Here is a 72,089-nt window from a genome sequence, read left to right on the forward strand (position 1 = left end):
TCCTCTGGGCCTATACACAATCTTAGAATCCCATCGTTTCCATGATGGTACATTCTTCCCGCAAGCATTGTGTAATTTCGTGCTTGTCTAATGTCTTCCACCGTGTGTTTGTCATCAAGATTCATTCCATATATCAGCAACGGAATAATTTGCTCTGACCATTTTGGTACCATCTCTATATTAAACAGGTTTGCGTTTAGGAGATCATCATCTACTCCTGTAGCTTTTTCGCCATGTAGTAATCGAGAAAGGTGGTCTGCTCTTTGATGAGTTTTTCCTTTCTTAACTACTACTGTAAAATCAAACTCCAGCAACACGATGAACCATCTTACAATTCGTCCCGTGTTGCAAGGTTTGTTTACCAAGTACAAGAGTGCCTGATGATCCACAAAGAATGTGAATTTGTTCGCGAGTAAGTAATGCCGAAATTTCTTTACAGCATATATCATACCCAATCCTTCTCTTTCAATGGTAGTATAATTCTTCTCTGCACTGTTGAGTTGTCTACTAGCATAACTGATTGGAAAATCTGTCTTTCCCTCATATGGTTGTGCTAGTATACAGCCTATTGCAAATGCCGAAGCATTTACATGTACATGGAAGATCTTTGACCAATCTGGTGCTTTTAGAATTGGTGCAGATATCAATGCATCTTTTAATTTCTGGAATGACTCCTCACATTCATTTGTCCAAATGAAGAGCGTGATTAGACTATACAAGGGTTTTGCTATTACAGCGTACATGTAGATAAAACGTTGGTAGTATCCACAATGTCCCATAAATGATTTTACCTCTCATACAGTGTTTGGTCTTGGCAATTCTATGATCACCTTCACATTGTCTTCATCAGTGGTAATTCCATTAGCCGACACTATGTGGCCTAAGATTTTACCTTGCCGTACCATGAATACGCATTTTTCTGGGTTGAGGCAAATCCTATACGTTCTGCATTTTTCGAATACCTTTCTCAGATGATCTATATGGTCTTCTCTCAATAGAGAATAGACACACAAGTCGTCCATGTAAATATCCAAGAATTTTCGCAAGTATTCTTTAAACGCGTGTGTCATTAATCTCTGAAATGTGGCTGGAGCATTGGTCAAGCCAAATGGCATTACCCTAAACGCATATATGCCCCATTCTATTGCAAATGCTGTTTTGTATTGATCTTCTAGTTTAACCCCCAATTGGTTATAACCAGAGAACCCGTCCATAAAGCTATAGGTTTTCTTGCCTGCCACTCGTTCTAGGACGTGTTCAGTGATAGGAAGAGGGTATTTGTCTCTTATTGTTGCTGCATTTACCTTCTTGAGATTTACACACACTCGTAATTTCCCATTTTTCTTGGGTACCACCACTATCGGGGACACCCAGTCCGTGTGTTCTATCTCATAAATAAATTCAGCCTCCATAAGTTTGTCTATCTCCTCTTTTATCCTTTTGGCGAATGTCTCATTATACGTGTATGGACGTTGTTTGCTTGTCTTTGCATCAGACTTCAGAGGGATTGAGTGTTCACAAATGTTAGGATCCACTCCCTTCAAATCTTTGTACGACCAGGCAAATACATCTCGAAATTCCTTAAGTGTTTTGATCAGTAAGTCCTCTTCTTCTCGACCTACATCTGTGGCAATGTAAGCAGGTCGAGGATTTTCTCATGGCTCTGCTAAGTCTATTTTCTTGGCGTTGTCTGGCCCATTGTAGGACTCGTTTGATTTAGGCTCCCTCATTGGTTGCTGAACCACCAATCTTCTTTCCTGAATGGTGTACTTACAATAGTGAGGAGGTACATCTATCTTTTTACTCCCATCACTAGCGTTCGCTCCATCACTACTTTTCATTTCCGTTGTCCACACATTTTTAATTTTTTGCTTCCACTCATTGTATCTCGTTTTCCGTTCAATTGTCGTCATAATTGGACTACCACAGACATTCAGTTTTTTTGTTGCGACTCTTTTTTTTGGTTTGCTGGTTTTCTTAGGTTTCAACAGTCTGGACTTAAATCCTGAGTCTTCAGCAACCTTAAGAAATCTTCCTGACACTTTATCCTTAGCACAATCAACAGCGTGAATGTTCATAAGGAAATGTGTCTTACCTTCAAACTCCGGCATAGGTCTCAACCTGGTTGGTGTACTGATGTGGTGTCGTTTACTCTTGTATCTTTTTTGGCGTCTCGCGCTTTGGTTTGGGAAATTGTAGAAGACGTCATTGTCTTGATCTTCAAAAGCAGACGCGAGAACCACGGCACAATTCTTATATGAATATGTGTTTACACGTTATGGCCTTCCAATCGAGCTAGTGAGTGATAGAGGGACACACTTTGTAAATGAGGTTATCCAACATCTCTTAAATGAGTTTATGGTAATTCATCGCAAGTCTGCACCCTATCATCCTCAAGCCAATGGCCAAGCGGAAGCGACCAACAAAATATTATGCACGGTTCTTACGAAACTGGTTAGTGAAACAAGAACAGATTGGGATCAGATGCTCTATTCGGCATTGTGGGCTTATCGAGTTGCATACAAAACAACACTCAATGCTGCACCATTTAATATGGTATATGGGTTAAATGCAATATTGCCTATTGACTTTTTGATTCCACACTAAGGGTAGCAAAACAATTGGATTGGATGGGGCATGAAATTTCAGAACGGTTAGAGGACCTTGAAAAACTAGATGAGTTACGACTCAATGTTGTAGCGGCAATCTATGCAAAAAAAAGACAACAGAAAGAGTTTTTTGACAAACATGTCAAGAACAAGGATTTTAAAACGGGCGACTATGTCTTAGTATACACCCTTAAACAGCATACCAAAAAGCTAAAGAAAAGGGGCATGGGGCCTTATGTGATCCAAGAAATATCATCCAGTGGAGCAGTAAAACTGTTGACACTAGATGGAAAAGAAATGCCGAACTGGATTAATGGGTGTCGTTTAAAAAAATATCATCTACCTTTAACACCGGAAATGTTGTTTCAACTCCATTATGGAAAAACCTATAGACATGAACAACAACGAATTCAAGACCAGGCACAACAAGAAGCAAAGGAACGGATTGCTAAATGAAAGCAGTTTCTCAGAACAATAAACATGGTCACCCCAATGATGAATGACGAATATCCTCTTTCAACAGCCCATACAATCGAAGCGGATATACAAAGCGACGAATTAGAAAAGACCATGACAGACCTTAGAGCTCAGGACGATAACATCATCAACGACTTGGAAGATACATGGTGTAGTCCTTACATAAAAGCTTATGCAGGCACAAAACAAGTTGAAATCTATGCATTGCTTGATACTGGAGCAAAAATGAGTGTCATCAGCTTTGAGCTCTTTCAGAAACTTGGACCAATGAAGACGATTCCAGAAACACACAGGTTGAAAGTAGCTTCGGGTGATGAGGTGACCACGATGTGTTCTATTATAATACCAATCATAGTGCAGGCACACATGTACACTACAAAATTCCATGTATTGCCACCAAGCAAATCAGCAACTCCGTGTATCTTAGCAGTGTCATGGATGAAAGCTAACAGGGTATTCATTGATTTGGATACGAATGAGGCATTGTTCAGAAAGGAAAACTTTTCAGAACCCTTCTTATCATATAACCAATTCATGTCAAGGGGGAAACAAAAGTCAATACAACCGCAAAGATCTGAGCAACAACAAACAAAGTTTACAAGTCCAGCAACGTCTTATAAAAAATCAGCAACCATGCAGGGAACCATGCAAGTTTGGGTACGGCGTACAGATCTGACCGAGGCACAATTACATCAAAAGCGGCAATACAAAGTGTGGATACGGCGCGACAGCCTAATCCCTATAAAAAAGGAGTTTGAAGAACATACAAAACACCGAAAGCCAGCGGAACTTCAAAGAAACATAGTCAACCTGTCAAATACTCAACGGACTATATTGATATGGCGACCAAAAGTGCGAATTCAAAATGATCCAACAACACAAGAAGGGCAGACCAAGATGACAATCGTACAGACATCTACAACTGTGAAGGTCAAGCAACATCATACAAACAGCACAAGAAAACAAACAGAATCAACAACAAAAACTACAATGTCTAAGACCCGAGTCATCAAGGCAGAAGGAGAGAATGTTCCACCAGATACGACAATATCGACTTCAAAGGAACCACAGATGTCAATTCAAAATCAGTGGAAAACAATCAAACAACGAGCGGCGGAGTTACAACTACTACTTGCAAAGAAAATCTGCCAGCCAATTCAAGATACCACAGGAAACCTCAACGATAAATGCCAATAAGCGAATCGCTTATACCTTCCTCTTGCACTGCATAAATTCTTTCTACATGCATTGACCGTACATGCATATAGGGCTATATTACAAGGCCTGCATTAGCACAAGTTCAAAGCCATGCACAACACATACCCTTGACGATACCCTATCGTCCGGGAGGACTCCGACTAGGAGGGGGGGAGGCATTCCAAATGCGGACTCATCATGTCATATATTAGAGGGCAATGTTTGCGAGAAATTTTCAACCATTTTTGCGTTTTATTGTGTGATTTTGGGAAAAAGAATATGCCCTCGTAATTAATCAGAATCGGGGACCAAATCATCATTCATGAGCCCCTAGGGATGTGTATAGACTATAAAGAGAGTCAACTCTGGCCAAAAACTGTCTAAAAACAGCAAAAAATAGGCCAAGGTTGACGATAGTGAGCGAGATTGTACATAGACGAGAGAAAAGTGAGTTACAAAGTGTTTAGCTTCTCATTGGTATTTTTCTAGGTTGGAATTGCTATTTTCGGGTTATTTTGGGATTTATTTGCTTTATTTTAGCTATTTTCTAGCAAAAATTATAGAAAAAAATCCGTAATCCAGATGGAAACACAAAAGAAGAGACGCCTGATCAGAGAGAAGACACAGAAAAAATAAGGATTGCAAAGGTGACAGAGCAAAATGACCACCGCCATGAAGGGACCTCCAACAGGGGAAATCTACAAAACTGGTAAAACTGGAGCAACCGAAGTCCAAATCAGGAAATTTGCGAGCCTAAACCGCATCTCGCAAAAATTTATGACCACAGGTAAAAGATGGGAAAATTTGGTGTCGGAGTCTCGATTACATATAGAGAGGCTAGGCTAGAAATCCCTCATTTGAGTCATTTTCCATAGTGAGAGAGAGAGCTCCCTACAACAGTTGAGACTTCCAGGAGCTCATCCATCGCGCACGATTGCCAGATCGACATCAGATATGAGAGGTATGCTTGTCAACACTGACTCTAAGTGTTGTTTACTTCAGTTAGTCGCAAAACCTCGCCGGCATCACAATCACAACCTGTGCACACATACGGTAGAATGATTGTTAGGGAGACCTAGAGGCCACCAAATGGGACCAAAAGTGAAAGGCACAATGCCTATAGCTTAGGGATCGAGCCTATGACCTCGGTAAGCGTGAAGGAAGCCGCTCAAAAAACCCTAATTTAGCAGGACCTGCAAAGGGGCGACAAAACCAAGGTGATCGGAAATGAGCCAAAATTCATAGACAGCAAGCCAATGACCTCGACAAACCGACTGAAAGATTAGATTATGAAAAAGTTCGTCAAAACGAAGCCTAAAGTCCCTATCTGACAAAAACCGCACAAAGCGTCACGATACTCTAACGGGCCGACCAAGTGACAACATTACACCAAATTCAACAAGGAACATCCAAAGGAGATCAACTACGAGATGGAATGTCTCCACTCAGGAAAAAAGTTCTGCCACTGGGGCAAATGCCGGCAACAGGCCAGAAAGACGTCCAAATGGTCGTTCTGGGTGTTTCAAACACCAAAACAACAACCGACTGCTTGGATGGAAGGTCAAAAGGAAGTAAAAGACAGCCGGAATCATACAAAGACCAAAAGGAACCGCGACTATCACCTAAGTGGTCTACTTCGACTTCAGGACCAGCTAAGTGCTGCAAACAGGGAGTACATTCTGCTAAATTGATTAAAACTTGATGTGTGTGTCTAGGAGGGCCTATTAAAACCATGGTTGTCAACTAACATAAAAAAACTGGAAAAAATGACAAACTGCCCAGTCTATCGCGATAGACTAGGACTTACATTTAGACAAGGAAATCTTTGACTTTGGCTTCATGGAAAATACTAACAAGGGAGGTTAACCACCAATATCAAGTCACAGTGCAGGAAAAATCTATTTTGGCCAAAAAAACCAGTCTATCGCGATAGACTTGCTACAACAATTAAGGGGGAGAAGGCTTTTCAAATTTTTACAAGCTAGACTTGGGGGAGCAAATGAAGGCAGTACACCAAATTTGGTGCCAAGAGGGACTCATATGGCAAGCTGAGAAAGACATGCAGACAACTCATAGTCATAACAGGACATCTCATGGGCAGACATGTAAAATTTACATGTGAAGGGTCAAGAAACCTTGCATCAACTGGGAGAAGACAGACAGATGGTCACAAAACCAAAAAAAATGACACTGGCACCAAACCTCAGTCTATCGCGATAGACCAAGCAGATGGATACTGGACCACCTTTTCAAAAAGTTGAATTAGCAGTTGTCTTCCAACATGAGTCAAGGTAACCACCCACTAAGTTTGAGCCCAAAACAAAGCAAAATGAAGGAGATAGACCAACATCTCCTTGAAGGGAATCTGGAAAAATGGGAGTTGATCCAAACAGGGGTCACTTGACATTCATTTGAGGTAAAATTGGGGTTAGACCATGTGCAAGGTATGGGAAACCCATTGGTGGAGTCACAACTACAAAAAAGGAGCCAGATCAAAAAAATGCCAGTCTATCGCGATAGACTAAGAAAAAGTAGCAAAATGACAGAGCTTTGGCCTATAGAGTGACCTTACATGCCATGAGAGCATACACCACACAAAATTTCAAGGCATTTGGACTTATTCTCCTTCACCAACAACATCAATTTGAAGCCGCCAAAGTCGCACAATGGAAGAGCTTGTCTATCTGCTAACATTTTATATTAACTAATCTTGGGATTAAAAAGGCTCATCTAGATGCATGATTAAGTGGTAATCAATTTAGGAGAGTAGTACTATGTTTGTGCATTAACTGCTAATTGTGATGACAGGATCTATGGAGGCTTCTCCGGGAAAAAGAAAAGGCAAGAATCTGGAAACGGAAGGTGCAGTACCCTATGCACTTCTACCCAATTCTTTAAAGCCAGCGGCCACATGGATACCTGCAGATGTGCAACAGGCAGCGGCCTTTCAGATATATCAAGGGTCATATGTGGATGACAAAAGAAACTTAGAGGATACGGTGATGATTCCCAAGGAGGTAGAGAATTACTTGAAAAGATCACCGCAAAGGTCATGGCTCAAAAACGTCGGTTTGTGGAACTTTGTGTCACTACCACCAGTAGGGATAGATTTCAAGAGGGTACAACATCTAATAGAGACTATCCAAGAAGATGGTACTTGCAGAGTGGCAGGCATGGATAATGAAGTGATGGAGATCCAGATCACCAAAGAGATCATCAACGAAGCATTGAAACTGTCAGATCAAGGGGCAAACATGAGAGAAAGAAGGAAAAACCTCACAGTTTACTTGCAAAAGTCCAAGCTACCTTCTTTCGAACTCATAGCAAACCCAGAAGTAAGAGAACTGACACAGATCTATAGTCAGTGTTTGTTGAGCTACAACAAAAGCCCGCCAAGATACACTACACCGCATGGGAGCATCTCAACCACATTGACATGGGCTATGGGAATGACCCGTGAATTCTACATAGATCACGCGTCATATCTGTTTGAAGAAATGACAAAGCTAAGGCAGGACATACCCAATTACATTGCAGGAGGAGAAGTCCTAACCAGAGTGATATACCATGCCATAGGAGCGGCAGATCAGTTGCCACCTGCCCCTCATCAGAACGACTGGCTGGTATTAAGGGAAAATAGCGAAGACAGATCACAAAGGAAAGTACCGGCATCTATTAATACCATTGGAGGACGCAAGTTGGAAAGAGTGACAAGAAGTACACAAGAAAAGATGGAAGAAGACAAAAGAACTGAAGGGGAAGATGGCCGACTAAAGAAGCGGAAAGCTGAATTGGAAAACAACACCATGTTGCAGAAGATAGCAAAGATGGAAAGAATGCTAGAAGGGTTTGCTGATCTCTACAAGGCGATGTAGGCGCCACTTGGAAACCTTCTAGTAGCACTTTCACACTGAGAACGAAGAATAGAAACAACCCAGCCTTTGAGTTGGACTGGTTCGAGAAATACATACAAGAAAGAAATGCGAGGGATGAGCCAGAACTGCTACTAGAAGAGGAGGATCTCCAAATTTTGCGAGATCAGCTGAGACCGACTTCATGTGATCAGGAGACACCGCCGCCATCTCCAAGGCTAGATACAAGTGAGAGGCACTCTAGCCCACCTGTTGAATCTACTTCGCATTCAGAAAGCTCACCTCAAGATGACAGAGTTCACACACCGCCCAGTGAACAGGAAGAAGAGGAAGAAGAAGAAGAAGGAACAGATAGACGCCAAAACACTGGAGCCATATCACAAAGTGATAAAGGCAAGCAAAAGGTGGTGGATCAGTCTAAAGATAAAGCTTCCTCCTCTCAGGAAATTGAGCTGGAAGCTACTATAGATGAAGATTTGCAGTCAATGGCGACAATACTAAGCCGAACAAGACTGCACAGTCAATGGTTAGCTGATTAGAACCGATCCAACAAAATGAAGCTACAAAAAACTAATGAAGAAGTCCTGAGACTGCAAGAGCAAAGGGAGGACACTTTAAAGCTGATCAGCATCAGAGATGCTGAAATATTGGGACTCAAAGGCACAATAGATCTTCTCAGGGACAATTTACAAGAATCGGAAGACTTCAATGCCATATGTGAAGATACAATAAACGTGTTCCTTGAGGATGTCAGTGAAAGAGACGAACACATCCAACAGTTGGAAAAGGAAAAGCAAGATGCGTTGGAGGCCATCACAAGTTTGCAAGTCGTCATCGATGACTTACAAGTTGAAGTCAAAGATTTGAGAGCAGTAACAGATATCCAAGCAAGAGAAATCGAACGCGCTAAAAAGCAAAAAACGTCGCTACCAACAACATCAGTAGTCCATCCAGAAGAAGAAGTGGCTGCACTAAAGAGGGAGCTGGAGTTAGAGAGAAAACAACGTTTAATGATTGCTGAAAGTGTGCTTAGAGCAGAAGGTGAACTACAAAGACAAATTTCAAATTTGCAAAGTGAACAACAGCAAGGACCACCTCCTCACAGTGAAATGGAAAGCATTGTTTCCAAATCACTCAGGGAAGAAAATGAAAACCTACACATCAAGATAAAACAGTTAGAGGAGTCGGCCGCTAAAAAAGACATGGAATTTCAAGCTCTACAAATCAATAGTAGAACAATGGCTGCACAAATCGCAAGTCTACAAGGTGCAGGGCAGCACCAGGGATAGGTACGAGTGCACATGGAGCCAGCCACAACAAATTTGGCTGGACTTACCGAAGTATATGGGGGTCAAGATGAGTACAGGGATGATTCAGATGAACAGGAGGCACCAGATACGCAGACGGACCAACCCGACTCCAAAGACCAAGAGACAGAAGAAGATTCAGTCACAAAGATGGAAGAGCAGAGGCTAGCCGAGCAGATGGAAAAGCAAACATAAATGATATGGTACAAGGCTATGCAACTCGAGAAGGAGTTGCTACAAGGACTTTCCAGATCGGGCAAAACCGTAGCAGAGCTATGAAAGGAATGGAATGCACCCATGTTGCCCTATGCTCTGCTGAAGTACGAAACTCTAACACATCAACGGCAGCTCGAAAAAGAAGAACAAGTGCCAGTGTTTGAAGGAGAAGTACAAGATAGGGAACAACAAAACAGAATAGTGGACAGCCAGCCAAAGTGGAGGCGTCAATGGCTATTGGATCATCCTCATAACCTGATCCACTTAGTCAACGCACCGCCTGAGCTGAGGAATGACATAACGTTTTGCCCAACTCCACGAACATACACCTATAGCCAACATAAAGCACTACAGATCAGAAATCCGACATGGCTGAATTATCCAGTAATGCCAGGGCTAGCAGAGGGAGAGAGAATATCCAGTTTTTATATGGTGAAAACCCTGCAGGGCGCCATAGCAGATTTTGGAGGCTCTCCTGACCTATCCTGCAAGATGCCATGTAAAATAGCTCGCACATTTTTGGCCTGTCTCACAGCCTTCTCGGAAAGCTGGACATCAGAGTATATGAATACTGAAAGAAGCATCTCAGAATTGTCATACGATCTAAGCGGGCCACCGACAGAGCCAGTATTGTATGCTTATTTCAAACGGCTGATGTTTCTGCCAAGCTACCATCTCCAGACATTTGAAGAAGCATTTTACATGGGCTTCTTCATGTATAAGTCAAAAAATTTTGGCCCATTAATGGCAAGTGACTCCATGCGCTATGATGCGTTTCTACAACAAATCACTCAAGAAAGGCGACAACGACAATAGAGACAAAGACGATCATGTCGTGGTAGACATGAACTAGGAGGGGGGGAGTGTTGGAGCCCCATTGGTCCAACTGTTGTAATGAGCCCATTTGTAAAGCATATCAAATTCCATTTTTTATGTCAAAGACGTTTTATCAGTTTGATCCATTCGTCTGGATTATGTAAATATTAGTCAGTTAGTTAGGACTCAGATTTATTCCCACTTTGTAATCATGAGCAAGAGAACCCCATGTACATTTTTGAGCTAAGGTGACTAAAGTATAAAATTCACCTTAGAACCATTTTTGAAAAACAACATTTGAATTAATCCTGTGTCGTACGAGTCGGAGAGAGAGAGAGAGTGTGTCTTATCCTCTTCACTATGCGCTTCTCCCTCACCGGATTCACGATGCGACCACACCACCGCGATAGTCTCTCCGAGAGCTACGCGCCCACGCCAAGCATTCGCCGTTTCGAGTTGATCGCGATCGATTCTTCCACGAGCTTGTTTTGCTTGTAAGTAGCACAAACGGTGTCTGTTTTCAATAATCAAGTGCTTCATGGAATGAGAAAGAGATTATCTACACATAGATACTGATAAGCTTAAGTTTCGCCCACTATTGGATTATGACCTGTTGGTCTATCGCGACAGCATTCGAGATAGCTAGGGTTCAAATCTGGTGAGATTAGAATTATAGGTAAGTATGTCCTAGTGAGAGGATGATGCCTAGTAAGTTTGATGCGATTCCGAGTTCATTGGACGTGTAAATTGTGTTGTAAGCGTTAAGGGATAGAGTGGGTTGCATTTTATCAGGGTTAATGAGTGATGCATCATAAAAGTGCGTATGTGTAGATTGGTTTCAGCCTGACAAGCTAACGAGATTGCCTACGTGCACCTACGGGTTAGTCGTGTCATTGGATGATAAGTATGTTGTCTATGTCGTACTCGTGAGTATGAACAGGGGAGTAGTTTTTCCCTAAAATAGGCAGTCGCTCACCCAGGAGCCGAGAGTAGCCTAAGCTTTATTCACTTGTGTGTCTCAGCGCCTGCATACGGGTTCTGGCCATCTATTTCAGATGCCTGCAGTGGGCTGTGGTACTGTACCATTGCACCCAGGTCAGGGGCTGTTTTGCTCAATCGCCTGGACTGTGCAGGGCCAGGGTGATTAACTCTCTTTGAGTTTGTGGACATAGGCAGCAACCCTTTTTGACTGAGGGCTTGTCTCCTTCTTTTGCCACGTATTCTGGTTGTGGATCAATGTCGAGCTAGACATCTGTTGGATGTGTTTGGCTTACGCTTTGAGACCCGGAGTTGGGTCCGAGGTTCAAGGGATTGTGGTTCACTCTCTCTATTTTGGTACTTGGCTATCATTCAGGTGTTGCCGTCCACTGTAGACCCGGCCATAGTGTTGCTCTCGGGTTCGAGAAGCTCTCATGTGTTGATCATGGTTGGAGTATTGTGGGTTCCCCGTTGTATCAGACCAGGGGCGCTAATGCGTCTTCACCTTCAGTAGGCCTTGCTCAATTGTCAGGACAAGGGTCCTACGGGGCAAGGCCCAACTTAGGGGGTCAGGGACCTAGGCCAAAGGCCGGCTGGACCAGTGCCGACTGGGGATCCGCTTAGGGCAAGTGCTAGGAGCTAGCCTATATAAGGGGCGGTAGGGAGGAGGATCCCAAGTTCAGTTACCCTAGGTCTTATATTGGTATTAGAGCTAGGGCAGAGAAAAGCTATGGAGGAGGGAAGGAGAAGGGTCGATTGGCTACTGCAGGATTGCATGTCCACTCTCTCTCTCTCTCTCTCTCTCTCTCTCTCTCTCTCTCTGGTTGTCAAGCTGTCATGGCGTGTGCAGCCATGCTTGGCAATCCGAGGTCGAAGCCAAGGCCCGTGTGCAAGGCCGCTTACGACGAGGCAGGAACGAATTTTGAACTGCATGAAATCGGACCGCATTGGGCTTGTTGGGTTCGCCACAGCCTGTACAGGCGTTTTCGTCACAAGACCATGGCCCGACAAGGTCCGCAGCGGGCGTTGATCTCTGGTTTTTCCCCTGCGCAGCCGGCAGCGTGCTGCCATAGCCAGGTTTGAGCACCGTTTTTTTTTCTTTTTCACATTGTTGGGCTCCCTACGGTGGCCATGAGCCACCCAAGGGCCCCGTCCCATTACCATAATAACTGTCCAAAGACGCATGGTCAAGGACAACCTCAAATGGTAGCTGCAGCAACAGGACCTCACAATTGTGCGAAGCCACATGGCCAAGGATAGCCGCAAGGGGGAGGATATCGTGCATGCAAAGGTTGTATGCTTGGTTTTTGGTGATTTTTGCTAACGTAATCCTATATCGGCAAAAATTGCATGAGTACACTACGGCAAATGAGATCCAACCTCGAGACGAGAATTTGATAAGAGTCCCAAAGCGGGCTAACACAAAGATAATACGGCTTCATCTATACACGAGACATTTCAATCATTGCTTCAAAGTAGTCTTGACGAGGACATGGTCCTCTGCAGGAAAATTTTTCAAGGCTTCAATTGCTATTCGCAGAAGATCGACTTTACCATCATATTGGTGTTCGGCAATAGATCTGCCTTCACTATGATTATGAATACTTCAAAATGTTGGCAAGGTAAGGCCTGAGCACGAGTATAGAGCTACTCGGCATGGCCGCTTACCTTTGGAATTTGAACTTTGGATGGGGCAAGGCTCTTAGGCAAAGACGATCTTGATGACCGGTTTCAAGATCAAGGAAACTCGACCACATCGATCAACAGGCTCAAAGCAACTCGAACACCTCGACCAATGGTCGAAATGGTTGATAATTGTTCATCATTGGGACAAAAAAAGCAAGGCTCCGTTCAAACATCGATTGTTCCGATGGCAAGGCACACTGCAAGACACATTGGCTACCGTACTTGACAAGGTACGCAATTGATTTTTTGTTTATTCAGCATGTGCTTCATATCTATGGTTTGCACGTTGTAATGAATGTTGTACACTACGTTGTACCATTCAACACAGCCCATTATTTGTGATTGCTCGACAAGGTCGATTTTCCTTTGCTACGACATCTGTCTGTTAGTAGGAGTCTCCGTTAGCTATGAGCAAAGAAACTCCATAAGTACTTATGTGAAGCAAGGCTTCAATTTCTACCTCTTTCATTGAAGTTGGCCACGTCTGGCATATGCTATGAGCATACACAACGGGGAAGGAATAGGCAAGGTGTCTGCAGGTGGATTCAATTTTGCCGGTTATGGCCTTATGTACCAGACGTGTATGGGACATACGAGGGCGTCTATGCAGATATGGCTATGGGCCGTTTTCGACTGAGTTTTTCTCCCAACTTTCATGACAACTGGTTGCAGCAACAACGACCAGGTTAGCCAAGTTTAAGTTTTTCCTGTTTCTTCCTGTTTACACTTTACTTGGCAATTACTGTCATTGTGCAAAGCAAAGTGCTTTCACAATTTTATAGGAAGCACGGCTTTAGGGAACTGGAAAAATAGGGGATATCAGCTCATAGAATCCCTGCCAGTTTAAATTGTGCAAGATACTTACAATTTTGGTTCTCACAGTTGAGGCCATCACTCTGCGCAAGGGCTTACCATTCTTTACGCAAGGCATGCTAGTGACGTGAATTCAATTCTGCCGCTTCATGCATTACGCTTTCGCTAACACACTCGCAACTCTGTCAAGGACAAAGTGCGGATAGATTTTTGGTTGCTATCAACACTCAATAATACTAAAAAGAACCTAAAATTTCGTCTAGATTCACCGGCAAGGTGCCCCTTTCAAGTCATCCTCATATAGTCACAACCCTACACGGTAGATGTTCAAGATTTAACTGGTGTTTTCTGTTGCCTCTCTCGATGGGAAGCGTCATACAGACAGATTGTGTAATGACTATAGGATAAGCTGCAATTTAGGCATAAGATGTCTAAGAACACACATTCTGGGCACACACTCTACAAATTTAAGGAAAGTTCCTCAGCCCAGCATGCTCTTCTTTTCTCTCTTTTTCTTATTTCTTTCAAGAATAACGAAACTCTTCTAAGAAGCTTTTGATACATATTCTGCTCGTGAGTCAGCTTGGGCCAAGGTGCTCGAACTCACAGCTAGCACGTGGCTAAGATGCTACTCAAATTAGTCTTCATCAGTTCCTCAATTGAACACTATTTTGCATAAGGACTATGAGCCAAACAGGCTAATAGACGATATTAGGACAAGGGTAAGACCCAACTATTGGCATTCTTTGGGTAACTGTTTTCACGATATACCCAAGGAATTGCACATGGACGTTAATGGGCAAGCAAGATTCTTTTCATTATGGATGTTTAGGGTGTCATTTTTGCACTACATGTTTTCAGTGCGACACTCAAGTTGAGTTTTTGCTAATCTTCAACTCACAGCAGCTGATCTCTACAAGAAAGTATAGATGCAGCAATCAGTTGTGACAGCATGGCTGTCCATAAGAGCTCGGCAGTTCACTTGTGTGGGTCTCCTGCTCTCTCTATAGCACTACGGAGTGTCTATGGACATACTGTTTTGGGGCAAGGCCCAACGGGTGATTGCTACATCACCCCATAGGCATTAAGGATCACAGTTTGCTCTGCATTGAGGATCATAGTTGATCTCTCCCAGTTATCCTTTCAAGGAAAGACTTTCGCAATCTACCACGCAGTAGCAACCGAACACACTTTTCAAGTTGATTCCAATCATTTTGTACACGGTTGACTATGTTGGTTACCGTGATCTGCTAGTTGAGCAGTTTCTACAAGGCGTCTTACCAAGGGGTTTGACTACGTGGATTCAAAATCCAAGGGCTTGGATTGTCAAAGGCAACACCCAGGGTTCCCAGTGCAATGCTTTTTTTTAAAAGGTAGGGGACGTGCTCCTCTCCATTTGAATACGGGTAAGTGAACATTACATTCAAATCTCCAGGTACGCATCTATTGATTTGGTGCTATTCCATTTTTAGTATGCTTTGCTTGGTTTTTCAAGACGTATAAGTACGCTTGAATGTTCCAGAGCCATGCCAAGGGCGGCACAAAGTATTTTGGGCCAAGTGTCCAATCTACCTTTCTGTCTTATACTGTTACGAACCTACTTGCAGGGTTCAATTTGGCACATGTTGTCACATGGGATACAACATGGTCTAGAAACTCAAGGAGTTCGGTTTAGCCAGTGGAGCAAGACTAATGAGGGTCCCTCTCACTCCCGTCGTAGAGTGTTTGCAGTTACCTCCACACACAAGTACATCTTGTACTTGAAGGATGTTCTTTTTACACATCCTTACATGAGACATATTCCACATGTGGAGAATATGAGTCTCTCGACTGACACTAGCGCCATTATTTCAATTATGTGTCACGACAAAGTCCCTAGGTTCTGGTCACATCTGTTTTCTAGACCATTTTTAGCACGACGTATCAGGAGCAATTTCGTGGCCAGAAATTGTCGGATACTTAGAATGACTTGTTCAGCTACAAGTATCGCTAAACAACATTACAGATGGTTTTTTATACATATAGCAAGGCTATAAGTTGTTAATGAAAAAGTTTCATTGTCTGTACCTAGAAGTGATCAATGTTTCACCTTCTACTGTGATTCAGATGTTTCAGCAAGGCTTGCAAAAGATTGCACCTAGAAGTATTTAGTTTCTTTTCAGAACTATTTACATTCCTTTCAATGTGGGCTAGGCGCATCACATTTTTTCATAAGCATTGGCAAGGACTATTATGAATATACATGTTCGGGTTAGTTTTTGCTAAATGCATGCACACTAGGTGTTATGGGCCCTAGTGTTTAGCAAAGGCTGATTTGGAACGGCATGCATATTCCTCAGGTTGTTTCTTATGAAGCATTTTGCACTCTATGTGCACTATCTCTATGAGATAACTTTTGGGTCTACTAATCACCAATAGAGGTCATGGCTTGGTTTGGGCGTTTGTAGATTTTCTCAAGTTAACCACGATGGTTATTTCAGACATTGTTGCTTCCTCACCAATGTTAACCACTACTGTGATTCCCCGTTTACCAGTCATCCGGGACGACTGTCTGTAAACCGTGAGGACAACACACCTCAGTACTGTCAGTTATCCAAGGGGATAGGCAGATTACAAAGAGTAATCTTGTGCTAAAGGATCTGCTAAGAGCATACATTCGCACAACGCATTTCGGAATAAAAGATTTTCTCTCTATTCTAGAATTTGCTTAAGTATGATTTTTGACTTTGAACACCTCTTGTGGTGGGGTTGAAGATTGTGTCAATACTTTCATACGTCAAGGACTTACCATGTGTGCTGACAAAGTATGTTGGCAAGTAACCTTGATTAGGGATGAACATGTAGTTCTTTGTGTTCCAAACTATTCAGAATTCTAACACGAGGACATTCCCTATCTACGGACTTTTCAACATACTCATGCGAGTAGGAAATCTGGCTCACAACGGCATGGAAAGTTATGCCAAGGTTTCCTTGCATTATTCCAGTACCTTCAGAAGATCTGAAAACTGGTTATGCCTTTGGACAACTCTTAGTTGTGGTTACTCCTTTACAGTACTCATGTGAGTTATAAACGGAGTTACCATTTAGACCCAAGTGACTCTTAGTTGTGGTTACTCCTTTACAGTACTCATGTGAGTTATAAATGGAGTTACCATTTAAACCCAAGTGACTCTTAGTTGTGGTTACTCCTTTACAACACTCAAGTGAGTCATAAATGGAGTTACCATTTAGACCCAAGTGGTTGCAAACGAACAACAATGTTGAAAATCAAGATGTTGCTTTTGATTTCATTGAATCTCCTCACTGCACCAATTATCGGTCATCCAGACAACTGGCTCACTTATGGGATGTCAATAAAGAGAACATCAATATTCTTACGAAGATATTACTACTTGTGTTTTCAAGGACGAAAACTCTTCCTTAAGGGGGGAGTAATGTTAGGACAAGGGTCCTACGGGGCAAGGCGGCCAAGGGCCGGCTGGACCAGTGCGGACTGGGGATCCGCTTAGATCAAGTGCTAGGAGCTAGCCTATATAAGGGGCGGTAGGGAGGAGGATCCCAAGTTCAGTTACCCTAGGTCTTATATCAATCCCATCGAGAGTACCTCGCTAGGGGGCTCCTTATCAACAAACTTAGGTATTCCTAATCGCCATCCATGACTCCGATGGCTGGTGCGTTCAACGTTGCTCCTCGTGAGCATAAGGTCGCAATACAATAACACGAACATCACAACAAATCTGGGTTTGACCTCCCAAGACGCTCATTTATTGTCATGTTTGAAACCAAACTTGGCTCGTACCATGTTACCTCCTTGCATTTTTCCTGGCTCTCCAGCTCAGGCTCCACTCGTTTGTGCCATCTTGACCATCGAGCAGATCGTCCACTGTAGTGCAGGATGGCTCAGGTAAAGGCACAGCCAGCCCTTTGGTTGCATCATGTCAGGCTAGTCAAGCCAGGTATGGGGGCGGAATGTCCTAAAAAAAAAATCAGTCCAAACTTTTCTCCATGCTTATCATTGAATGGACAGTTCTCCCGTGTATCAAGTGAGTACAATGATTGTGACTAGGACACCAGTTCTTACTAACCACTGCTCATCTGCCCAAACCATCTCGGCAACATGCTTGGCCGTCCGCTAGTTCACGGGACGCCTCAGTCAAGGGGAGTTTGACTCCTCCAACCGCACCATACCTGATCCATCGAACCAAGTCTCAAAACCCCAGCTCTTGATGGCCCAAGATTTGTGAATACTTCACCAACGGGCACCTCATCTTGAGTGCCAAATCCGGAAACTGGTGGTTCATTACATCTTCATCGAGTTACAATTGCACACTCGCCATAATCTACCCCTGCCTGCCAAGGCGCATGTCCGTTGAGAACAACCCGAAAGGTGTTGCCTCTAGTTTCTTTAACTCTGCATACACCCCACTCGACGACCCTCTGCCTTTGCTAATCATAGCACTAGCATCATGCACACACAACGACTGTCTCGTATCCCACAACCCCAATCTTTTTATGTTCTGGTTATATCTTTTCTGAGCCGCCTCTACTTCCAACAGCTCACAAAGCTCGGTAAGCCCAGCCTTGGGCATCAATCCTTCATTAGCTTTTGCTTTATGCATGTCTACGTATGCTCACATTTCCCCATCGGCTGAGGGGAGTGAAACAACAGGCTCGACCTGATGCTCTTTATGATCATCCTCGCTTGAGTAGCTCGCAACCTTGCCACTTGGCTCGGAGGCCTCCATATACGTTGCCTCTCGTGCAGAAGCTCATGATGTTATGCATTGTATGAAAAACATTGAGAGACTCCGTTTTCCTGCATGAGAAAATTTCTAAATCTTCTTGTGTATGTAACCTGGCGAGGGATTTGAAACGTGACATTTTCCAAGATTAAATAAATTGTTTGCTTGCTCATCCAAAAAGAAATCATATTTGGCACAAGCTTGTTTGCATCCTTTCAAGAAGTTCGTTTCCGCGCCTCGTTCTCCCTTTCCTTTTACGTGTGTGCTGCTTGCAGGATGTTTTTTACGCCCTCTTTGCTTTGCTCAACTAGTCAATGCTATGGTTAATTGGATGCTTCCTTTTCTTTTCCTCTTGCAGAGCTGCGTAGGTTCGTTGAGTCTCCTCCATGCCCTGTAGGCAAATGTTCATCGCACATGGTAGTGTCGAGCTCTGCCGGGTCGCCCGTCAAATTCGGGCTTCGAGGAAATCGCAGCTGGGAAGAGGTGTAGGCATGCCTTGCTTCAAGGAAGCCCTGCTAACGATCCCGTTGGCAGTGCAGGTATGGCCGGTGTGCACAATCATTCTTTCTGGAACAGTCTTGACGTGTCTACGATGTTCTTCGCTACAAAGCATTCTTGATTGTTGAGTTGCGTTAAGATGGTGCTCTGTTTTTTTTTGCAGGCAAAGGATACTCTCCACCAGGGGAGGAGTGCGCACAAGCACCGTCTTCGTCTCAACAAGAACTTCCTTTCCCAGCTCATGAATTGGGCAAAGCTGCAGCCTCATTTTCTGAAGTTGGCCAATCTTCAGCCGCTCAGAATGTCGTGGACACCGGCAAGCTACTGGACAAAGGGAAAAGCTTGTTAGTCAAGGAAACCTTGCTGCTATTCATGATTAGCGATATAGATGAGGATAGTAAACCTTTCTCCATAGAGGGGAAAATCTTGAATTGGTATGGCACATACCGTTCCATCTCCCCTGGGCAAAAGAAAAATGCACGTTACTTCAAGTTCAACATCGTCGATGCCGATTGCATTGACACGATCACGGTCATCCTTGTGGATCCCTTCATAGAGACCTACACCAAGGAGCTCAAGATCGGCTTGTTCGTAAGGATTGACTGTCCTCTTGTGAGGGCTAAAAACCATAATGATGCTGGGTCAGCTTTGTTCTCCTTGCATGTCGGTGCGTCGACAACCATTCGACCTTGTGACCCATTCCCTGTTGCTTTAGCTTTCTATCCTGAGACCAAGATAAACACATTTCTTGTTGTCGCTGCAATTTTCGAGACTACTAGCCCACGTCCGCCCTTGGTGACACTGGCGTTTGTTGTCTTGCAAAGTCGTAATTTCCATTAGAGAATTGGCACTACATTTGGGGATTTGGTTTTTGCTGATGGCCCAACCCCAGACGACAAAGCAGTTGTACGTATCAGAAGCATTGGCTTCAACGTTTCTTTCTTTTGATATTGACAAACCTTTTATCATATGTAGGTCAGCTTTGTCAACTCTCGAAAGCATGACTATGATTGGGTCATGGCCCAGATGGCTAGGGAGGACATTGTTATGTTTGTGGGAATATTGGCCTCTTTGTTGGCAAGGTGCGCACATTGTCTATTCTGGAAGTCACAACTTTGGCCCCCGTGCGAGGATCACGCTTGAAGGAAGAATTGACCACAACATTTCATAGACAGTGTGAGATTCTCGGCTACAATAGAGAGGGGACTTTGCATTGTTTGCACTCAACCGCATAAAGACATCTTTAGTGGTCTTCACATGTTTGTTTTTTTTGTAGGTTGTGGGGACTTTGCGCTTTGTGAACTTCAATAGAGCTCTCTTGCATTCCCAGTGCTCAGTTTGTGACTCGCTGAAGGTGAAGAAGGTTGAAGGTTTATTGTGTTGTTCTCTTTGCAATAAAGATCACGTCATCAACACGACTCTCAAACTGGAGGCACAGATCCAAAGAAGCATTGACAGACGTGTTGTGGCGGTTCAAGTGTTAGGGTCTATGGTGGATAGTCTTCTGGGCTTGCCAAAGAGCTTCAAGGAGGTGTACATGGAGAGCATTCCAGAGGCGAGGGATATTTTATCGACATCTGTTGTCAAGGGTGTGTTCAAAATTGGCACAAATGGGTCTATGATATCTTTCACTCCTCTATTGGAAACCTAGATACTTTGAGAGCATGGATTTCCATAGCTTTTGGCCTTTCACCACAAATAACTATGCTTCCTTACCTAGACCCCTCTACAATCGATGAACTAAATTTTGGCTTGTCCATTGTATATCGCGTTTCATAAGAAAATCGTATCTTGCTTTTGAGCCTTGTTGCCGTGGTGTCTCTCCATAACTCGCTCTCTACTCTTCCTTCCTCTCCATCTTTTCGACCTTCCAAAGCACAGTCTCTCTCTCTCTCTCTCTCTCTCTAACACACACACAAGGTGACTTAATATTTACAATCTTTGCGTGTCTTTCCAATGACTCACTTGGCTGAACATGATGCCGATGCCGTTTTTGCGGCACAGTTTCCGAACAATTCAGACATCTTCCTTGCGCTACACCATCTCCAAAACTCAACAGGCGCACCGCATGACCTTAGATCAAATTTGCTCAACGACTTGTTGAGAGATTCTTGCTTGAAAGACATGCTGTCCCGGGTGCTTGCCTCTTCTTCCGTACTGACGGGGCCACTAGCACAATGAAGGTCACAAAATTCTTATCTTTGTATTCAACATGCGCCAACTCACTTGCTCTTAGCCTCGACGTGTTAACGGCCTTCGCTTGCTTTACGACTTGTAGGTTAAAAGTGTATTTGAAAAGAAATGGAAGCGTGAGAAGAATCATCTTGGGGATGGCATCGAAACCATTTCTTGTAAAGGGCATTCTGCTTTCCGAAACAAGCAATGGCATCACATACCTTCCCACCTTCACAACGTGCTCAAGCCGTGCACGTGTTGGATGGAAAGAAGATGAGGTGGCCACTTTGCATAGGCTATGCTTGTTGCATGAGGATTTGCCTGATGTTGAGGTGGTCCGCATGTTCCAAGCCAAGCACCCACACATGTTGCACATAACCCAGGCCGTGAAATGCAAGCTTTCACGCCTGAAGAACGAGAAGGGCCTGGTCACTGGTGCTCAGATACGACACACCCATGCCAGGTTGAGCAAGCCGATTAAGAGATACAACAAAAGCATCAAGGACAAGCCCATTACACCTTGCGGAAAATGTGGACGCTTGCTATTCCGCCGCTAGCTACTAACACGTCAGCTTCTACCTCCAGTTGCGGAATCCACTTCAAGAAAGCCAAGACGCTATGGGGATGTGTATGTCTGTAGCTAGTGCAAGAAACACTCGACAAGAGATAGCAATCACCTGTGGATATTGCAAGAGACAGGGTTCAATCCAGCGCTTCCCTTTGTGTCAGATCTAAACCCCGTAGAGGCACGCTTGGTCTCCATTCGTATCCCCTTCGCCAAGATACGTGAATTGATGTACGAAGGTCAGTATGGGCTTAGAGGTAGCGTTGTCAATGTGCTTGCCAACTTGGAGAAGAGCCAGGCTGTCCTGCCTTGCTTCATTGAGGATGAGGCTTCTGTCCTTGTGGGAATCAAACGGAAGCTCGAATACGATAGATGTTACCTAAGCGGTGTTGTGCGACCCCTGCTCACAATGCGTGCAACCACTACGCTATTGTCCACACCACTCTACATGAGAGAAGGTGTCACGATCAACGACAAGTGGCTTGCACACCTTTCTAGTCTAAGTATGCCTCCTACGAATACCCTTGACGCCAATGCGCATGATGTTGAGCTTGACGATGAACATACTGATGTCATGCTTCATGGGGTCACAAGTGCAGCAGAGGTTGTCGATTACAGTGGCAAGATTCTTCATGTTTCACCTTGCGAGGGCAATTCACCATTGAGCATCTTCACGGATGAGTATTGCGAAGAGTTGAGCTTCTCAACTCTTTTCTTCGGGTCCCCTAGAAGATATAGAGAAGCCGCAAGCAAAGATTATCAAACGATTGCAAAGTGGGAGCTCCTGAACGTTGACAGAAGATTCACCGTGGACATCGAAAATTTATTTTTCAAGTCTATCAAAATCATGTCACAACAAGTTGCTTCCTCTGTTTGGGTGCGAATGCGCAAGGGAAAGCTAGCATGTACAACTCTGACTGCAAGGCAAGTTGTACAAGACACAAACATAGAGAGGCTTCTCAACTCAAGATTAGGCTTCAGAGACTTCGAGGCACTACGCACATCCCCCGACTACAAGGAAAAGATGAAAAAAAAAGTCTTCGCAATGATCCGACAACTTGGACCGCCCACATTTTTTGTCACGATCTCCTCCGAAGAGCGAAGATGGAAAGAGCTTCTTGTTGCACTAGAGAAGTTAGTCCTGCTGAGCCAAGAGCCCGAGGAGAGCCTGAGCTCATACCAACGTCGCCTCATTCGTGCTGATCCCATTACAGCTGCTCGTTTCTACGTCAACAGGTTCAACACAATGAAACGGTTGTTGCAGACTGATTCTCCATATGTGGCAAAATACGAGACTTCTTTTTCATCACGGAGTTCCAAAGTCATGGTAGCCAACATGATCATGGTTTGTTGCTAGAAAATGCTCCATCACTCACAACGCACTCATATCAAGATATTGTAATGTTTATAGATACCCACATTAGCACAGATGGATCCATTTGCCCAATGACCTTTCTGAAGCTTACAAGCACAAGCACCATAAGACTTGCCAAAAGAAGAGCAAAAGTTGCCGTTTTAGATTTCCACGTTTCCCCATGCCATTCACAACTATTATCCGGCAAGGAATACTTGAGGCGACATAGCTAGACAAGGTAAGCTTTACTTGCAACAAGTTGGAAGACAACTCAACCAAATTGATTTACAAAATGCGCCCGCATTTGAAGAATGGCTAGAACAAGTACAACTCTCCATGGAACAATACATGCTTGCATTACAAGCAACTTTCTCGGGACCCACTATTTTCCTCAAGCGCAAACCAAGCGATATATTCACGAACAACTTCAATAAGTCAATAGCTTCACTTTGGAATGCAAACACAGATATACAATTCGTGCTAAACGCACATGGAGCTGCGAGCTACTGCACCTCATACATGAAAAAAATGGACAATACATTAATAGGAGCAATCAAGGCACAGCTTGATCACTGTGTCACAAACAATGCAACAACATTGGAGAGACTACGAAAAGTTGGTAGTACAATCCTTAACACACAGCAAATTAGTTCACAACAAGCTGCTTACATATGTCTCTCCCTTCCGTTGCATAGCTCCTCTAGAGAATTCATATACATAAATACTAATCCACCTGAAGAGCATGCTCTCGTTCTCAAAAAAAAGAACACCTTGCAAAAAATGCACCCCGACACGACAGATATCTTCTCTGCCTCCATCATCAACAAATATGCCTCCAAACCACACTCATTCTTTCCCATGTGCTTGGCCCAGTTCGCTTCCACAACCAAAAGTCTCTCCAAGCCTGACACGTTGCTGCGGAGGGCACGCATCATACGGTACGTTAGATACAATAAAGCCAAAGACCCTGACAACCACTACAGAGAACAATGCCTTCTCTTCTTGCCATGGTCAAGCAATGAGAATATGCACCTGCTAGAAGGTTCGTCTTGGATCGATGTCTACACTTCGAACATTGAGACAGTGAAAAACAATGAATCACAGTTCATTGTCGAAACAGCTCCACTCGACAGGTTCGCAACAGCCATCACAACCTCACGCAACACGAGAAGTGTAAGCTCCTTGAACGATTTTGACAATGCCAACGTGATGATCAACACCCCATCAAAGCAACCGGCAAAGAAACCATTTGCTTTGCATTTTTCCAAAGTTCCAGGGATTTCAAAATGACGTGATCACACTATAATTTCAGGTTAATAACAATAGAAATGCAAAATAACAAATATTTTGTTAATTGACATTCATCTTTTTTGACCTCCAGGGAGACCTGGAGACCGGCTCGTAGCCCGCCGGGCTAATAAGTTGGCGTGCCAAGCCCGCCGAGCTAGTGAATTTTCTCGGCAGTCACGCCGGGTAAAGCTATTTGCCCGCCGGGCCCGCCGTGGCTATATAAAGGTGACGCCGGTGCTTGTCTTTTCACAAAAGAGGTACATTGAAAAGTCTTCACCAAACTTTCTGGCAGCTTTCCACATTCTCAAAGCAGTGTGGCAGTAATTTTTTAAACCCTTCCTTATTTTATTGATGTTTTTTTGAGTTTTTTGCGTTAACTTAAAGGTTTAAAATTTCTTTTATCAAATCATCGTACGTGGATGCACTGGAAGTTGGTTGCAATTGCGGCTAGGTGTGTCATTGCAAAAGCGTACGATGGTTATGTTTTATATTGCTCCCAGTCATTCATGCTTCGGCACATGGTTGCAATTGCGACTAGGTGTGTTGTTGCTAGAATGACAGGAGCATTTGTTTGAAAGAAGTAACCATGCGTGAATGCACTGGCACATGGTTGCAATTGCGGCTAGGTGTGTCATTGCAAAAGCGTAGGGTGATTATGTTTTATGTTGCTCCCAGTCATTCATGCTTCGGCACATGGTTGCAATTGCGACTAGGTGTGTTGCTGCTAGAATGACAGGAGCATCTGTTTGAAAGAAGTCATCGTGCGTGGATGCACTGGCACATGGTTGCAATTGCGGCTAGGTGTGTCATTGCAAAAACGCAAGATGGCTATGTTTTATGTTGCTTCTCGTCATTCATGCTTCGGCACATGGTTGCAATTGCGACTAGGTGTGTTGCTGCTAGATTGACGGTAGCATCTAATGCATGAATGTGTGCTCAAATAATTTCATAATGCTTCATATGCTTGAATCTTGAAAGAAGACATCGTGCATGGATACACTGGCACATGGTTGCAATTGCGACTAGGTGTGTCATTGCAAAAGCGTAGGATGACTATGTTTTATGTTGCTCCCAGTCATTCATGCTTCGGCACATGGTTGCAATTGCGACTAGGTGTGTTGCTGCTAGAATGACATGAGCATCTGTTTGAAAGAAGTCACCGTGTGTGGATGCACTGGCACATGGTTTCAATTGCGGCTAGGTGTGTCATTGCAAAAGCGTAGGATGACTATGTTTTATGTTGCTCCCAGTCATTCATGATTCGGCACATGGTTGCAATTGCAACTAGGTGTGTTACTGCTAGAATGACAGGAGCATCTGTTTGAAAGAAGTCACCGTGTGTGGATGCACTGGCACATGGTTGCAATTGCGGCTAGGTGTGTCATTGCAAAAGCGTAGGGTGACTATGTTTTATGTTGCTCCCAGTCATTCATGCTTCGGCACATGGTTGCAATTGCGACTAGGTGTGTTGCTGCTAGAATGACAAGAGCATCTATTTGTAAGTTGTCGTACGGTGAGGCATTGGCACATGGTTGCAATTGTGATTAGGTGTGTCACTGCAAAAGTGTACGCGATCTATGGTCTATATTGCACTTTTTCTTTCACGTAGAAAAGATCCAAATGCAGTGGCACATAGTTATATTTCACAATGTGTTGTTTGCAATAATACCATTGCAGGCAAAATGGATCCTTCTACTACTTCAATGATAGAGTTCAAAAAGAAAATTAGACAATTGTTGATTACGATCGTCAGTGCACTAGATCCCGACGATATAGCGCAGATTGTTGCAGATGAGTCTAGATTGCAATCATTATACAGTGAGATTGCCCGCAAAATGTTGTTGTTATATCCAGAAAAAACAACCGAATCAATAAACTCATTATCGAGTAGTTGGGTGGGCAATTTGCCCAAAGTGGCCTCTGATTTGAAAGAGGAATGCCCTCAAGAAGTAGACAAGGGTAAGCTAGAGCATTGGAACACTAGATGGAGAGCTGAGAAGGAGAGGTCAAGGCGAGCATCCCACATAGACACACAGTTTGGCCTAAGCAAGAAAATGCGAATGGCTGTCACTAGAGTTGTGGGGAGCAGCCAAGTTGGAGAACCGTTTATTGAGGAGGCTGCCATTGAGGGAACATCGGGTTCTACTGCTTCTGCCAGTCACCTGGAGAGCAGTATATACAATTCTGAATGTAGTATGACTCTGGGCATTCCAAATAAGTCCATTAAGAAGATCAAGAAACTTGGGTCAGGGGCTTATGGCACAGGGTGGCAAGTTCAAATCAAAGGGATCAGTTTCCTTCCTGCAACGAATACTTATTGTGCTAAGGAGTTCAAAGGACAGGCCAAGCATCAGTGGAAAAGCTTTGCATCAGAAAGTGGGGTAGATCTCAACCATAGAGGGATTGTGAGGAGTATTACCCACTCTGTAACGTTGCCATGGTTTCTGATATTCCCCTACTTCAATGGGGGAACTTTAGGTGATCTTATGGAAACAGTGCCCCATCCACATGGCTCTTTCACGACACTTGTAGCGCATCAAGAGGGGAAAGGAAAGATCCCTGAAGACTTTAAATGGGAGCAGCCCTCTGAAGACTAGATAACACGTATCAAGAGCCTGTGCAATCATGCTCCCTCGTTGATCCATGCCTTGGTGAAGGCATTGCGATTCGCACATGACGAGGGAGTGATCCACAATGATCTCCATCCATGGAACATCATGTTGGACTTTACCAAGGATCTCACTCCCCGTATTGGAATAATTGATTGGGGATTGTCTCTGTGTGTTGGCTTAGAGACACAAAAGACCAACAATACCGATGAAAACTGGCAAAAGCTTCATCCTTGGCGAGCTCCTGAGTTACTAGATGGCAATCACCTGTGCCCATGGACCAAGGCCACATATGTGTACGCCATAGGATGGGTGATATGACAATTTTGTAAGTTTTGTGGAGAGTTCTCTGACTACTACATCACAGATTGGTTCAAACATAAGGTTTCAGTGGAGGTACAAGCCATATCTAGGATTGTTGTGGAAGGTTGGGTGAGGAAGAAATCCACAGAGAGAAAGGCCTTGGCACTTTTGGACGAAGAATTAGAAAGATTTGAAGCCCAGCCAGAACGATGCTTATGCCCTCCCTCTGAAATGAGTGTAGCCTTTTTTTGATGGATATATGATGTACTTTATGAAGCAGGGTTTTCTGAGACTTTTGACTTATAAAAGCACTTTTAAAATTTGGTTTTATGCGCCATGGATGATGTATGAGTAATAAAAACACTTTGTTATCTCAATAGACAACAAATTTTCTATGAGTTTTGTTTTTTCTCTTAAGTTTCAAGCAATAAGCCACCTGGAATCACTGATTGTCATTCATTGATTTACAAAATGGTGGTTACTCTTATATCAATTGATTGTCGTAAGATGGTGGTTATTCTTATATCAATTGATTGTCGTAAAATGGTGGTTACTCTTATATCAATTGATTGTCGTAAAATGGTGGTTACTCTTATAGCAATTGATTATCATTAAGTTTGTATGCTATAACTGAAGTATAGTGTTTAATCAGGATATGGATAATGATAATCAAAGGGCTAAGCGCTTTTGAGTGTCTCAGATCCATGTGTCAAGGCGGTGGAGTGAATGACACCGCTCGAATTGCAGCTCATTGCTCCCAGTGGGCCAACCCAGTGGGTACACAATGGAAAGAGGTGAACTCTAGGATTGACCGAGAAATGGTCAAACCCATATGGCCAGGCGTTGCAGATGACAACATCAAGAAAGGCCGACTCAAGCTATCACAATGCATTAATGCAGACATAGGAGACAATGGAGAGAACATATATCTCGATGTTATGGGTTATCCTATGCATCATATGGATTGTCCATTGTGGTTTGCCAAGATGTTATACATGCATTATGTCTTGGGTGAAGCAGTGGACTTCAGCTCAAGGACACCTCATATGACGGTTGAGGACATTCGCAGCAGTGCAATCACCGTCACACGGCAAGAGATGTCATTGGCACTAGAAGGTGCATCAATGGAAGTGCACCAAGTTAAGGAGGAGCTTCAAACTCAACTCAGGCAAGCATCACAAGCTACACAAGGCTCTCATGCAGAAGCAACCCTAAATAGAGACTTGCAAAGGGAGGTGAAGGTGCTATCTCGCCACGTAAAAGAGTTAGAGGCGACTATAAAAAAACAAAATGCTGCCACATTGATTGAGCACCCAACATCTATTGAGGCCGCTCCGGCTTCTAGTGAGCACGGTGGTCCTTGCCCCATATGTAGATCATTCTTTCATGAGTGGTGTGGTCACTTCAGCTTGCCATGCGGACATATATACCATATATCATGCTTGATGCAAAGCATGATGAATAGCTTTCATTGTGCTATACGTGAGTATGAGATATCCAAAAAGCTATATGCAATGTTCAAAATGTCTGAAGACTATAATAAGCTTAAAGGTCAGCGTGAACAGGAGAATGAAGATATTCTCACAAATATTTCACTATCACTTGGATAGTTTTTGTGACATTTGAAAACATTTACTCGTTGTCTTGCGAGAATTTATTAGTGAATTGTGAATTGTCTTCATTTCAGCTTCAATTATGATATGTGATAATGCAAAGATTTGTTAGGGCTTTGTATATTATGAAGCTTTAATAGTGATTTGTGGCCTTGTAAAGGTTTTTAAGGGCTTCATTTATTATTAAGCAAATGTCTAAACCTTTTACTACATATAAAAAAAAGCTTATAAGATAAAGATTTTCTGAACTTAAACAGAAGTCACTCAATGGATTTGATAATCTATTAATTAAACCACCGTCGCTTGCTGTGACGGGTCAAAGTTGGTTCAATTTCCAAATTCTCTTCAATCTCTTCTAAAGTACATGTAGTTTCTACTTCATGAGATTCCCCTTGCAACTCATTGTCTTCGTCCACCTCATCATTGGTTACATCATAAGTCCAGCGCGGCATCTCCTCTTTGTAGTTCTCAGCTTGCACTCTTGCCAATAGTCGATGGTTGCAGTACATATACACCAATTTTTCAGCTCTTGAATTTAGAAGGTGGTTTCTGATGGCGGAATGTACATATTTATATGTACTCTAGTTTCTCTCAGAACTTGAATTGGATGCACATTGGGCTAGGATTCTAACAGCTAGGCGTTTAAGGGTGGGTGCACTACCACCATTCATCATCCACCACTTCCACGACGGTTGCTCCGTGGCAAGTTTCTGCACAAATTCTGTACCAAACTTACCCTCTTTGAGTTTAAACTTCATAAGATCAGTAACATCTGATGCATGCTCATCAGGATCAGCATAAAACCTACCTATCACATCATAAAAGTCTTCCAGCACCTCCTCATCAAGTTTGTCTATTTTCATTGCCCAATACTCTGGATCCAATAAGAAAGCTGCGCTGTGTAGTGGACTATGTGCTCCAACCCATCGACCATGCACATACTTTCTCAGAATTTCTCTCCTCTTTTGAGTGAATGGTGTCTTCCAAGGCTTCACAATTAGCTCCTTGGACTCCTCTGGATTTGCAAGGCTTTCTTGAACACTCCACCAAGCCATCCACACCTTACATATGTTAGGCAAGGCAAAATCCAGTTGGCGTAATGCGAGCATAATTGGCATCATGACATTGTGCACACCCACCACATCATCCCAGAAGTGGCGATCAGCTAGTAGATCTCTGATCACCCCTATTTTGCTTTTAATCTTCTCCCTTTGACCGGCCTCCCATTCTGAAAAAGTGGCACAAACAAATGTCTCCATCACAGCATTCTTATTTTTTATTAGTGATTCTACCGTATAGTAGTTGGTGCAAAATCTAGTTTCGCACGGCAGTTTTAACATAGTAGACATCCTCTGACGGTACATGTCAAGAACCCTCTGACGCTTCAAAACAAACTTGACTATTAAGCGAGCATTGTCTACTATCCATTTGAACCACTCTGTGTCATTACTCTTGTACCAATCTTGCAATACCAAGTTCAATCTGTGTGTACTGCAACCAGCACTATATAGGTGAGAGAAGCGACTTTCAAGTATCCTACCTGCAGCCCTGCAATTTTTGGCATTGTCCATGATTACTTGGACAACATTTTCTTTTCCAAGTTCCTCAACTGCGTCGCCAATGATGTCAGCTATAAAACTGCCAGACTTTATTTGACCAGAGCTATCCACAGCTTTGATAAAACATTCACCACGAGGATATACAAGCATGATGTTGATCAATGGCCGCCTTTGAACGTTGGACCAACCATCACTAACTATGGTGTATCTAGATTGTTCTGTTGCATTTAATATTACCCTTTGAATATCCTGTTGTGTGCTTGTGTAACATTTATCCAACAATTGGTTTCTCATATGGTGATATGTTGGAGGGGTAAATCCAACACCATACTCCCTAATGCGTTTCCAAGCTGACTTCCATGCATCACGGGTGACAATGGCCAATGATCCCCCAGTGAAATAGACGGCTTTAGCTAGTGCAAGTTGTGCTTCTTCTAAGGCAAGCGTTTTAAAGCTTGTCTGTAAGCTAACCTGTCTACTTTTTGATGATCCTACTTGAAAGTCAGGAGATCCATGGTTTGGAGGTGTAGTTCGATGGATATGAGAAGTTGGTTCCCTGCTTTGAGTGCTTCCATTGGTGGGCGTTACACCCAATGATCCCTCGTCCTGGTTTGATCTTATCGATACCAGGGTGTGATGGTCGAAAGTAGAGAGTTTTGATCTTTTTCTCGTGGAAATTAGCTTACCAATTAAAGCTTTTAAGCGCATAGCTGCTTCTTCTGCACCTAAGCCCTTGCACTTTCCTCCTTGAATTCTAGTATTGCCACCTAGCAAATGATCCCTTATTCTTGGTGCTCCTCCAGATTTCTCTTCGCCACAAAAGTTACATTTCCAATCTTGATACTTATTTAAATTTGTGGAAAAATTTCACTCGGGTCCTGTACTTTTTCCACCTGCCTTTCGCTTGCCCTGCGAAGTGGTGCCCTGCGAAGTAGGACCTGGCATCGAGGTAGGAGGTCTCCTCAAGGAAGCCAGGCTTGAGACACCAACATCACCGCTCACATTCCCGGTGGAAGACATACTTATTGGATGCCTGCAATACCAATAAACATAGCTCAATATGCTATCTCTTCTTTCAAGTATTATTCAAACCAAACATTAGTGTTATAATCAATATCACACACAAGCGTAGTAGTGAAGCCTGAAGGGAATAAACCTCAATCTACTCAAACATGAGCAAGAAAATACAACAGTGAATCAAATATGTGACCAGTCCATCCCAAAAGTAGAGATATCGACCCAAAGATTCACCTTCCTACCTCCTTTCATGAATCAGTCCAGTCCAAAAAAGAACTAATGACCCATGATTGGAGCTCTAATCGAAATAGCAAGCAAATACAGCGGTGAATCAAACATGTGATTAGTCCATCCCAAAAGTAGAGATATCGACCCAAAGATTCACCTTCCTACCTCCTTTCATGAATCAATCCAGTCCAAAAAAGAACTAATGACCCATGATTGGAGCTCTAATCGGAATAGCAAGCAAATGCAACGGTGAATCAAACATGTGATCAGTCCATCCCAAAAGTAGAGATATCGACCCAAAGATTCACCTTTCTACCTCCTTTCATGAATCAGTCCAGTCCAAAAAAGAACTAATGATCCATGATTGGAGCTCTAATCGGAATAGCAAGCAAATACAACGGTGAATCAAACATGTGATCAGTCCATCCCAAAAGTAGAGATATCAACCCAAAGATTCACCTTTCTATCTCTTTTCAAGAATCAATTCAGTCCAAAAAAGAACTAATGACCCATGATAGAAGTTCTAATCAATATAGCAATCAATTTAGCAAATATAACGGTGAACCAAACATGAGATCAGTCCATCCCAAATGTAGAGATACCGACCCAAAGATTCACCTTTCTACCTCCTTTCAAGAATCAGTTCAGTCCAAAAAAGAACTAATGATCCATGATCAGAGTTACATTAAGTTTTAATTTTTTTAAAAGACTATTCATTTTTTTACCTTTAGTTTTTCTTCTAAATTTTAAAGGATGACCAAATTTAGAGGAAGAGGTGATGTGATGTGATGTCTATAAAAGGGTTATATAGAGCCGCAAATATAGAAGGGGTACACGACGGGCCCGACGGGATTCTTGCTTGTCCCGTCGGGCCCGCCGGGTTTCATATAAACCCCACCGGGTCTGCCGGGATTGTTGGTTGTCCCGCCGGTTCTATGTTTTCTACCGGTTTTCGTAGGTCATGATATTAGATATGTTATTAACATGAAAAAAATAGTGATAATAACAACAATAATTAATATTTAACAAAATGCGTCATCGCGTAATTAAAATCCCTGTTCCAAACATATTGGCATGACCAATGAGGATTTCCACGCATCAATAAAGAAGCTAAACCCACAACAACGACTCATCCTCGATGATGTCATGCTCAAAAAACGCATAGCGTCGTCATAAAAGATACATCTCTTCCTCATAGGTGGAGCAGGCACTGGAAAAACATTCACGTTGCTCTTGCTAGTCGAAGCCCTCATTTGTTTCTACACACATAAGTCATGCCACAATCCTGACTTTCCTAAGGCACTCCTAATGGCATATACAGGCAAGGCAACATTCAACATTGGTGGCACAACTATACACTCAGCTTTACATTTGCCTTTGATAACTACGACACACACAAGTCTCAGAGCAGAAAAGCTAGATGCATTGTCCTTACTTTATCAAGATTTGGAGCTTGTAGTGTTTGATGAAGTCTCCTTGATAGGATCAAGTGTCTTCTCATTGACTGACTCACGTCTTCGTGCCATCAGGAGAAAACACGACCAGCCTTTTGGTGGCCTTGATGTCATACTCTGTGGTGACCTCTGCCAAGCTAGCCCAGTCAAAGACTCATGGATATTCACAAGCAAGCAACCTCTTCTAGAGGCGGTTGCACCTTCGTACTGGCATGAATTCCCTAAGTGCTACGAACTAACGACCACAATGAGACAAACCGATGGACAGTTTATAGAGGTGCTCAACCGAATGAGAATTGGCTCACACACCAGCAACGACCTTGCATACATTAACAGCTCCTTCGACAAAGAGTTGCTTGCTGACATAACCATATCACACCTATTCTACTCTAACAAGGCAAAGGATGAACACAATGAAAAGGTCTTCGCACAATTGCCCGGTGAGCCACACATATTCAAAGCGATTGACAAGCGTGCCGCTTCATGCAGCAAAACATTGCGTCTCCAAGCAACATTGCGTCTCCAAGCAACATTGCGTCTGAAGCTAGGCCTAGTGGTCAAGCTATGCGCTGGAAATCTGGACATTCTCGATGGCCTCGTCAACGGTGCAGAAGGCGTCTACAAGCTCTGCACTACATTCTCCGACACAACATGCCTCTGGATTCATTTCACCAACCCTAGCATAGGACAAAAACAAAGGTATGACCACCGTCATCTTCGCAACCCACTCACAATGCCTAATTGGACGCCAATTCTCCGTATCGCACACGAATTCCAAATTGGCAAGAACTACTTCAACACCTTCACACGCAAGCAATTCCCAGTTCAGCCTGCCGCAGCCTGCACAATTCACCGATCACAAGGGCTTACACTCAACACACTGGCTTTCAACCCCAAAGGAATTAGGTCTCACGGCCTCGCATACACTGCTCTCACACGAATTCGTGACACTGCAAATCTATATTTGATAGAGAGCTTGCTACCCTGCAACATTCACACCGATGCATCTGTCCTCAAAGAACTCCACAGGTTGAGAACAGAAGCAGCTTATTCCCCCATCCAGAAGCAGCTGCATCTCCACCAAAATACACATTACATTGTGCAATCACTAAACGTCGTCTCCCTTGGAAAGCATGCAAACGATATCATCCACGACAAAAGCCTGATGGCCTCCGACATCCTCTACCTACAAGAGACTCGACAACATACGACAACCATTCCAGGCTTCCACAGCATATCCTCAACACAACTACACGGCATCTCCATTCTCCATAAAAACAACCTAATACCTACACAAATACGCATCTGCATAAATCAAACACTTGAAATGATCCATGCAACTTTCCACTGCACCAACAAGTGCCTAGCGACAATCATTTCACTCTACAGGGCACCGACATCATCGCTCCCACGCTTCCTGCATAGCATCTCCAATCTTCTTGACTCAACCCGCACCACATAATGGGAGATTTCAACATTGACGCACTTCAGGAAACTAGCACATATAGAACCCTTTCCAACCTCTTTCTCCAGCACGGTCTCCACCAATTGATACACCATCCAACCACAGTACACAACTCTATACTAGACCACGTATGGATTAGCAATGACCTACCACAAACCACATCTGGCACTAACTACAACTACTGGTCCTACCACTCCACTACATACCTCCTCATCGCCAAAAACTAACCTTCCCTTGCTTTCTGCAGGCCATTGTGAGTCCTCACTTTGTTTTAGAATACTAAAGTGAGGTTTCACCTTGCATAGTTCTAGTAAATTTTATACATACATACATATATATACACACAGACATATATTAATGAGTTCTTTTCATTTCACCTTTCATTTCATAGCCTCACATGGCTTGACTTTTCATGCATTCTATAGCTTAATTTCAGTCAATGCTCGAGAAAGTCTCTTTCATTAAGCGACCACCAACCGAGTTTTCTCCTCCCAAAGAAGCAAACCGAAAATACTAGCAAAATTTTAAAAATTTGCAAGATTTTTGAACTATTTTCTCACACATTTTACCGATTTTTCTTCGGTTTGCAACCGGCTAGTCTCGATTTCAATAGGCTCAAGGCTAAGCTGAGGCAATCCTTTCTCGAACACTGATTCCAGTTAAACTCAACCTAGTGATTTTATCACTTTCTTATTGTTTTAGAAAGTCACCATGACCCTTTCTCTTGTTACACTAAAATCCTTCAAATTTAGTGGGTTTTCGTCAAGTTAACCCGCTAAACTAGTCGGTGAAAATTTTCAATTTTTATCCTTCAAAAATACATTAAAGGCCGGGTTTTAGTGAACATAGGGAGTTTAATCACATGATATGAGATATTGACAAAGAGTCCTTTCATTTACAGACTTCAAAAAAATTTATTTTATTATTATTTTATGCTTAGTATATATATATATATATATATATATATAATAAAAATTATCACAATATTTTTTGATTTTTTAATATGTTTTTTGATTTTATGATTTAATTTTATTTTGTTCAAAATACTGATGTGCAATGTGCACTTTTTACCTTATTATTGAAGTGAGACCTTTCATAATATAGAAGCCTTTTATGATTATGTATATATAATAGATAATACAATTTCATATTGAACCACAACAAAAAATCTATGTTCTTACTTAAATTTACTCTTCTTCATCTCCCCCCTTAACTTAGCAAGCCTTCGTGCCTTCTTACCTTGTTTTTTCTTTTGGCATTTTTTTTTCTTTAAAATGTTCTTGCACTATGTAGATAGTGTTTTTCTTTCATAGAGCCATTAGGTCTCCCCAATCTTGAAAAACTAAAATGTCTTTCAAAACATATTAAGTGACTAAGTGAAAGGTAAGTTTAAGAAATGAAAAGAGGCACGGAGGTGGAAAGTCAAAAGACATATGAAGATGGACATTGGACAATCAAAAGAACTTTTGTGTCTATATAAAGAGATGGTCTACTTCACATTATATAATTGTGTTTCTTTTCTCTTTTATTTTTTCTCTAAAGCGTCTTTGCATTTTCTGTCCCCTCTCTCTCTCTCTCTCTCTCTTTTTATATATATATATATATATATATATATATATATTGTATCCGACTTTCTTACAATCGACTAATATCGTTGTAAATCTACGTGCTACATCATTGCTTGTTGCTACGTGTTGTAGAGTAACACATTGTTTTTGTTATCATTGAGGAACCTTTCAATTAGACATACCTTTTAATTTTCTTGAAACCATGAGGAATACCATTAGGAGATAATAGATGTGTTTCAGTGTAGTGGAAGAGTTTCTCTCATTTTTGAAAAGCCATCTCTGATCACCTTTCTGACGCCTCGCGAAGTATCAGACGCAGAGGCGGCGATGAATGCGTAATGCTTGATCCATGTCTACGCCTCGGTGCTTCCCTTTTATTGAATCCAGTACCTGAGGTATGGCGCTTTAGATTCTTTCGTCGTTGTACTCAATCGGACCTGAGATAGATGTGGCCTCGCATGCGCTGAGCCTCTCAGGTATGGTGCTTTAGACTCTTTCCTTATTGTCCACAATGGGCCTCAGATAGATTGGGCTCGCATGCGCAGACCTTATCCTCATTGGAGGAATGCTGGAGGGAGCCCTTGGCCATGAGAAGGAGGCCTCTTCACTCACAGACATTAAGAATGACCCCTTGTTACCTTCGGATCCCTGCTCAAAAGAGACTTGCTTGCTTGAACAGAAGTGTGCGCAGGCTCTTGATATACCCCGACCTCCAAGACTGGAACGCACGGAGCTCGGGCGCACATTTCAACATGCTGTGAGCGCCCATGAATGGGCTTTTGCAGAGACCCTTGTTCGGCTCTTTGATCGCCAGAGGCTCAATGATGGCCTCTGTGTGGTTCTAGACTCCGTTTGGTTCCTCACCACTCAAGAAGAAGTTGGAAAGGCTATTGTCCTGATAGAGAAACTCGTGTCGTCAGGGGCAGATGATTTTCCTAGGGCCACACTCCGGACATCGTTTCTTGCGTCTTGCGTATCTGCATGTCGGAGCCGAGCCATGAGCCTTGCCGACACCGTAACTGTAATGGCACAAAGGTAAGAATAAAATGCAAGCAGGTTTGTGCCACATTGTTTGATTAGGAAGGTAAGCGAATGATAGTATTAATGCAAAGAGAGGAGGCAATGCTTTTGCCAAGGTTTGAAGAAGGGAGCTGCTTTGTTTGTTGATATCGTTGCTCTTCATGAACATCAAACCATGCAGGCTTAGAGACAGGCTGAAGGAATGTAGTGGGGATGAATTGATGAAAGCTGAGGCCGCGGCTAAAGTGCAAAAATTCACAGAGTGGGCTTTGAAATGTATAGGGTCCCATTCACGCCAGCGATCGAAGGGGGATGATGCTGGCCGCATGGGCAAGAGCTCAGTGGTGGAGTCAAGAATGCAATTAACAGCATTCAAGCGGTTTTTGAATCTTGCAGGGAATGGACTAACTACTAAGGATTATGCGGAGGCGTTTGATGCTGCATGCTTTCCCCTTACTCTTTTTTCTGGTGCTATCGATCCAGGGTGGGCGTCTGGCATACCTGCTAGTGCCATGCAAGGATTGCTAACTATGTTGGTTGAACGTGGTGCAGATAACGTGAATCAATGCTTTTTAGAGGCCGCTCGATTTGGGAGCACAGAGTTGGTGCGAATCCTAATGCAGGTGAGCTATGTACATGTTTCTCTTCAAGGAAAAAGCATGTCCCTTTGATGCTGGGTTTCTTGTGTGGCTGCTCCAGTGTATTTCATTGCGAATCCAGGGCAAGACCACCCTCTATGAGCATCAATGTTATATGTGTTGGAGCCTTTTAAGCTGATTGTTTCTTTTGTAAACCATGGGCTCCGAAAATCAATCCTATTCTTGGATCCTTTAAAAAGATAAATTGCATCTGATGGATATGGAGCCAAGCTTGTGTTGTTCGCAGATAGGACATCAACTCGATGTAGAATTGGACATGGATTTAGCTTTGAGCTTTGCATCCTATTACTGTAAGATCAACACTATGGAATGCTTGGTGGTCGACGGTAACACTGACTCCTTTCTTGGTCCTCTCATGCGTGCTGCCGAAAGAGGCTGCATGCAAGTGGTACATTGGTTCGTAGAGCGGGGTTGCAAAGACATGGAGCTATGTCTTGCCCTCACAGCGGCTGCATCAAGCAGCAAGATAGAGGTTTTGTCGTATTTGCTAGATCATGTGCCCCGACATGTGCTTAATACCCTCAGCACAGAGATTCTTAAAGCTGCGGCAGAGAGAAGTGGTGGGTCATTTTGTGGTATACATTACCTTTTCTGTTCAAACTTTCTTGATAATGCAGAGGCAACGTATCAAATTGCTGATACAATAGCACAAAGCGAAGATGAAGGGTTTCCGTCTGACCTAAAATCATACTTGCGAGAGCATTGGTCGGAAGAGGCCTTTCTGCAGGGGCGTATGTTGGCATGCGACCATCATGTCAACACGGTGCGAGTTATGAGAAGAGGTTGCTCTGCGATCCGGTTGCAGGATTTGCCCCTTGATTTGCAGCTGGCGATAGCGTACTATCCTCTTCACAAAGAATGCATTTCTGCATCGGGAATGCTGCTACCACAGAGACTTAGGGGGGAGCTCATTGAGGGCATTTTACAGCTTCATGATGACGTTTGCGTAGAGGACTTACTTGATTATGACAAGCATACGCTGCTTGCGTTATTGGAGTTGAAATTGCCAGCTTTTCTCCAGGTATAATCTTCTTTCTTGGAACCAGCCCTTTTATCTGCAGCTTCATAATGTTGTACAGTGTTTTGGCCTATTTGTGGCAACGGTCTTAGTGTTTGGTTATGTTTTTTTTTGCTTTGGATACGGTAATGATGGTTTGAAATGGTGATCCTCGAAATCATTAATGGTTTTTTTAATGTTAAATCTTGAACTTGAGAAAACCAATGCTAATCATGAACCTTAGCACTCGATCTTTCAACATCTCTCTCTCTTTTACACTCTCTCTCTCTCTCTCTCTCTCTCTCTCTCTCTCATATATATTTGAAAACTTTCATTGATTCCCCTTGCTCATTTATTAAAGTTATTAAAGGGAGGCAATCTTAAATGATTTAACATTCATTACACTCCTTTGTGAAGTTTGGAACTTCTTGGTTTAATAGTTCAACAGAGAAGTATTATATGTGTTTGCCCAGCAAAAATTAAAGAAATTGGGAGCTTTTTTCAGCCGGAAAGAGGAAAAATCAATCAATTTTACTCAATTTAGGGTGTAGTTGGTTAAAATTAGTGAGTAGTCAATGTGTGTAAGCGTCAAATTAGTTGACTTGCACTTGGAATGGAAAGGAGCATTTGTAGGAGCATGCGGCCTATAGTCATGCAGCATATCTCTTGTTGCTTATGGCTTGTTTGCTATTTATGTATTATTCTGCACTTGGAATGGAAATGAGCACTTGGAGGAGCAATTGGTCTATTGTTATGCTTTGTATTATTTAGCATCTCTTGTAGCTTATGGCTTGTACTTATAATCCAAATATGTTCTCTTCTATTTTTTTGACCTGGTTTTATTATTTGCATTTGATAGGTTGTGTTTTTCTTTGAATCTTCACATTATTATTGCCACTTGGATATTAGAATAGGAGGCACGCTCAATGACATGTTCTTAGAGAAGCAATTATATGATTCGTCGAATATGTTTTTAAACCATTTCAAGTTTCTCAAGGATGGTTTTGTGTAGGCTTCTCGCAAATTGCAACTTGTCCATAGGCACATTTGTGGTTCGATGCATACAAGAATCATTTTTCCATTCGGTGTTTAGCGAAAGAAGTTGTGCTTGTAATGACTTATGTGCATGTCACGCTTGGTGCTCATAAAAATGCTTGGTTCTTGGGGTAATGGTATCGTGCTCTATTTGAAAGTAGTGAATAGTGCATAATATTGGTGGTAAATCTCCAAACAAACTCAGAATTGGTTTAGATAGGATTTATATTGATGAGGAAAGAGGATGGTGATTGGGTTCCGTGTAGGGAGTTTTGACACGTATACATTCTTCTTGCAATGTCACAGCCTTGATACATGTTGCTTTTGAACAACTTGTGCTATCTAAGTGTAGAATTCTATTCTTTGTTTCATATCACTCTATAAAATCTAGAATACAAGTTAATTGATTAGGGAACAAGAAAGTGTGAGGGTAATTCAAAAACATGTAGATCGTAGAGTTAATGACGACATGACCTTGCACCTTGTTTGATCGAATGTTTAATTTCGATGCATGGGATATTTAACGAGGGATATGTTTAGTTGGAAGAAAAGCTGGGTGTCAACATAGCTATCGAGTAAAGTTTTGATACAAAAGAACTACATTTACTGCATTTGATATTGCCACATCACTTCACAGGAATCTTTGTTGTGGTTGTGTGTCATGTGGACAACTTTGAGATATGTATCCATGTAAAGATTGTTACTTGTGATATCTAGATTGGGCATAGCTAGAGTTGAAGTAGAAGAGGACATCAAAGCGCATATGTTGTGATGTTTGCTATGCGCAAGGTATTAGTTAAAATACATTGTGATCGTTACCTTGATTACCTAATAGACTTGTATATAATTTTGCTTCCACATGGATTTGCATGTCAAGGGTTAAAAACATAGAGCACATTTATAGTAAGAGAAATCTATAGAAGCTATTAAAAGAAAGAGTGCTATGAAAGCTTGTAGAAATAGAGAGAGAGAGAGAGAGAGAGAGAGAGAGAGAGAGAGAGAGAGAGAGAGAAGTTTATGGGAGGGGATCTTGGAAACTAATAATGGGCTTCACAGTGCTTGTTGATGAGATCAAGAGACATGAACTCTTAGAAACCAACATGGGGCTTGGCAATGCTTTGGCTTATATGTATATCAACGTGGTAATGTCACAGTAGGTGCTTCACGACTTCCTATTTGGAATTTGCTCTCATGGAATGACAGACAAGTATAAGTGGAAGGGCTAGGAAACTATTGGACTAATTTCAAAGGATACAAGTATTGGGTCAATCTTGAATGTCTTTTTGAAAGACTCTCACATTGGTAAACAAAGTTTTGATGAAATGTTACAAAATTCTATGATTATCTTTAAGTTGAACTGTCTAATGTCACAACAATTGGCCCTTCACATCTTAAACCCACTTTCCTCAATGTTGGAGGATTTTCTAGTATCTTTATCTTCTTCCTTATAGATTTCGTATGCACTTCTTTTCACACGAACTTTTGCACTTTAACTATCATCTAGAAAGAGTAAGGTTAATCTCTTCAAGCTTAGATAAACTCATGTCGCAGTTAGCAATATGAGTAATAAATTTCTTGTACTCCCTCTGATCCATTGCCAAATTCTATTTGCTCTCTTTACACCCTTTTATTGGCACATCATTGATAAAAGGTATGGTGATTTGAGGAATGAAATCTCTTAGTATCTTATTCATGCCATTCATATTGTGTGCAACTGAGTCGGTTGCACCTTCCGATAGAGTGTACATTTTGATTAAACCCGAAGGAGTATGCTTGTAGTCAAATACTTGCTTTCCATGGTTGATTGGAACTGATTATATTTCGAATATACATGTGCAACTGTGTCGGGTTGCACCTTGCAATAGAGTGCACATTTTTATTGAACACAAAGGAGTACACATAATAGTCAAATACTTGCTTTCCATGGATGATTGTAACTAACTATACATGCTACATAAAATAAATGGCTCTCTACAAAAGCCTCTACAAACTCGTTTACAATTAGACATGTTTCCACATTCTTGATTGTTACCTTATTCTTTGGTTATATGTTTTGAATGAACTTGCTATATAAAATCCTTATCTTTATTTTTCAAATTTTAAGTGTCTCTTTTGTAAACTTGTGCCCTATCTTCTTTGAATTCCCAAGAGTTGGCCGTTGAGAAGCCTTCTCCATAATGTCATTGCTTTTCGTCGGTAGAGGTACTGTTACAAGCCTGACTTTCTTGGCAACTATTTTATACTTTGTATTGATCTACACCTCTCTCGAATCTAGATCTTGTTTAAATTGCATAAGAACTTCATACATGTCTACCAAAGTTTCCTTCATATAGTCAATTATAACATGAGCATTGGATTGAGGAACAACTTTTAGTTCTTCCATCATATCTACAAGAAAGAATTATTTCAAAAGCTTTTGGGATAATTTCATCTAGATCTAGTGCTTCACATCCTTGAAAATCTCTTTGAACATTGCACACATACTATTTCTCCTATTTGCATAAATAATGTAATTTCCTATAAGATACTTAACTTTCAAAAGTTAAATAAAAAAATCCTTTAAAAAACCTTTTTACTATCAGCAATCAACGATAGCTTTTTCTACTCAACACCATCATAGTCTTGCTTTATAATGACACTCGAAAAAAAATCATAAATGTCTCTATGCTCCTTCCCTACTAAACTCCTTTGTCACCCTTGGTAAAAGATGATCTCGAGACTATCTAACATGGACTATACATACAATTAAAAATTGAAGAGCTCTCTTACCATCTTCACTCCAAAATGTAGCTTGAGCAAATTCATTATCCAAAATCTTAGTGTCCATCCACACCATCATACTAAAATTTTGCCGTGAAATAAGAGAATTTGTAGAGTGTGTCTACACAAAGAATTATATTTATTACTCATCCCCTATGTAAATTTGACATTCGAGCACGCTCCACAAAGATCCCCTGCTAGAGCCATCCATGATCCATATCAATTGGCCATTTGCCTTTAAATACAAACTCTTTGATATAAAGTTGATCTCTAAATCATGATCAACTAGAGCAACGAAGGGCTCATCACAATCTCACTTTGACCAAAGTCTTGATAGTAGCACTATCTCAATGATTCCTTATGAAATACTTTTTGGAATGGTATTTGTATTTTCTTCTTCATGAAATTGTACATACTTTACCTACTGAGAGGAAAATAATTATTGTCCTCAATACTTTCCAATTCCTTATCCCCAAACTCCTCTTTCTCATCTCAATAATGTTTTAAATGGTTTCAATTTTTTGTTGAATACTTTGTACCCTCTATGTCCTTCTTGGTTCATTCTAAGGTCCATATGGTATTTTGCGCTTCCTTTTTATAATGATTATGATCTCATCATGAAGTACTCACTTAACAATGCCTCGTATCTCATGCAAGGTAAACTTTACTTTGCTATTAAGAATCCTCTTATCCAGCACTTTCTTACTATCTAGAGTAAGTTCTATATCAGACTTTAGTTTGTAAGATGGACCTCATGGTTTTTATCTTAATTCTTCTCTTTTCGGGCCTCTTGAGTCCTCCATTACAATCTCTGGTGAGGCCAGAGCCTGGGGGATTCACTCTACATATAAAACGGGACGCCACCTGGGAGCAAACAACTTTGATAAAACCCCTGTATATGACTCATATTAGGGAATATGACCTCCCTTTCTACACTTATACGACAATCAATGTAAAAAATTATCATACCCCTATCTTACATATAAAATTTAGGTCTCACATGATCTAACTGAGTAAAACTAGTCAAAGAGCGAGTAAAATAGTGACTGGCAACGTACTAAGGAACCACTTATGTTGATAACTAGATGTATCGTCAATATGTCTTAGTTTGACTTTCAAACTATGTACGTGCTCAACTTGCACTCTAGCTACTCGTCCAATTCTACCCCATCTAAATTACTCAAAAAACATGGTCATAAAGTTATGCTAGGTTCTTCATGTAAATTTGCATCTATTTGAACTCTTCATAGATTTCATCCCTCAACAAATGAACTATAATCACAAAACAAGAAATTGATACAAAGCATTGTTAGTTCTTGCATGGATCTTTGTAGCTATTGACTCAAAAGTTCAAGGGCATACTCTTTTGGGAAGCCATAATTTTGAAACACAAAAACTTCCTCTCATTTTTTCCTTTTCTCACTCCCCCCCCCCCCCCCCCCCCCCGCGGCCAACCAATAAATATGATACCCCCTCCCTTACTTTTAAGCTTGGGAGATAAATTATTGGGGGTCTACCCCTAACTTATACACTTATGTAACTTGTAAAAAACCCCCCTCCCTTGCACTTACGTAGTGCGGTACGCTTTCCATGGTGAATCCCCCGGGGGCCAGAGGTACACTTGGATTCGGCTCTTCTTTTTTATAACTAAATTTAATTGCTCTTTTGATGCACTTACAACATCCTCTTTTCATTTCGCTTTGAAAATTGCAACATTGTTTTAGACCTAACAATATAAGTATATAATGAGAGAATTAATAGGGTCCTCCCATCCAATCGTTTTCTTGATAGAGTTTCTCACTTGATATAGTTGTTGATGAGTAGCCTTTCCTTTATTGTGTAGTCCTCATAATATAAGTTAGTGCATGAAAAATATTAATATTATCTTCTTTCAGTACCTTCTTTATGCCTCTCTTCTCAAAGTTGGTCTTGAGGGGTAGTTGAGTTTCCTTTAAATATATCATATTGTCTTATTAAAAGTTTAATTCCGCCTTATAGTATCATTAAAGTCATGGAAATCCTTCCATATGTGTCACATCACATGAAACAAGAAGGTCCTACTCTTAGAGTGGCGGCCGTTGACTTGGCCAAATTGGCCAAATTGTAGCCCCTTTTGTTATCAAATCTAAAGGCCTTCAAGTTTAAATTTAATTTCTAAATAGCCTTGATAATTTCGTTTACAACTAGCTCATTTGCCTTTAATTCTTTGTCTTTAGGTCACACAAATAATTCATCATTAATAGTTTCAACACTTGACTTGTAACAATTAATATCCACCAATTTTTTGCATCTTCACAATCATGTTGTTAACCACCTCTATAACCTCCTACCAGTCTGATTTCAATCCCAGTTCATTTGTAGGGTCCTTTAAAAGATCAGGATCTTTGAATCTACAACGTGCACAAAATCTAGCTTCTCAAGAATCAAAGATTTTTGCTCAATTATAGAAAATTGATTCAACCTCTTTTCAAGATCTTGTAATAGTTTAGTAGACAGACCTTTGTTGTGCTATTGAATCCACTTCATGAAACTCTTCTCTATCTTCAATAAAATATTTCTCCTTCAGAGCTTTCTTAAAATTTGTCCACGTGGTTTTATGTGCAACTCGGATTTCTACAACATGTCCTCATAATTTTGGCGACCTAATATCAGTTACCACCTGTCAAGCTTTTCAAATTGTGGTTCCTATATCTCACATCGTACTTTGATTTACCACATGTTGATGGTGTAGATGTTGGTGTATAGTTGTTGAAATTTTTTGCATAATCTTTTGCAACCCTTTATCCTGTTTGTTGCTAGTTGACCTTGCTTACTTTGATTACCGAGTTCAATTTCGCATCGTATTCACACAAAAGATGTCAACATAGTGTGGATCAAGGGGAGATCAAGTGGATGCCATGCATGTGGCTATGAGAAGTTAAGCTACATTAATTGAGAGTGTAAAACAATGATTAAGAGTAATGCGGAGACGAGTAGAGGAAGATAGAGACGATATGAATAGACTTCAAAGCCAAATAGAGGTAGATTAATTCAAATCCTAAGAACCCCATACCATGGATATCACCATATTTCACGTGTATAACAATTGGTACATCACTTTTGCACACACACAAAAATTAATTAATTTCAAAAATTTCAACTAACTCACATAAGTGAACTATTTTTGGTATGAACCCGATTAAAAACCCTCCTAAGCATGATCTTTAATGTATATTTCAAAAAAATCCCATGGACTTTGATCACCACAATACCAAAGAATAATCCAAGCAACAAATAAAATGGAATCATTATCCCAACTTTTAACTTGTGTACATAAAGTGGCACAACAACAACTCTCATGTGCTCTTCTTCACGCTGTAACTTTGGAGTCTTTCTCAAGAATTGATAAAGAAGATTTGCTACATTTGGATAATGTGGCATTTGTATAAGATAGAAGACACATACACCTAAAATCTTGAGCTTCAATTATAGTTGTACACGCTGCCCTCATCCTTTGAATTGTATGTCTAAGAGGTTTGCATACATATCAATAGACACCTCTTGACCCCTATCCCCATGGTGTATATAGGTAGGGAAGCCATGGATGCAACAACACCCCAAGTTAACACCATGTCCTCGGATCTGGTAGTGTTGGTGATACCGTCTTCAATGATAGTCTTGAGCACTAGAGGTAGGTCTCCTACCTTGTTGTTATTGGTGGATGCTTGTGAGGCTATTTGAGTCCCTAAAGCAATGGATTTTCCCGACCTTAGATGCATAAAGTTTGCAAAGTTTTAGCTCTAGGATATTGAAATACTGTAGATCTAGACCAGTGGACCCATTCTCGGCAAAGCCTAGTTGGCTTGTAGTTGCCCTTTATGGGTGGCCACCTTTGGAAGGATAAACTTTTGGTCGTTCAATCAAATTTTATGCTTTGTTTTGAAATTTTAAAGAGATTTAAGCACATACATAGGGATTTGTTGGGAGATTTCTTAGTTCTAACAGTGAGTGACATGCAAGGTCTCTGCTAGAGCCTTGGTGCAAGGACACATATTGATTCTATGTAGGAGCTTCAATTTTGATCAAACTGGATGCTTGGAGTGTGTCAAGCGCATATCATGTTCCAAGAGGGATTTCCTTATCTCTCTATGCGAATTTTTGGGTCAATTGCACGCAATTGATCTGTGTCAGTGGCACATAGATGGATTCTGTGTAAACCCTCATGTTTGAGCTCTTTGAAGTGCTATAGAGGCACCAAAGGGTTGTACATGTTACCATATACATGTGGTAGTGATGTGTGTGAACACACTTAGGACCGATGGGGCATTTTTCCTCTCACTAGGAGTTTATCCCCCCCTGTGCATTGTATACATGCCCATCACTCTAGGGCTAGCTTATCTTTCCATTGCACGCTCAGTAATTCACTCTCAATTGTGTGCCTTGAGCTTCCTTTGTCTTCTCCAAGATGTGTGTGTCAACCTGCAACCCTAATTCCAACAATTGTTATCAGAGCAGGTTGCGTCCTTCCGGGCTTAGTCGCCAGCAGCTCCAACACACGCCTACTCACTTTCTCCGATTTTTGTGAGATTTTGGAGAGCGTTTGTAGGCCGAAAAATATTTTGGGCAAACTCGTAGAGCTCGGTCTGCTCAGATTTTTGATTTGGGCTCATTTTGGCCTCCGTTTCCACTACAGGCAGTACTACGCAGGCTATTTCATCATTTTGTGTAGAATTTTTGTCAGTGCTTTTTTTTGCATAACAGGTCCCATATAGTCTTCGACAATTTGTGCTATATAGCATGTGTTGTTCCCACTTTGTTTCTCCTCTTTTTGGGCAGTTTTCACATCAGGTGCAGCATTCGCCATGGCTGACAACAACACAAATGTGTTCAAGATGTTTGTTGCTGAGGATAGGTTGGATGGGGACAGTTACCCTATGTGGTCTTACGTGATGCAACATGTCCTTGTGTCAAAGGGTGCTTGGAACATTGTGCAAGGCATTGATGTACGTCTTGGTCCTGATGAGGATGTAGGCAATGTTGAGGATATTGTAGGTTTTGGTGACACGGTTGCTGCTGCCATACGGCCGACATGGTGTCTGATATGATGTACGATCTTTCATTGCAGCCTTCTCCAAAAGTGTTACACCTCTTATACCAAAGGATTATGTTTTTTCCTAGCTTCCACATGCAAACATTCGAAGAAGCTTTCTACACCGGCTTTTTCATCCACGAAAGCAAAATATTCGGCCCAACCTATAACTGTCAGAAGTTCCTATTTAAAGGTCATGCTAGTTCACGCGAGAATGTAATTTTTGGGTTGAAATGGAATGCTCGCCGATTCTCTGAGGCAATTGCTTGGATTCTTTGACGCATTGGTAAATCATCTTGAAATTTGAGCTTGCTTACCAAGCATAAAAGTCATGTCACGGACGACATGAACGCGGAGGGGGGGGAGTGTTGAGCCAGCAGAGGATCACACTACAGGTACAACTTCAAGGCAGCTTTAACATCACGCAAAGCAACCAACTACAGAAGAGGCTGCCACAACAACTTCAACCAACACCAAGATATCAAGAACTCGTCAAGGCCAGCAAAGACATAGGGTCTTGTCGGGGACGACAAGAATTCGGAGGGGGAGAGTGTTGAAAGGACACCCTTTTAACAACGGCTGAGCAAGCTTGTTGGGATGTAAAAGATGTGCAGGCTCATGCATTGATTGCGGTGTTTGTGAAGCACACTGTTACTCCTCACATTCGTTCAACAAAATCTAGCTAGTCTTTATGCAAGTCGCAACAATGAGGCAAAAATTGCATTGCTGCGTAAAGAGCTGGAGTTGAAGATTATGCATGAGGAAGATGACATGGACACTTTCCTTACTGGTGTCAAGGATATCAGTGGGCAAATTATTTCTACAGGTGAAGTCATTTCAGACAGTTCCCTTGTGCAGACTGTTCTTGATGCCTTGCCATATTCTTACTAGACTTTTGCTCGTACTTGGAGACTTATGACTCAAGGAAATCCTGAAGTTGTCAAGTTTGATGCATTATGCACATTGTTGTTGCAAGAGTTACTTTCCAAAAAAAAAAAGGACTAGACAACATGCAGTTGAACATGCCTTTATTGCTGCTCAAAGAAAAGGTGGTAGCAGCAATGTAGCCACTTCTCATGGTTCTTTTGCGAGTGGTAAATCGCTTGTTCTTATTGCTTCTACTGGCAAAAATTTGTTTGGGAATTTTGGTGATAAGGGAAAAAAGAAGATGCATTTCCATTATTGTAAAGCTAATGATCATTTGATCAAGCAACGTCCTAATTTGAAGGCCAAAGAGGCTAAGAAGAAAGAGGCTGGTTCCACTACTAATGATGGTTCCACTACACATGCAGCTATTGTTGAGTCTTCTGTAAAAAGGAAACTGTGATGCTGATGTTGATACAGAATGGGCTTCTAATGCAGAGTACACATATGATCCTTTTGTCCATGATGCATGTTTGTTTGTTGCTACAGATGCTCAAGTGTGGTACTTTGATAGTTGTGCTACAAAGCACATTACCTCTGATCATGACTTATTTACCTCTCTTGAGGATGTCTCTCATGGAATTCAGTCACTTGTGCCAACAATGCCTCTTATCTGATCAAGGGGGTTGGAAAGATTGTGCTTACGGCTGCAAATGGAAGTTCTTTCACACTTGTTGATGCATTGTATGTACCTGGGATAAAGAAGAATCTTTTGTCTGTATCTGCACTTGCTAGACTTGGTCTTGTAGTCAAATTTGTGGATGACAAATGTACAATACATGATCTCAGTTTCAGTGATTAAATTGTTATATCTGGCATTTTAGATTGTGGGTTGTATAAGCTCACTTTATATCACAAGCGTGGGTAGAATTTTGCAAATGCAGTTGTTGAGTCTAAGGCTATTTCGAATGCAAAACTTTGGCATGCACGTTTTGCGCATTTGAATTTTGCCAGTTTGCTGCATTTGCATAAATCTGATATGGTTGCTTCTTTGCCGCCTCTTGAAGCACCTATCAAACATGTTTGTGAAGGCTGTATGTTGGGTAAGATGCAACGTTCAAAGTTTCCAAAGGATGGTTCAGTTAGGGCCACATGCATGTTGCATCTTGTGCATAGTGATATTTGTGGGCCCATGCAAACTCCGTCCTTGAGAAATTACCTTTATTTTGTGAATTTCATTGATAATTACTCTAGGCATGCATGGGTATATCCGCCTAAAGTAAAGTCCGAAGTATTTATATGCTTCAAACAATTTTTGGCTATGGCTGAAAATGTCTCAAAATGTACTATGGGCACCTCCGTTCTGATCGGGGGGGGGTATATATCTCATGAGTTTAATGCATTTCTCGCTAGTCGTGGGATAAAACACCAATGTATAGTGCCTTATATGCCTCAACAAAATGGTGTTGTTGAGAGGAAAAATAGGTCACTTACAAAAATGGCACAATGTATGGTCAAGAGTCAAGCTTTGCCACATTCGTTTTGGCTTGAGGCCATCATGTGTGGCATTTATGTACTAAACACATGACCTATGAAAGCTTTGCAGTCTATGACTCCATATGAATCATGGCATGATAGAAAGCCTTCTATTGAGCACATGTGTGTTTTTGGCTATTTGGCATCTGCTTTGGTGCCACAAACACAATGCAAAAAATTGGATGATAAGGCTGTCAAGTATATTTTTGTTGGTTATAGTGCTAAAAGCAAAGGCTACAGGTTGTATCATCCGCAAACAAAGTGTATCTTGGTCTCATGGGGTGTTGTGTTTGTGGAAGATTCTGTTCAGCCCTTGCTGTCATGTACTAGAGACAGTAATATAAGCTCACAGGACATTTATGAAACTTTGTTGCCTCTTTTCAATGGTGGAAGTTCGAACAATGAGACAAATGTGCAGCCTATGGGGTTTTATGAAAATGTTATATATCAGCCTATTATTGATGCAGATGTACATGATGTACTTGATGAGAAAAGGGATGAGAATGAGCAAGCTAGAGGTATGCCTAAATGGCTAGTGCATACTTTATGTGACAATAAATTGGATGCACCTTTGTCTAGTCGTACTCATTTAGGTTCTCGCCATGCATCTTATGCATTAGATTGTTACACTTTGGCTGTGTGTAGCTTACATGATGTTGAGGAACCTCTGTGAAGCACACAATTCAAAAAAATGGATGGCTGCCATGCAATCATATTATGATGCAATTATAGAAAATGACACATGGACTTTATGTGATTTGCCTCCTAGAAAAAAGGCCATTGGTATGAAGTGGGTTTACAAGTTGAAACACAAGCCGGATGGTGAGATTGATCACTATAAGGCTCGACTTGTTGCAAAAGGTTATGCATAGGAAAAAGGCCTAGATTATGAGAAGAGACTTTTGCTCCCACTTGTTGTATGACTACTGTGCGTTTTCTATGTGCATTGGCAGTTCATTTTGCTTGGGATGTACATCAGCCAGATGTTGTTACTGCTTTCTTGAATGGTGACACATTTGAGGAAGTTTATGTAATGCAGCCTCGTGGTTTTGTCAAGAAAGGACAAGAGGACAAGATGTGAAAATGTAACAAAGCTTTGTATGGGTTGAAGCAATCTCCTCGTGCTTGGTATGAGAAAGTTGACACTCATTTGGTCAAACAAGGATTTTGTAAGAGTCCAACATAAAGCATATTGTATGTACATCATGAGGGTGATGTACTTCTCATTGTAGTTCTCTATGTGGATCATTTGTTGATCACTGGACCAAATGAGAGACATATTGCTGAATTTAAGGCTGATTTGAATGCTACTTTCAAGATGAAAGATTTGGGGCTGTTGCATTATTACTTGGGTATAAAGTTTAAGCACTGTGATGGTGGTATTGCCTTGTGTCAAGTTTGGACTTGAGAATTGCAAACCTATTGCCACTCCCATGGAATCAGGCTTGAAACAGAGTCTTCATGATGCTGGTGATCCTGCCAATGTCACTCTTTACCAAACTGCTATTGGCTACCTCATTTATGTATGCAACACGAGGCCGGATATTCAGTTTGCAGTCTCATAGGTCAACAATTCATGCATAGCCCAGGGTCTAAGCATTGGCAGGCTATTAAGAGGATTTTTCGCTACTTGAGTGGCACTTTACATCTTGGCTTGTTTTATCCTAGTGGGAGATTGTTAAGTATGGAGCCTGATTTACCCCTTGTAATTTTTTGTATTAAAAATGCACATTTGTAAGGAACTCATTATGAGGAGAAGCCATCGGGTGTGAAGGTCACGCGCCAAAATATTCCTTTTTGCCGAAATATTATGGCCAGACGGTGACCGAAAAGTGGTCGAAAAACGGCTTGTCGTTTGGCCGGTTGGCCGGTGGTCGGAAGTCAATGGCTGGTGGCCGGTCGCCGCATTCAATGGTCGATTTCAAAGGTGGACTTTTCTTCTCAAGGACGACCACACATGGGCGGATTGGAGAGTCCATTTGGACTTTTCTACACAAGAACGGCTACCTCTCATGAGAGAGGGCATCCCTTTTGGCCTATAAAAGGAGGCCATTTCTACACACATTTTGGAGTGTGAAGTTGATGCAACAAGGTGGGTGTGAGATGGTGAGAGTGAAGCAAGGCGAGAACTCTATTAAGGGTATAATTCCTTTGTAACCTAGTTCTTGTTTGAAGTACTAAAGCCTTGAGTGGCTTCTTTCTCGTGGATGTAGCCCACATTGGGTGAACCACGTATATCATGTGTGCTCTCTCTCTCTCTCTCTCTCTCTCTCTACTCTATAATCTCTCATGTGTGACAATTTGTCTCTCTCCATTAAGTAAACTACTCATTCATCTACTTAGCTACGTCCTATTTCCTAACAGATCATTGCCACCAAACTTACATGCTTTTTTGGACTCAGATTGGGCTGATTTTTTTGACATACAAGTGTCCACAAGTGGTTTTTGTTTCATACTTGGAAGCTCATGCATATCATGGTTGAGCAAGAAGCAACCTACTATGGCCACTTCTAGTTGTGAGACTGAGCACTGCAGGGCAGTCTTCACAGCTACGATTGAGTGTGTATGGTTTAGATGCCTTATGGCTGATTGGGTGTTGGACAGGACACTGCCAACACTATATACACTGACAGTCACAGCACATTGGCAATTGCGAGGAACCCAATTTTTTATGCTCGCACAAAGCACATTGAGGTGCATTACCACTATGTCATGGAGAGGCTCTCAACAAGAGAGATCAGCTTGGTTTATGTGCCAACACAGGCCAACCTTGCAGATCTTTTCACAAACACATTGTCTCATGAGAAGTTTCAAGCTTTCCACAAAGCTTTGGGATTACTGCCCTTTGTGGACTGATCATGTTCTCAGGGCATGGCACTTACCTTTACTCTATGTGCCCACTTGGGTTCACCGCATCACTCCAGGGGATTTGTTACCATATACATGTGATAGTGATGTGTGTGAACACACTTAGGACCACCGGGGCATTTTTCCCCTCACTAGGAGGTTTTCCCCCCCGTACAATGTATATACGCCCATCTTTCTAGGGCTGTCTATCTTTCCATCGCACACTAAGTAATACACTCTCTGTTGTGTGCATTGAGCTTCCTTCATCTTCTCCAAGTTGTGTGTGTTTTCTTGCAACCCTAATTCCAACAGTACAAACATTTTTGACAAAAAATATGAGCTTTTGCATAACAAGCACAAAATTGATTTGTGACAATTGATCTATGTCAGAGATCACCATGATTTGACAATAGACTTCTACATGTGTGGAGTTAATTTTCCAATAGTGTACAACCTTCCATAAATTTATAACAAATTTTTTGGAGCTTGTGTAATGGGTAACGCCTGCACTGTTTGGTCCTTGGCCAATAATTGCTCAACTAACCAACCTCACACAAATCTATTCTTTGTAAAATCACAATCTTTTGTGCAAGGGCAGTACAAAGCATGTTAAAAACAAATATGACATCTAACAAGTGTTAGATAGAGATCAATGACACAGATTGATTGTGCGACTTTTGTCACCAAATAAAAATGAGCACATAGATATGCTCCACAGGCCTCAAAAACTACAGCCATCATGTCAAAATTCAAAAAATTGTTAGACTGGAAAAAATTGATCATAGAATCGATCTATGTCAGTCAATCAAAGTCACAAAAAGAATTTTTTTTGTTGTTTTTAGCTCTATGAAACACCATACACATCCTTCTTCGAGAAACTTGGTATCTACACACCCAAAATTTTTCCTAATGGAGTGGTTTCCACCTACAAACCATTCAAAATTAGGCTATTAGTATGCTGAGTCTTACAATACACAAAGCGACATTTTCCGAGCAAACCAAAACCCGATCGAATATTTATACGACATGGGCCCATGTTGTCCTATGTGGTGTGATTTGAACACCATCTTCAAACATCAAAGACAAAGTAGAGGGGGGCATGCCACCTAGGAACCATGTCTATAATTTTCTTCTATTTTCTCTCTCTCTCTCTCTCTCTCTCTCTCTCTCTCTCTCTCCATAGCATATGGAGAAACACCTTCAAAGCCTGATAGAGCAATGATCTATGTGTACCAATTCTTGTCTGCACGCCCTTATCCAAGAAACGTGACTCTTGAGCTCTTAGAGTTTTAGGGCACAAACATGCCGCATACTCTCTATCTCTCCTCTTGCATCCCCTCACTTTTTCTCTCTTGCTACAAATGTGCTCTCTTCTCTCTTTGACCATAGCACACAAGATTGTGTCTCTTCTCACATGTTCTCTCTCTCTCTCTCTCTCTCTCTCTCTCTCTCTCTCTCTCTCTCTCTCTCTCTCTCTCTCTCTCTCTCATACTATTATGTACTCGTGAATGTAGGCTAAGGTGGAAGGTACTAGAGGAGTAGGGCAAGACCCAAGGTGCAGTGAAGCAAATGCTAGATAAGGCTTAGCCAAGGAGAAAATCAACAAAGCTTTGTTGTGAAATAGTATTGTACTTGGATTGGCATAAATACAAATTTTTTTGATTTTTATTTTGATTGTAAAACATTTAAATGTTATAAAAATGTTTCACGTATCCTACTTAAATTTCAGAACTTCCTAATGATATTATGTTTCATTGCAAGTAAACGTATAAAGAAGCCCATACAAAACACCTATACATTTACAGAGACAAGATATTTGATTGTACGATGAGTAAGAACTGTCACATTTTACTCTTGATTGCTGAGAACACAGTGAAATGAGTGCACTGAAAATTGCACGTTGCTGTGGGAATGGCACATTCCCTCATATTATAAAAATTGGGGAGGGCTATGCAAACTCCCCCATGCAAGGAGACTTGCCTTTTTTTTTTCAAATTTGAAAAGGGAACAACATCTAAAAGTGAACATATTTCAAATGATCCATATCCTCATTTTATATAAATTCTAACTACACGGCTCAAAATTGGGGCATCACGATTGTGACATATTAAAAACTGTACCAATCAAGAAACAACAAAACTTGCTTTGATGAAAGGTATCAAGTGCTCTCTCTCTCTCTCTCTCTCTCTCTCTCTCTCTCTCTCTCTCCTTCTCCAAGGATATATACTCTTGTTGAATCTTCAAATGACACAACCACACTTACACAAGTGACAAGAGTAAACACAATCGAAAGTGATTGAATCAAAGAGTTAATACAATCTAAAAGCTAGGGACATGTTTAGACATATCAAAATCGGGACATGAATATCATGGCATTGTAAACACATGATCATGTCAATTTAAGGTAATAGGATTTGTGGAAAACAAAGCACAATCTCTCTCTCTCTCTCTCTCTCTCTCTCTCTCTCTCTCTCTCTCTCTCTCTCTCTCTCTCCCCCCCCCCCCCCCCCCCCCCCCACACACACAAGTTTCTCTCTTCTAGGTTCTTATTTTCTCTTACCCTTGGGATCACTTCAATTCAATACAATATCGGCTAACGAAGCACTCTAGTTGACTTGGATTAGAAGGGGAAAGATTGATTGGCTCTATGGCAGTTTCTAATGTAGATTGAATACACACCCTGTAGTGCATGGCGTGAGTTAGAGTAGGAACCTAGTGCTTGACTCAATTCTTGACTGGTGCTGAGATTTTCATGATCAAGAAGAATCTCTTGTTGTATAGAAAGATTGTTCCCCTGCTACCAATACAACTCTCGAGATGATACTTTCAATTCCGTCTCTCTATTGCCCAGCTGATGAGCTCATGATGGCGCTAAACTGACAACTGATGGATCCTCCATGGCAACACACACAGACCCTCGAGATGCCGATGTTTGGGCACAACTATGGACTAGCCCATGATAAGGCGGCTCACTGGGAGCAACCCATCAAGAGAGGCTTGAAGCTAGAGGTGAAGAGGCTAGGATGGGTGCTACTTTGTGCTTGAATATAAACCCAAATTCAACATTGCTTGGTCAATTTGGAAACAACACATTTGATGCATAGAGGACTTTGCCTTATTGAGAGGTCCAATTTAAGAAAGGCTATGAATTAGAGTGAGCCTCAAATCTGGAGCTGATAAGATTTTAAGAGAGCACTGTGGTGATGACATGCCCAAGATGGCATCAATTCCTTTAACAATTTATGATTGCACCCACTCTGGTGAAGCACAAGCACAAAGTGCATCAAGAATGAGGTAGGTGGACCATGTTGCCACCTCACTAGCTCAAAGCCATGTTGTCACATCACCCATTGTTTTTCTTTTTTCTCCAAGTTTTAACCTTTGAAAAAAAACAAATTTTCCTTAAACAATCTAATCTACAAACTTCACATTTTTAATGAGCACTTAAAAGAGCAAACCCAACTAAAGGATAATAAGATAATTCCACCATCTTGATTACTTTCATAGATTTGTTAAGATGCTTTGTCTGCCCAAAAAGATCAACCATGCAATTGTAGTGATGCTTGTCAAGTATAATGACTCTTTCTCCTAGGCTTCCAAAGAAGCATTAGCCCTCATTCATAAGACTTGTGTGAATCCCTACATTGAGCACATGAACAAAAGTGATTGCCATTGGGGGGAGATACCTTCCTGCCACATCCAAAGTAAAACAAGTACCCAACGGGCATACACTATAATAAGTGCACTGCAAAAGAATATATTAACAGATATATACAAGAATCTTCCTTCAAGATGCCACACTTGAGCACTAAAGATATGGAGTGTGAAGAGATTCCCTGCTAGAGTAGAGGACTCAAAACCATGAACTTCAAGAGCTAGCTTGAATAAAAATCTTTTTTTTTCAGTTTTTTAAAGATAAGATCATATATAAAAAAACGCCTCCAAGAAACTTCTCTCACACGTTGTACCCTATACAAGAGGTCTATATAGAGACCTTAGGAGAGAGGAGAGCATTTAGAAGCATCCCATATGGCATCCATCATCATTTCCCTCCCCTTGTGTGGAGCATTAATGCTCCACCAAAAGGGCTTTGATATCCATAGGGTGAATGTAGGGTAGTGAAGCTTGGCTAACACTCATTGATATGGTATTTAAGCTTTACTCCCTCCATTATGGAAAGCTCATCGTACGTACCATTTGGGTGAGTCTTAACAACCTTGCATGGAGCCTTCCACTTTTTTCTAAACTTATTTTGAAAGTAAAGTCCAATTTCTATCATACCGCATTACTAGGTCACCTTTTGTGATGTGCTTGGATGCCAATATGAAGTTGAGCTTCATGATTCTCTTTGACGTGTGTTTTGTGTAATAAGTGACAACTTGTTCTCTATCAAGTCTAGGAAGGTCTAGTTTGTCCATCCTTGACTAGATTTTCTCCTCCAAACTTTTATTATATTGAGTTATAAAAAGCAAAGTATTAGTTTGAACTTGGATAGGCATGAGAGCCTCCTGCCCACCATAAACCAATTCAAAAGGAGAGAAGTGTGTAGATACTTTGCAAGAAGTCTTATAAGCCCATAAACAATTAGATAATTTCTCCTCCTAGGCTTCATGATTATCAAAAACATATATAGTGAGCATCCTGATGATCTATTGTCCATTGGCTTGCTCCACTAATCCATTATACTATGGATAATAAGGGGAGGACAACCTGTGTTGAATCCAAAGCTTTTCAACCAATAGAGACACTACCTTACCTCTAAAACCCTGTCCTCTATAAAAAATGATAACTAAAGGTACTCCAAAAAGACATCATATCTTATCAAAAATTAAAGAAGCCACCCTCTTTGCATTCACACTCTTTACAAATTTAACTTCCACCTGCCTGGTGAGATAATCAATGGCTAAGATGATATACTTCTTGCCATTGACAGATATGAGTAGAGATTCTATTCCATCAATTCCCCATTTCTCAAAAGCATCATAGGCTATGATAGCCATTTGAGATGCAGAGCAATTGTAAGAAGAATCCCTTGTTCTTGGCACTAGTGACAAGTCTTGCACCAATAATGTACATCACTCCTTAAAGAGGGCCAAATAAAACCTACTCTCAAAATGCAAAATATAACTTGCTCGAAGGTGATTACAATTGGCGCCATCGCCTTTTCTTTCCCTGCATGCTTCTTTTATAGTGGTTTCTCACTGCCATGCATATCTCCTCACACCTTTTTAGTTAAATGTGTGGACTCATTTAATTGAGCCTCTTAGACAATCGCCCATGGTATTACCCAGTGCTCCAAAGAAAAATTAAGGCACCCCATTGCCCTTAGTCGGCCACCCATTGAGATTTAAAAAAACCATCCATTTTAAGCTTTTGGGACATGAGAGATTGGACGCTGACAAAAATTCAATTGATCTTCCGCAGACCGATCACTCAACTATTCATCGTTCTCAACCAAACTTGGTGCACCATATTTTTAGATTGGACGTCACCCGCGACTATCAAGCTTAGTACCCATTTATTTTTACTTATTCCTTTATTTTTTATTTTTTTAAGCATTATCTTGCATACCATCAGATACATATACACTTACAGCCATATATATATATATATAAAGATAGAAAAAGAAAGAAAGAAAGAAAAGGATGCAATCATGGCACATCTTCCACAATTGTCCACGATTGCTGAGCAGCTTGCAAATTTGCACAACAATGTCTCACTTATGAATGCATGCAAAGGCAATAACTTGAGGATGCTAGCACAGTTCTAGCATGGGTTAATCAGTAAGATGATTATTTTCATGAGGAAGATACGTGAAATGGTAAAGTGTGCATCCAATCATCTCACTAGTAGCACTGGATTGTGTGGAATGCCACCAAATAGCATGGTAGAAGACCACGTACCTGGCATGCATTCAAAAAGTTGTTTTTACCTCAATTTTTATCCACACAGTATAAATCTAAAGCACGGCGTCAGTGGGATTTAATTTGACAAGGTCAAAATGAAGATGTATAGGGCTTACACTGACCGTTTTTGGAACTGTTTAATTCAATTGCAAGCTATTGAACATGTCAGTTGCAGGAAATTGAAGTGTCAGTATATATGTGGCTTAGCACTACAAATTGGTGCTGGGGTAGATATGTTTGAACCAGATTCACTATCAAAGGCTATTAATTTGGCTCTTAATGCGGAGAAGAAGAAAGGTGGACAACCTTCTCACACTAAACAAACTGCTAACACTAATTGTAACAAGAGAGATTATTTCTCTCCTAGCTTTAACAGGACAAACATCAAAGCCGTACCTTTTTCAAGAGATGCAGATTTGAGAACTCTGCTACAACTTCTCAACCCTATGGCAATAACAACAATAACACATAGTAGCGAGGCAATCAAAATTCTTCCAACCAATGTCCTGCTCAAAACTCTAATGGTAGCAAAAAGGTGAATAGGTTCTCTATTCCTAGAGTGGATGATCAGTTAGACAAATTGAAAGAGACAAACATATTTAGCAAAATTGACCTCAAATCAGGGTATCATCCAAACAAAATGTTTGACCAAGATGTCTACAAACTACTTTCAAAACACAAACGTGACACTATGAATTTCTTGTCACGGCATTTGGTCTAACAAATGCACCAGACATATTCACACGCATGATGAATAGAGTTTTCATTGACCATCAAGATTTTGTGATTGTATTCTTTTCCAGTAATTCAAAACAAGAGCATAAAGAGCACTTAACACGTGTATTTGATCTGCTTGCACACAACCACTTGTCTCTAAATCCTGAAAAGAGTTCATTTTTCCAATCTGAGATTGAATATTTGGGACATGTTGTATCAAGCAAGGGAATACATGTAGACCCCAAGAAAATTGAAGCATTTAGTCATGACTTCGACCCAAAAAATTGCATGAACCTCGTTCTTTTATCGGTCTATGCAGTTATTAAAGTTAGTTTGTATGTAACTTTGATTACAAATACCTCACTCTCCTATTAAAGAAAAATTCTCCTTATGCATGGTCCGACTTGCAAGAAAGTTCCTTTAATGCACTCAAAAATGCTTTGATCAATAACCTATATTGCAATTGAATAATTTTAATAGACCATTCTTTGTCGTAGTCACTGATGCTAGTGGATAAGGTATCGGTGCAGTTCTTACACAAGATAACCATCCACTCGCTTTTGAAAGTCTTAAATTCAAACCTTCTAAATCAAAGTTCAGTACCTAAGGATAAAGAAGTAATTGTTGTGGTACATGCTTTAAAAATTTGGAAACATTGCTTAATGGGTGTATTGATTTAATCATCAAAATTGATCAACAAAGTATCAAGTACTTACTGTCTCAACCCTTAATAGATGATGGTCATACTAAGTGGGCTGCCTTTATTCAAAATTTTCAAGCCAACATTCAATACCAACCTGGTAAGGAAAATTTTATAGCTGATGCTTTGAGTCGAAGACCCTCTCTTAATAATCTATCAACCATTATAGGTACTTCATTTGATTCTATGCCAGACACTTATACACAAGATGATGATTTCAAAACCACATGCTTGCATATGTTTGAAAATTTTGTGCACACATTTTTGGAATAAACTATTCAAGAAAACTTTCTTTATTTCAAACAAAAATAGTGTGTAACTAAAACTTTTCGTGATCATTGAAGAATTGCACAAACCACCGTATGCTAGACATAGAGGATTTGCTGCTACTTTTCAAAACTTATGTAGTGATTTCTATTGGCATGCTATGAAAAGTGATGTTAAAAAGAATGTTTCAGCTTGTTTGATTTATTAAAAAATCAAAGCAGTAAACAGGTAAGAAATCGGGACTTTTACACCCTCTCCTCATCCTTGAAAAACCTTGGGAACATATTTCAATGGATTTTGTTACTGGTTTTCCACTCACTGCTCACAAGCATGATGTGATTTGGACTGTTTTATTCACCGTTTTTCTAAACAAGTCTACTTCATTCCTTGTAAGAAGACACTCAAGCTGCACTTCTATTTCCTAAAGCTATCTTTTTATATCATGGTTTGCCTAAAGTCATAATATCTGATCGAGATTCCAAATTTTGTAGTGCTTTCTAGACTACTGTTTTTGAAAATCTTGGAACTACACTTGATTTTAATTTTGCACTCCATCTTGAATCTAATGGTCAAACCGAAGTCACTAATCGCACTATCATTCACTTGCTAAAAGCTTATGTCTCTTCTCAACCCAAGAAATGGGATGATCACCTACATATTCTATAGCTTGCATATAACAACCCCACTCACACTTCCATAGGTAAGTCTCCATTTAAAATTGTGTATGGTCATTCTCTTCCTACTTTTGATTCATGTCTTTTCAATGTTGTGCCTGTCTCGCTGATGATTTTACTGCTAATTTTCATGATTTTTATGCACGTGTGCATTTTATCATTAAAAATTCACAAGAACTTTACACTAAGCATGCTAACAAGCACCACAAGGCCTCACGCAAGGCACACTAGTTTAAAGAAGGTGATTATGTTATGCTTCGCATTGAAAAACAAAGAATTAGAAGTGTTGATACCAATGTTCTTGTTAAACTTGCTCCTCATTTTTACGGTCCGTTCAAAAATTTTCCTGTAATCAATGTATTCCACATTAGTCTTTTAAGACCTTTCAGAGGACCCCTATCTACACATCACATTTATGAGGATCCAAATTCACTTGTGAACCAGGAAGAACAAATCATCCCTTCACAAATAGTTGATCACAAGACCACCACCACACACACTAGCATGGTTTACAACTGCTATCTTTTGACTTTCAAAGGCCACCCTAGAGAGGATTCCAAATGGATGCCAATTTTTTTTCTTCTGTAACTTCTCAGACACTTTCCATCACTCACAGTCCTCTTGATTCTCTATTGATCAACTGAGGAAAATTGCTATCCCTGGTGGAAGGGGTGTTACAAAACTGGGCACCCTTCTGTTGTATGTGGTTAACTGCAATTGGGATAGTTGGCTTAATGGTTAATTATGTGATGTCTATTTGATTTTACTAATAATGAGTTGATGATATTTTGCTAATAATGAGCTTGAACTTTATCTTGAATTTTTTATTGTGCAAAAACTCTTGAAAATCTTGAGTTCTCCATAATAACATTGAAACCAAGGTTTTAGGTGCCCCAATTGTGTATGTACCATGTACTTTGATACATTTAGTTGATTTAATTAGAAATTTTGATATTATTTGAGGTTTTGAATTTTTATGTCTCAAGAATGAAAATATCAAAGTTTTCTCTTACACAATTTTGAATATTTAAAATGATCCATTAATTGTCGTATACCAAAACCCTTCAACTTGCCACCTTGAGTCCTTAATGGAAAGGGTAAGCAATGTATCACTTTCTAAAACTTGCAAATACATCAAAAATATATTTTTCTTTGTATACAATAATATGATTGAAATGGCCATATTAAACAAGTAGACCTTTCCATTATTTTATATACTCTAAAGTGAAATTTTTTAAACATGAAACTTTCAATTATCTATAGCACAATTGTGGAAAAGTTACATAAAAGTTTCTACAAGTCTCTTTATTTTTTCTTGAGCTTATAAAGTCAATTTCTTCGAAGCATAAATTGTAGTCTTACGAGGGTCGACTTGATGAGTATAGTTCTTGAACGTGGTAGATTCTAAAATGCAAGGTTATATTTCTAAAGACCCTCTAGCTAACATATTTAAGCATATCAAGAGGGTTTTCTTATATATACTGTCTAATGCAAGTAGCATTTAATTTAAATTTGTAAAAAAAAGGCACTTAAGTGTCCTGTTCTGGTACCAAACTACTGTTCAGGTGAAAAACAACATTTGAAAGAAAACTGGAAAGAGAGAAATAAGAAATTTTATTGGCAATAGATAGATCTTGAATGTGCGATAATAAATATAAGAGTAAATATCCACTGCTCCATTTCATTGTAAGTGGATTCAATTGAGTTCTTAGTTTTACTTTCAAAGCATACATGCTTGAAATTATGACTTTGTCTTTGAAGAAGGGCTTCCCCTACTTCTGTTGAGCCTACATTAAGAGATATTTAAAATGTGTCTTCCATATTGGGTGGAATGACAATAAGTAACAAAGATATAACTTCTTCTATCTTATCAAAATCATCTTGAGGTTCGTTAGTCCATTCATAACCCTCAATCCTTTGAATTAGCTTTTGTAGAGGATATACATATTGACATAACATCCAAATAAACCTGGAGAGATACCAGAGTTTGTGAATAAAAGAATCCAAACCTCAAACATTCGAGGGGGGAACCATAAAAATAGGAGCCTTCACCTTTAGAGGATCCGTCTCAATGCCATTATGAGAGACAATATGTCCCAAAAGAAAGAATTTATCGTGAGCAAGATGGCACTTCTTAGGATTTAGTTGCCCTCCTTCTTCATCAAAGCAGATTTCAAGCTATAACATCCGATGTCATCCATAAAACCCTTCACAAATTTACCAAGATAGGGTCTAAAAACATCATCGTCCAACCTTGAAAGTTGGCATAGGCATTGACTAAACCAAAAGGCATCCTTTTAAAATAAAATCACCCCCAAGGAGTAACAAAAGTAGCCAATAGCGTGTTCTCAAACCTTATCAAAATTTGACAGTAACCAAAAAACCCGTATTTGATAGAATACATCTCATGTCCCGCCACCTGATTAAGAATTTCCTCTTGAAACGGTAGAAGATAGTAATGCCTCTTAGTAGTAGCATTGAGAGGTAAAATCTTCATGCTGAAAGGTTTGGAACTCTTGAGTGCGCGTCACACTGAATAGTCCTTCCTCCTTCTTTGTCATGGATTGGAGAACACCTTTCTCCTAGTCTTGATTGGAATGCATAGCCATGTCCCAAGGTCTCCCTAGAATAGCTTGTATGCAAGTACCCCTACTTCTATAAGAAAAACATCAACCAAGCACTCAATACCAAACATTAATACTTTGACATCCTCTATTATCTCAAAACATTTAGCTTTTCTATGGTTGGATAATCTCACCTTCATGTCTGCTTTAACAGACACTTTAGCTCCCATTTCTTGCATAGTGGTCTCCATCATAGCACAAACCTTGGTACCACCGTCAACATAAGCCTAAACTTAATTCATCTTGCCTATAAAGGCATCCACAACAAGAACCATGTGAAATGAATGGTCTAACTTCACCAAAACAGGGTTTTTCCACTACCTTTCTTTACCTTTGTTTGGTACTTACAGTCTTTGACCACAATTTTCTCAATTTGGGACTTAGTGCTAAAAGTTGACAATAAATTATTAAGGCTTTTTTATTTTGCACATCTTTAATAAGACTATATTCTCCTAGGAAATGGACAATCAGGATAGTAATGATCACTTGCATCACAATTGTAGCACCTACCATGTTGGTGTATCCCTCTACCTGTGCCTTGATTACCTCCTTGATTTGGTTGTCCTCTCCCCATCATATCAAGCTTGATTTTCTCTATTTGCTTGGTCAATTATTGCATAGATTTTGTGAGATCCTCTACCTGAGCTTTATCTTCTCTACCTTTATCCCCCTCTTCATGACCATGGGCGTGTATTGGAGATGAGGATTCCCCAACTTCCTCTTGCCTCCCTTTCTCCACCTTCCACTTGATCTTCCACCTCTTAACAATAGCCACTTCAACCGCTATATCATAATTCTCCACCTCTTCCAGGTCTAGCTTCTCCTAAACTAGAGGATGTAGACAAGAGATATTATTTTCAATTTAAAATTATCATGTTAAAATACACATGTTGCTCTTTCTAGTTGCTCCCATCACCTCCTAAACTCCCCAATAAAAGCTTGGAAGTCTGCATGAATGTCTTGATGTAGATCCCCATAACATACCCACTTGTAAATATGAAAAAGATATTGTGTATTAAGTACAAGAACTTACTATTTTGGATACGATATCAAATTTAGTTGTTATCCATTTGGATGCAATCTTGAGAGATAATGTGACTTAAATACTGAATCTCTTGTAAGAAAAATTCACTTTTCTTTCGATTTATATAAAGCTTATCCTCTCGTAAAACTTGAAATATTACCTAAAGGTGTTGTTTTTGTTCGTCTAATGCATTAGAGTAGATTATTATATCATCAAAGAACACTCCAGTAAAGGTTCGGTGAGGCCTAAATAGCTTCTCCATCAAGCGGTTAAATGTGGCTGGTGCATTGGTCAAGCCAAAAGGCATGACAATGTACTCGTAAAGACCAAACATAGTGCAAAATGCGCTGTTGTTTTTGTTCATCTAATGAATTAGAGTATATGATTATATCATCAAAGAACACTCCAGTAAAGGTTCGATGAGGCCTAAATAGCTTCTCCATCAAGCGGTTAAATGTGGCTGGTGCATTGGTCAAGCCAAAAGGCATGACAATGTACTCGTAAAGACCAAACATAGTGCAAAATGCGGTCTTTACAATGTCTTGATCAACTATCCTTATTTGATGGTAGCCACTTTTTAGGTCAATCCTACTGAAATTAGGTCGACCCTTATAGCTTATCAAATAGGTCTTCTACCCGTGGAACGGGAAACCTATTTTTAATAGTGATCCTATTTAGTGCTCTATAGTCGACACATATGATATGTGCCGTCTTTCTTTTGCACTAATAACACTGGTGAACAAAGTGGAGATGAGCTAGTCCTAACCATGCCTTTCTCAACCAACTCATGCACTTGCCGCATAATCTCCTCTTGTTGACCTTGAGAAACTCCATAAGGAGGTTTATTAGGCGTTGAGCTTCTTAGAAGAATTTCAATTGCATGGTTGTTACTACCTCGTTTGGGAGGTAGTTCACAAGGGATATCGTCAATAAAAACACCTTGGAACCCTTTGAGGAACTTGGATAACTCTAACTCCTTTTGATTGGTTATATTTTCTTTCGGTAAAGCATTAGGTTTATTTTGAGAATCTTTCACAAAAATCATATACACAAAAATAGAGCTGTTTATTGACTTATTGAAAGCTTGCTTATATACAAGGGGTATGGTACTACCCAACTCCTTAGCATCCATGTACATATCTTTTTTCCTGAACCTAAAGTAGATTTGCCTTTCAAGGAATTTAACATTGGCAGCCATGTGATCAAACCATGGTGCCCCTAGGATTACATCCTCATGCTTGAGAGGAGAGATGAAGAAATCCTCCTTGTCCACATAGCTTTGGACATGGAGCCTCAATTTCCCAATTAAGGGAGTGACTGAGGCTTCTTGCCCCTTGAAAGCACCATCGGTAGGTAGGACATCTCCCATCTCATAGGCTTGGATGCCTAGCTTGGTGGCTAAGTCTGTGGATATGAAATTGTGAGTAGAACCAAGGTCAAAGAGAATAAAATCATCATGTTCTCTTACCTTTCCCCAAGCATGGCATAGAGAAGATCCTTTGTGATGAGCATCCTCTTCTTGAATTTAGACCGAGGTAGCTCTAGGAGGCTCATTATGTGTATTCTTGTGGGGACAAGCACGATAGGCATGCCCTTGCTCCCTGCACTTAAAACAATGGTTATCTTTTCAATAACGCTCTAGCTCTTTAGGAGAGAGTTTATTTTTGCCTTTATAAACTCCCTTCTCCTTAGCTTTGTTGTTGTTGGCATTGCCTTTGGGAGAGTTTTGGATGTTGTCTTTCCCCTTAGGCTCATTACGGTCCTTGTTTTTCATGGGCTTAAGATTTCTGTTAGCCCCTTGTTGGAAATTGATTCTTGAAGCCACCATGGTATGGTGTATGACCACAAATATGGTGAGTGGCCTTTGGGAGTTAACATACTCCGCCATATCCTCGGTTAAACTCGCACAAAATTGTTGTTTTTTCTCTCCAAAATCCTTCTTTTTGAAGACACTATCTTTGAGGTGTAAATTCAAAAACTTGTGAATAGATTTGTAGGTTGAGAGCTTCAAGCTTCACCATTCGGTGAGTACTTTTTCTTTGGCATCGGTAGCCAAAAACTGCTTCATGATGAAAGCTCTTAAAGCTTTCCATCATGAAGGAAGCAATTAAAGATTTCCATCATGATGAAAGCTCTTAAAGCTTTCCATGTTTGTGGAGCTTCACCGTTTGCTCATAGGCTAGACCACCATTGCCTGGCGGACTTTGAAAATGCAGGGCTACATGATGTAGCTTAGAGGACTCCGTGAAGCCCTCATCTCCAAACGCCGCATCGAGTTGTTGGAAGACTTTGTCCGCAGCACCAAAAGTGACATGGGGTGTAGGTAAGGAAAGAGATGTTCTTTCCTCCCTCTTTGAACTTTTTAAGCTTGGATGACCTCGTCCAAGCGGCATAGGATTTCCTATGGCCTCTTCTTTTAGGTGGTTCAAGAGCTGCACCATCACTTTCTTCACAAGAGGAGGAGTATGAGGAGGATGGAGAAGACTCAGTGACCTCTTTCTCGCCTTTTTCTTCCCTTGTTCCTCCTTGTCTGTACCATCACTTTCTTCAGAAGAGGAAGAGGATGAGGAAGATGGAGAAGAGGGTGACCTCTTTCTCGCCTTTTTCTTCTCTTGTTTTCTCTCTTCCCTCTTTGAATTATGGTGTAGAGAAGTATGCGATGGTCTTCTCCATTTAGAGGGTGTTGGAGAGCGTTTTTCCCACTGTCTTCATGGAGCCATCTCCATCGAGGTGGCAGGAGACTCACTTCTTTCTTGTTCTTTCAGTAGGGACTCTACCGTTGAAAATTGAGTTTTCCTTTGAGAGCGAGATGCATCATCGAGTAGAAAGTTTTTGAGCCGTTCGTACGAATCCTCCTCTTCTTTCCTTATCGGAGAGGGTCCTTTTTTGGAAGTCTCACCAGGAGGCTTCCTAGGTACTCTCTTGTTGGTGAGGAGTTTGGAGAATAACATGGGCACGCAATTGCTGAAGCACTTCACCTTGGAGGGATGGGTTGCCCATGTCTTGTTGAAGCCAAGAAACAAGATAGTTTACAAGCATAGGGGCATCATTAGTTGCTATGCCATTAGAAAGATCAAAGCTATCAACACTCATTTCAATCGCTTTTCCCTTGTCAGCCATACTAGCTAATTTTAGGTATAAATTTTTACTTGTACTTTGGCACTTCAAACCCTAGTTGCTACTCCTCTTTACCTTCAAAGATAAGCACTCAAGCATCTATACCCGTGGCTCAAATATTATTAATTGCAAGTAGTAGAAGAGAGGGTTTAATAGAGCCAAGACAACATCGGTTCTTGTCAAGCTTCTAATAGCTCAATAATGGTTAAGCCATAGGCTAAGCCATAGGCTAGTCTCGTAGGACTTGATTATTAAGACCATAGCTCTCAACGGTATCCCCATTAAATGCATAAAGCAGGCGTGCTTCAAGGATAAAAATTCCCTCTTCTACTTACTATTTTGCAATTAATAACACCAACCATTTGTAACAAGCTTGAGGACCTCTCTTCTTGAGCAAGAAAAGAGAAACCAATAGCTCTAATACCAATGTAACATTTAATGCACTAGTAACTTGTGTGTAGCGAAAATTGATAACATACCGAGCATTTCATTGAAAACAAGTTCCTAATGAGCATAGAGAGAGTACTTAATTTGAGAAAGCAACTAGAAATTTACACCTAACTAATTTGGCATTGACAATACTTGAAAAGAGAGAGAAATAGAACAATTGACTCATAGTTGAGGAACGGTGGATTTACAAGGAGCCGGTCCCCCCTCCATAAAGGCTTTGTATTATAGCTTCTCCGATCAAAGGAGACTTTTGCACAATACAATCTTTGTGTTCCTTGACAAAACTAGTTGGTACAATGAAGATGGAAACTTCATGCACCAAATTATGCTTGAAAAACACACCTAGTGTCCCTAGCCTCAGTCCCAAGACCTCACACACCTTCAAAAATGGTGAGAGCTAGCACGAAATGAGGATAGATTGAGAGAAAGAAGATGTATCTTATGAGAAAGAAGTATTCTCCTCACATAATCACTCTAATAGCATAGCTTAGCTTAGTAATTAGCATGGTAGAGGAGATGAGCATGCCATTGAAGCTCGACTCTTGGTTGGATTTGCATTCCATAGCCAAGAGTTGTTGGTGTAGGCCTCTACCTCTCAATGCTTGGAGAAGGAGACGGAGTTCTTCTTGCACGCATGAGGTGGGTGTGTGTGTGTGTGTGTGTGTGTGTGTAGCAAAGTGTGAGACTAAAAAATGCCAAGCTTTCTCTCTCTTGGTCGACCCCTCTTGCTTTTTGCTCATGCTTTTTTGCTCATGCTGGCCTCTCATTGGCTCCTGCAAAGCTTAGCCAATCATAAATTAGAAGCATAATTGATAACCTTTCGAAGGTGATAACAATTTCTTTGGTAGAGCTTAGTACCGCTAAAGAAAAAGAGCTATTAGATGCTGGTTGCATTAATAGAGGTGGTAAGGAGGTGCATTCTTGCAAGGCTATATATTTTTCACCTGTGTTGTGTTTTCATATCAATTGTTAGAGCTGGGAGAATGAAGGGAATTGCAATAATTTAACTTAATAAGTGAAATCTCGTGATGTCGTTCGAGCTGCCCTAAGCTTTGCACTAGGCATGACTAGGGTTGTGCCACATTTGCAGCATAGTAAACACATACAAGGAGGTGTTCAACCCATATCGTAATGTGTTGATCTATGGTTAGTGACCTAACCTAAACATGGCAAGTTCACTTCATTTTTCACTTTTTGTAGCTCAAGCTCTCTCTATTTAGGAATATCTTGTATATTTCATAGACTCTAATGACTCTCTCTCTCTCTCTCTCACACACACACACACACACACACACACACACACACACACACACACTACTCATTACATTTCCTTCAGAATCTTAACAGAAACCGAAGCACACTTCTTCAGGGAAACTTAATAGGAATTGCACATTGAACATGATCTAGTACACCATGAATAATATGTTGCTTATGAGGTCTATAGTACACATCTATAAAGGTACACTACTCGAGCTGGAGTTGGCCTAACCGCTAACCACATCTTCCGTCATGTCGGTATGGGCATAAGAAATTTCATGGGAGCTTGCAAAATCTCACGAGGCATGGCTAATGAGTTGAGCATGTTGAGCTTCATAGGGGCACTTGGTATGTGACAATGTGTAGCTAGCTGACTAAACTTTGGGCTAAGTTAAACATTCTAACAAAGCTATGTAATGAGTAAGATCATGTAACCTTGTTTTCAAGCTTAGTATATGCCATAAGATCTTTATTTTAAAACTCCTTTCACCCCTCAAGAATGGAATATGGCAATCTCTAGACTCTCTCTCTCTCTCTCTCTCTCTCACTCTCACTCACACACACACACACACACACACACACACACTACTCATTACATTCACTTGAGAAGCTTAAAAGAAACCCTTTAGGTGAGGAGAGATATAAGAAAAAACTATAGTTACATAAAACACACAACACTGCAAGGAAGCATGGAAAGAAGTGATTCCATCCACTTAACTACTAAGTGGGCTGATTGATTATTGTAGGCGAGTGTTTGCTACTATATATATATATCAATGCAAACGAGTTTATTCTAGACGAGATTATAGCTTAATTATTTGACTCGGGATGATGATGTGATAATCATGGATCAGCCATGGGTGAGGTTGTCGTGGAGAGCCTTCATGATGGAGCGGTCGTCGGTGTAGGGAAAATCAGCTGAGCTTTCCCACAGGATGATGCCGGCCAAGTCATTGTCTTTCACATACTGGGCTTTCGCCAATATGGACTTGACGTTGTCGTAGCTGTCCAGGTTACGGCGCGTGGTGTCCAGGGCATAAGGAGCCTGAGCCTCGTCGTCCCACAGCTCCTCCGACCCCTCCCACGGGAGCGCCTTGTAATCCACAATGCCCTGCTCCCACGACTTGTTCAGGGACCCCCCCTCTGCTGGCTTGCCAATGCCATCTGTATTTGCAAACCCGCGTGAATAGAGCGCCCCTCCTATGAAAATCTTGGAAGCGGGCACCCCCCTCGACATGTAGTGCTTCACCCCCTCGTCCACAGACCACTTGCCATGGGAGCTGTGATACAGGTTGGTGTGATGCGCAGAGGTTGTCTCCCCCCAATTGCCATCATGGAAGTCGTAGGTCATGATGTGCAGCTCGTCCAGCAAGTCGATCGTCGTCTCCACAGGCCACTTCGCCTTCTCCGGTGCTGCATTGCAGCACATGGCGATGGTGTAGCCGGGGAGCTTCTCTCGAATCATCTGCAGCACGAGGATGAAGTTTTCGCCGTCCTCCTTGCGGACACTGTTGCCCTCCAGGCCGTAATTAATGCCGTCATCACTGAGATACTCCCAGTCGATGGAGATGCCATTGAAGATGGGATACTTGGTGAGCATAGCAGAGAGAGAGTTGACGAAGGTGGTGCGGCGCTCTGCTGTAGAGAAAGCATCGGAGAAGTATTTGGAGAGGGTCCAGCCGCCCAGGGCCAGCATGAGGTTGAACTTCTTGCCCTGGTCTTTGAGCAGCTTCTTGAATTGGCCGAAGATGCCAAGGTCTTCTGCTGCAGGCTCCGGCCACCATCCGTTCTGAGGGTCGACGCCATTTTCAACGAAGGGATTCTGGATGGCAGCCCATGGGTCGTGGAAGGCAAGCTCGCCAGTCTCCAGGACATTGATGAAGGAGTAAGCGATGTCTACCAGGTTGTCAATGGGCAAGTCTTTGATGAAGTACTTGCGGTCGTAGATGGACCACTCAGTCTGGTAGTAGGTGGCTCGCTTGCCAGTGGGGGTGGAGATGATGGGAAGGGCCATTTCTTATGAGTAGCGCAGCCTAATTGACAAAGCTATCTATCCTCACAATTAACCGCTTTTTTTCTCTTGATCAAAATATATATACTCAGAGTTAAATGGATTATTAAACAATACGTATAGCAATGGGCTGGTTAATTACTCG

At 41.2% G+C, this 72,089-nt stretch overlaps 3 protein-coding genes and 3 pseudogenes across 3 annotated transcripts in view; 5 read left to right on the plus strand and 1 right to left on the minus strand.

The window, feature by feature from the left end:
* The first annotated feature begins 19,127 nt into the window (after window positions 1-19,127).
* On the plus strand, window positions 19,128-19,560 carry LOC147422380 (uncharacterized; annotated as a pseudogene).
* A 23-nt stretch (window positions 19,561-19,583) lies between these two features.
* LOC147422381 (uncharacterized) lies at window positions 19,584-20,862 on the plus strand (annotated as a pseudogene).
* Window positions 20,863-21,167: 305 nt separating this feature from the next.
* Window positions 21,168-22,026, plus strand: LOC147422382 (uncharacterized; annotated as a pseudogene).
* Window positions 22,027-33,232: 11,206 nt separating this feature from the next.
* LOC147422383 (uncharacterized) lies at window positions 33,233-34,840 on the plus strand. Its single transcript, XM_086503054.1, has one exon. It carries the CDS (start codon window positions 33,233-33,235, stop codon window positions 34,838-34,840), a length of 1,608 nt encoding a protein of 535 aa, XP_086359180.1.
* A 1,791-nt stretch (window positions 34,841-36,631) lies between these two features.
* On the plus strand, window positions 36,632-39,254 carry LOC147422384 (ankyrin repeat protein SKIP35-like). Its single transcript, XM_086503427.1, has 4 exons — window positions 36,632-36,887; window positions 36,957-37,446; window positions 37,613-38,054; window positions 38,317-39,254. Exons 2-4 carry the CDS (start codon window positions 36,977-36,979, stop codon window positions 39,115-39,117), a joined length of 1,713 nt encoding a protein of 570 aa, XP_086359553.1. The 5' UTR covers window positions 36,632-36,887; window positions 36,957-36,976; the 3' UTR covers window positions 39,118-39,254.
* A 31,321-nt stretch (window positions 39,255-70,575) lies between these two features.
* LOC147422385 (endochitinase 1-like) overlaps window positions 70,576-72,089 on the minus strand; it is a 1,657-nt gene continuing 143 nt past the window's right edge. The window contains exon 1 of the mRNA XM_086503221.1: window positions 70,576-72,089. This exon is cut by the window's right edge and continues 143 nt beyond it. Within this exon, the coding sequence (XP_086359347.1) occupies window positions 70,784-71,947 (1,164 nt within the window). The 5' untranslated portion in view covers window positions 71,948-72,089 and the 3' untranslated portion in view covers window positions 70,576-70,783.

The sequence above is a fragment of the Adiantum capillus-veneris genome, chromosome 27 (assembly GCF_014529385.1).
Source record: "Adiantum capillus-veneris isolate H3 chromosome 27, ASM1452938v2, whole genome shotgun sequence".
NCBI classification, from domain to species: domain Eukaryota; kingdom Viridiplantae; phylum Streptophyta; class Polypodiopsida; order Polypodiales; family Pteridaceae; genus Adiantum; species Adiantum capillus-veneris.

Coding starts and splice junctions, on each gene's coding strand:
- LOC147422384 (XM_086503427.1), top strand. CDS start 36,977: ATGCTGGAGGGAGCCCTTGGCCATGAGAAGGAGGCCTCTTCACTCACA. Junction 37,447..37,612: donor GTAACTGTAATGGCACAAAG/GTAAGAATAAAA, acceptor CAAACCATGCAG/GCTTAGAGACAGGCTGAAGG. Junction 38,055..38,316: donor TGGTGCGAATCCTAATGCAG/GTGAGCTATGTA, acceptor TGTTGTTCGCAG/ATAGGACATCAACTCGATGT.
- LOC147422383 (XM_086503054.1), top strand. CDS start 33,233: ATGGCATATACAGGCAAGGCAACATTCAACATTGGTGGCACAACTATA.